The sequence below is a fragment of the Delphinapterus leucas genome, chromosome 7, assembly GCF_059928025.1.
Source record: "Delphinapterus leucas isolate spDelLeu-1000000601 "Yukka" chromosome 7, BTC_Dleu_Yukka2, whole genome shotgun sequence".
Classification (NCBI taxonomy): Eukaryota; Metazoa; Chordata; class Mammalia; order Artiodactyla; family Monodontidae; genus Delphinapterus; species Delphinapterus leucas.
In genome coordinates, this window is record NC_143135.1 from 2,544,927 (window position 1) to 2,614,300 (window position 69,374).

General features: G+C 53.4%; 3 protein-coding genes and 1 pseudogene across 16 annotated transcripts in view; 2 read left to right on the top strand and 2 right to left on the bottom strand.

Annotated features, from left to right (window-relative positions):
- Window positions 1-1,279: 1,279 nt before the first annotated feature.
- On the bottom strand, window positions 1,280-6,837 carry MRGPRG (MAS related GPR family member G). 2 transcript variants are annotated; one of them, XM_022591105.3, is made up of 2 exons: window positions 1,915-3,982; window positions 1,280-1,765 (listed from the first exon to the last, which is right to left on the bottom strand). In XM_022591105.3, exon 1 carries the CDS (start codon window positions 3,153-3,155, stop codon window positions 2,004-2,006), a length of 1,152 nt encoding a protein of 383 aa, XP_022446813.3. In that variant the 5' UTR covers window positions 3,156-3,982; the 3' UTR covers window positions 1,280-1,765; window positions 1,915-2,003. The 2 variants fall into 2 exon arrangements, with proteins under 2 accessions (XP_022446813.3, XP_022446815.3); XM_022591107.3 differs by adding an exon at window positions 6,574-6,837 and having other exon boundaries at window positions 1,281-3,022.
- Window positions 6,838-15,129: 8,292 nt separating this feature from the next.
- Window positions 15,130-58,717, bottom strand: NADSYN1 (NAD synthetase 1). 11 transcript variants are annotated; one of them, XR_016393727.1, is made up of 23 exons: window positions 58,469-58,717; window positions 57,325-57,385; window positions 55,216-55,332; window positions 50,241-50,294; window positions 49,696-49,785; window positions 40,529-40,580; window positions 37,612-37,700; window positions 37,321-37,438; window positions 36,431-36,562; window positions 33,390-33,464; window positions 32,431-32,555; window positions 31,947-31,995; window positions 31,380-31,482; window positions 30,770-30,938; window positions 29,749-29,884; window positions 28,959-29,065; window positions 26,670-26,801; window positions 26,216-26,285; window positions 25,783-25,911; window positions 24,987-25,163; window positions 22,488-23,801; window positions 21,252-21,440; window positions 15,130-20,566 (listed from the first exon to the last, which is right to left on the bottom strand). XR_016393727.1 is itself a non-coding variant. In XM_022591112.2 (22 exons), the coding sequence occupies exons 1-22, from the start codon at window positions 58,551-58,553 to the stop codon at window positions 24,402-24,404; spliced, it is 2,130 nt and encodes a 709-aa protein (XP_022446820.2). In that variant the 5' UTR covers window positions 58,554-58,717; the 3' UTR covers window positions 23,808-24,401. The 11 variants fall into 11 exon arrangements, 8 of the variants coding, with proteins under 8 accessions (XP_089770471.1, XP_022446820.2, XP_089770475.1 ...); XR_016393726.1 differs by having other exon boundaries at window positions 21,252-23,801; XM_022591112.2 differs by lacking the exons at window positions 15,130-20,566; window positions 21,252-21,440; window positions 22,488-23,801 and adding exons at window positions 23,808-24,412; window positions 24,507-24,555.
- On the top strand, window positions 18,732-19,831 carry LOC111184033 (mas-related G protein-coupled receptor member E-like; annotated as a pseudogene).
- A 3,924-nt stretch (window positions 58,718-62,641) lies between the features above and the next one.
- The window catches only part of DHCR7 (7-dehydrocholesterol reductase), a 17,071-nt gene continuing 10,338 nt past the window's right edge, over window positions 62,642-69,374 (top strand). The window contains exons 1-2 of one of the 3 annotated variants that reach the window (XM_022591122.2): window positions 62,642-62,765; window positions 67,796-67,925. In XM_022591122.2, the coding sequence (XP_022446830.1) occupies window positions 67,899-67,925 (27 nt within the window). In that variant the 5' untranslated portion in view covers window positions 62,642-62,765; window positions 67,796-67,898. Of the gene's footprint in view, window positions 62,766-66,792; window positions 67,926-69,374 lie in introns of those variants that run through there. The other 2 variants (XM_089914350.1, XM_022591124.2) reach the window with 2 other exon arrangements.

Below are 69,374 nucleotides of genomic sequence, written 5' to 3' on the forward strand. Positions count from 1 at the left end.
GTGGCAGCACACAGATGGATGGCCCCTCAGGGGGCCTCACAGCTATTTCCTGGGGCTGGGAGGGCGGGGCTTATGCTGGGGCCCCTCTGAAGCTGCCCTCACCCTCATCCCATTTCCAGGCGTTCCAGGGAGGAGGCCACACCCCTCCTTGGGGTCCAGCAGGAAGTGGTCCCACAAATGGATGGCCCCTCGGCACCCTACCCCCCAAAGCCAAGGCTGGGGTCCTCACCCACCTTCCTGAACCTGCCGAACGGGATGGTCTTTAGTCTGCCAGAGCCCTGGCCTCCCTGGGCTGGAGTCATCCAGTCCTAAGGGCAGTCTGGGGAGACCAGGCAGGGCGAACAGGACTGGCCAGAACCTTGCCCATCCCAGGGAAGGATGGACAACCTGCAAAGGTGTTTCCGGGTTGGGGGGCTATAGGTAAGTCTTTCTTCTTTCCATTTCTTAATGTTCTCTGAAGTTCCCATAATGAGCAACACATACATTTTCTAGTGAAAAAAGGACTTTTTAAAACAATTCTCCTGGAGTTATAAAATGCTTTATTGTAACAGGTTTCACATAGGATATATAGAATGTTTTCTTTTTGGTAAAAATTGAAATTTCTGTGGGTCTCTATTAGAAAAATAAACACAGCTGGAGGGTTCTATGCCCAAAATGTCTCCCTCTAGGTCCAAAGAGTTTTGGTGATTTATCTTTTCAATATTTTCTGTAGGACTTGAAAGTCTTGACAATGACTATGAACTGTCATTTAAAAAAAAAAATCAGGGCTTCCCTGGCGGCGCAGTGGTTGAGAGTCCGCCTGCCGATGCAGGGGACGCGGGTTCGTTCCGCGGTCTGGGAGGATCCCACGTGCCGCGGAGCGGCTGGGACCGTGGGCCACGGCCGCTGGGCCTGCGCGTCCGGAGCCTGTGCTCCGCAGCGGGAGAGGCCACAACAGTGAGAGGCCCGCGTACTGCAAAAAAAAAAAAAAATCTTCAGAGGGCTTCCCTGGTGGCGTAGTGGTTAAGAATCTGCCTGCCAATGCAGGGGACACAGGTTTGAGCCCTGGTCCTGGAAGATCCCACATGCCGCGGAACAACTAAGCCCGTGCGCCACAACTACTGAGCCCACGTGTCACATCTATTGAAGCCCGCGTGCCTACAGCCCATGCTCTGCAGCAAGAGAAGCCACTGCAGTGAGAAGCCCGCGCACCCCGGTGAAGAGTAGTCCCCGCTCGCCACAGCTAGAGAAAACCCGTGTGCAGCAACGAAGACCTAACACAGCGAAAAGTAAAAATAAATAAATTTATTTTAAAAAATCAGAGACACATACAATGATTTGTTCTTTGAAAGCTAAAAGGAATGGCTGCAGTTCCCTCCCTCCCTTCCTCCCTCCCTTCCTTCCTTCCTTCCCAAGGGAAGCCCAGGGGAGTGGGAGGAGGGCGGTGCAAACACTGGCTGGGCAGGGTCTGCAAGGAGTGTGCAGGGATGGGTGGGGGTGATGAGTGAGCAAAGGATTCCTGGGAGGAGGGGAAGTTGGAAATGGGGATTGGGGGCAAGAGCACCCTCTAGGCAGCAGGTGTCCAGGACCCCCGTTCCGGGCGACAGGGCTGGAAGGGGCAGGGGAGGGCCCAGCTGGCGCCAGGCTCTGCAGTGACCCTGCTTTGGCGGGCACACTTATGGGTGCGTTTGGTGAGGAAGCAGCGCCATCTGGTGGCCGGTGGGGAGACTGCTGGGCAGGGGTCACCTGGGCGCTGGGAGCCTGTGGGTGAGGCAGCCCGAGAACTCTATAGTGGAAGGATCACAGCACGGCCTCAGCGAGGACAGGCCCCGCCCAGCTGCCCACGTGGGCCTTGGGGGGCGGCCTCCCCTCCACCCCAGCCCTCAGCTGGTGGCAGGGGGGGAAGGAGGCGGCAGCTGGGGTGCCCATCCTCACCCCAGTCCTGGGGACTCCCCGCTTAGCTGCTGTGTCTCTGGCCTTCTCCTCAGGCCTTCCTTGTACTCCACAGGCTGGGCATGTGGGAGTCAAGACCACGGCTCTCCTGATGCCCCCGGCCCTTGGGTCCCCAGGGCCAGTGAGCTGGGGGGGGGTCGGGATGACACATGGTCCTGGAGGGTCTGGTGAAGGGTTGGGGGGACCCTGGCCGGCCCTGACATGCGGCCCATGGGCAGGGACAGGCTCCCGGCCCCCAGCTGGGCCCCCTCCCCCAGGGCCCTCTGGAGGACCACCTGGAGTGGCTCCCGCTTGCCCGGCTGCCGGCCCTTCGCGAAGTAGATGAGCGGCCTGGCGCTGCAGGGGACGCAGGCCAGGAGGGTGGCCAGCAGGAGGAACACAGGCAGCAGGAGGTTCAGGATGGGGTGCAGGGTCCAGTAGAGGATGTAGGGGAGGCTGCAGAAGAAGAGCAGGAATACGGAGCCCAGGAAGTTGCCGTAGAACCGAGGGCGCGGGCGCTGGGAGCAGCACGTCACCCAGACGAAGAGTGCAAGCCCGGCCACGCAGGCCACGCAGGCCAAGGACAGCAGCCACGTGACGCTAGCCACGTGGTACCGTGGGCAGGTGGACAGGCGCAGGCCCTCGCGCAGCAGGCCGCAGGCGTTGGCGGGCAGCAGCACGGCCGGCGGGGTCAGGGCCCAGATCAGGCCGCAGACGATGCCCGACGTGTGTCTGGGGCGGCAGCCCCGGTAGCAGGTGGGGAAGATGTCGGAGAGGCAGTGCTCGGCGCTGAAGGCGGCCAGCAGCCAGAGCCCCGCGGAGAAGGCAACAAAGGTGACGGCGAAGTAGAGGCTGTCCTTGGAGCCCAGGGCCGCCTGGACGGCCGAGAAGCCCAGCTGACAGCCCAGGAAGAGGAAGTCCGCGGTGGCCACATGGAGGATGTAGACAGAGAAGGGGCCCTTCTTGATGTGGAAGCCCAGGTGCCAGAGGACCAGCCCGTTCCCCACCAGCCCCCCGAGGCCCACAGCCAGAGTGAGGTAGAAAACCACGCCGGTGAAGGTCCTCCAGAGCCCGAACATGCTGGCTGGCTCCGCGGCCGGTGGGAAGGACCCTGGAGGGAGGCCACAGACGTTGCCGTTGTTATCACTGCCCCGGGAAGGCGGGTGGCGTCCCGGCGCAGCTGGACAGACGCAGCTCCAGCCCGGGGCGCCTTCCCGGCCAGTGCCCAACCCTTCAGGCCTCATCACCTCTTTGTAAAAGGAGGATTAGGTAGGATGCACCCAACACAGGGAGATGAGGATGGCCGACCAGGTGGGCAGGCCTGCCCCCGGCTGGATGTTTAGATTAAATGCGCAAAGATCGATTGACACGGCTACACCGCGGTAGCCGTGTCGCAGAGGTCAGTGATGGCTGGACAGGTCTCTGCAGGCAAAGGGGGCTCTCATGAGGACACGACTCAGGGACTCCACGGGGGCCCTCCCACCCTGGAGGGCCAGGACCACCACTCTGTCCTGCACTTGCCGTGGACAAGGGTGGGTGCAGATGTTCTGGTGGGGGCAGTAGGCGGTTTGGCGGATGAGGGAAGGCTGGGGGACGTGCCCAGCCTCCCCTGCTCTCCCACCTGGGCAGGGATGCGACCCGGGGCTCCCGCTGCCAGCGGGTCGTGCCGAGTGTGGCTCTGAAGCCTCAGCATGTGTGTGGACTTGGTGGCGGGGCCCCGGTCCTCTGGGGGAGAAACTGACACAGGTGTTTGCTGCCTGCGAGAAGCCAAGCCCTGCTCTGGTCCGAGGGGAGAGACGCCGTCACAGGGAAGCAGAGGCAGTGGAGGGTCTCAGAGCAGCCTCTCCCTCCCCTGGGCCCCTCTCCCCGGGGTCCACGTGGCTTTTGTTCTTAGCCTCAGAGATGCAGTGGGGGGGGGCATCAGGGCCCTGTCTCTGGGGTGAGGAGTCAGGGGAGACAGAGACAGAGATAGAGACACAGAGACACGGTGGAGGCGGGGAGCCCACCTGCACACCTTGAGTTTTTCCCATAGTCACCCCTTCGCTGGGCTGTGCCCCTGCCGGGACCGCCCTCGCCCCCTCCGCACTCACCCAGGTCCTGCCTCCTTTAAGACCCTGGAACCTCCCACAGACCCCTGGGGCCTCCCTGCCTTGTACCTGAGCGTCCTTGCTGGCACCCTTCTCTGTGGTTGTCCTTGTGCCCCGGTGGGAGGTGCGGGGGGAGGTCTCTCGCCTTTACCCCCTCCAGGCTTTCCCCTCGCCAGGCACGCAGTGACGGTGTCTCGGGCCCCAGAGAGCCGAGTTGGACTCTGGCGTCCCGGGGGGCCTGCACTGACCGCCCTCACCGTGCCCCAGCCTCAGTCTCCCCGAGGTACGTGGAGGGGCCGAGTTAGGTGGAGGTGGAGGGAGGGCTGGAGGAAGGCCGTCCTCACAGCTCTCAGGACAGGCACACCTGCCCGTACATTCAAACGAGGACCCAGAGCGCCGGCTTTTAAATACTGACCCCGCCAGCCTGCTTCCCCATCCTTGCCCCCAACTCCCAGTCCGACGGGAGCCTGAAAGTCCTCAGGGGTGTCTGGTGCAGGGGCCCCAAGCCTTCTTGCCTGCACACTGCCGCCCAGGGCTCCCCCCGGGCCCTGAAACCTCTCGTGTCCCCGGGGCCCGGCTGGCTGGACCTGGGCGCTTGGCCAGGTCGCTGGAAGTGGGAGGGCCCCTCCTGGTCACGGGATGAGCTCAGGTGGAGATAATATCCTCCATGTGGTCCAGCCCTTCTCTTCCTCAGCACCTGAGGGACGTGGGGGGGCAGCAGCCTGGGGGCCGGTGTCCAGTGGGCCGTCACCGTTCCTGGACAGCTCGTGCCCGGCCTGGCGCTGGATCCCACACGGTGGGTCACTGGGCGGTGCCGCTGTGGGATGTCTGGGGCCACAGATGTTGGTCCCTTTCCCGAGGACCCACCCCAACCGTCCACCTGCCGGCCTCAAACCCTGGGGCCCCAGCTGCTGACAGATTCTTAAGGGTTAAAATACTTTTCTAAACTCTATTCCGCAGAGCTACGTGCTCTGAGCTGGTCCTGCTGAGGACTCGCCTCTTCTGTGGGCTGCTCTGTGGCCCTGGGGACTCAGAGTGCAAGTCAGAAGTTATGTGTAGAGATGCTGTTTGTTCTAACATTTTTCAAGTGGATTTAGCTTCGAATTCATTTGCGTAACAAGTGCCGCCCGTGGAATAAGTGTTCCGCGCAGCCTGTGGTTCCCGGCCGAGGTCCCCCGGCTTCTCTGCGCTTCTGCACGTGGCTTTAAGGAGTGAAGAGTTGCCTGGCCTCCAGGCCCAGGGACAAGGTTTCCACCTGCAGGGCCCTGTTGCCGCCCTGCCCGCTCTGCCTGCTGGGTCTTGGGACGCTCTCCCGCTGCCCCTCCCCCTTTCCTCAAAGGCCACCTTCCCTGTGAGCTGTCCCTGGCCTGGATACTTGACACCACACCCCAGCTTGCCCTGCCCTCCTGCCCCCTTTCGTCTTCTCCCCGCCATGTCCCATGCCAGTCCCCGGGTTCTCTGCCCACTGCTGCCAGCGGGGCCTCGCGCACGCCAGGCTCTCAGCACAGCTTCGAGAGGAGCGTCTGCTCTCAGTGTGTTGGCAACGACAGCAGTAAACACCAGGGTGGTGCGTGTCCTGGACTGAATGGGGCCCCCACAGACACGTCCTCGTCCAATCCCTGGAACCTTACTGAGAAGAAGTGATGGTTTTGAGATGAGGCCATCCTGGATTACCCACGTGGACCCTAAACACAATTACAAGTGTCCTTATAAGAGACAGGAGAGGAGAGACACACAGAGGGACTGCCACGTGACCACGAAGACAGAGACTGGAGGGACGTGGCCACAAGCCCAGGGATGCCTGGAGCCCCTAGAAGCTGGAAGAGGAAGGAAGGACCCTCCCCTGGAGCCCTGGGACACCTTGATTCCAGACTCTGGCCTCCAGACTGCAAGAAAGGAAATACCTGTTGTCTTAAGCCTGTACCATCACCCAAAACACCGGGTGCGTTTGTTTGGACGAATCCTTCCTGAGCTTGTTCACAGCTGGCGGCCTGTGTCCAAGCCCGACCATGCTAGCGGGAGCCTTGGCTACACCACGGGGCCGCTACTCAGCCGTTTCTGCCCCACGAAGTGGGCAGCTTCACACAGGGCAGCCTCAGCCCAGCCCTGCGGCCCTGGGCGGGCCGGCGGGCCTCTGTCTCTCAGTGCCCATGTCTGCAGGCCGGAACCTGGTTTTGTCACGTCTCGGGCGCGTCGCGGGGACTCAGCGAGGAGTGCACACTGGGACGAAAAGGGAGCGGGACGGGGATTGGGGGTGGGGGGATACGGGAGGTCCTGTCATGGACTGTTCCTGTTCCTGTGGTTCCCGTGGCCACCATGCCATCCGAGGCTCAGGACACAATCGTCCGACTCTGGGACCCAGAGAGGGGACCCAGTGTTGCCCAGCCCCCACCCCCGGGGGCAGATGGGGAGTGGGGACCAGAGGAGGGTCTCCCCACTCCCCAGCAGCGGGGTGTCCCAGGCCGAGGGCCTGTCTGCGGAAGGCGTGTCTTAACGGAGGCATTATTATTAGCAGGAAGGACCAGGCCAGCACCTCAGGAGACAGCTGTCATTCAGTGGATAGAGTTTTACTCACACTTCTCCAGCGGAGGGGGTGTGCCACCGGGGACCGCCGCTCAGGGAAGCGCTGTCGGGTCGGGGGGGGCGGGCAGCGGCAGGGGGCTGTGTGGTCAGGAGCCTTTATGGTGGTTCCCGCGGGAAGGAACGGTGAGTCAGGGTAAGCAGGCTTAGGGTTGGCTGTTTCGAATCATCTCGGGGGCTCTGTGGCACAGGCGCTGTCCCTGGCTGTCTGGGACCTGCCCCTGGCTCATCGGAGCAGGAGCTAGTGGCCCTGAGTGCTAGAGCCCCATGGGGGAGGTGGGGAGGTGTGGGCTGTGCTTTGAGAGGTTTGCATCTGCAAAGCAGGCTGCGGGCAGTGGTTTGCTATCTAGGAATTGGCTAACTGTGGGAGGGGCAGCCCCTGGGGGGTCAGGAGGCCCCAGAAGTTAGAGCACAGGAGCAGAGAAAATAAAAGAGGCGTTTGTATAGGTAGGTGCTGTGAACTGCTGGGGGCGAGTGGGCTCGGGTCTGAGGCTGCACTTTTGGCTTCATTTCTCCCTTCTCGTTCCTACTCTGGGGCCTTGCATGGCGAGGCGCTCCCAAGGGGCTGCCCCGCGGAGAGGGGGCAGAAGATCCCGGACTGGGAGCTCGTCGTGCCCGGGAAACCGGACCCCCTCGGTCGGCGCTCAGCTCTGTTGCCTCCCGTGTGGATCTGGTCGGGAAGTTTGCACGACATCATGCATGTTACGTGTTTGACCCCGTTGTTACATGTACAACGCGTAGTGCAGACTTAGCATGTGTTGGCTTTCTTGCCTTTTGTACCACTCCAATGATTGTAAGAAGGGTTTTAAAGAATTGGGCCTTTCCTCTCAAAACACTCCTTCATAAAATCACCAAGCCCACGATCACACGAGTGGAAGCCCCCAGAGCTGAACAACCCCTCCAGCTGGTCCCTCCCTCCCCCCGGCCAGACTGGGGCGCAGGGGTTCCGGAAGAATGGTGCAATTCATGAAAAAAAGATAAAACTCGAGTGGATTTCCTATTTTAGGTTGAATATTTTTGTGGTGTTTTTCCAACTTTGGATGTAATTAAGTAGCTGAGGAGGGAGCGTGGCCTCAACACAACGAAAACAAATGATATTTTAAAACTTTCATCCAAGTCGGGGGTGGGGTCTGGTGAGGGGGCATCTCCCTTGGCCCCGGGCTGACAGGTTGCCTCGTGCCCGAGCAGCCTCCCCTCAGGTCCCCGAGGAGGGAGCAGCGTCCCACACCCTTCCCGGGAACGTCTGGCTGCTCAAGACAAGCAGTGACGTGCCTGTCGCTGGGAGCGCTGTCCTGGCCAGATAAGCCCCGGGAGGTCCTGGGGTCCTGGAGGTGGGGCTAGGGTGGGCACTGGCTCTGGCTCTGGGGGTCCGGCCTCCTTGGACCCGGAGCTGCCTCCCCTCCCAGCCTGACTCAGGACAGGCTGAGGTCTGGCTTTGCTTGAGGGCAGAGGGGTGCAGGCAGGGCAGGGAGGTGAGAAATGAAGGTGTCCTTGCCTGGGGGGAGCCTGGAGGCTCACCTGCCCGCTCGGCCTGGGGCTCCAGCTGGGAGGATGGCCGCCCCGGCCCCAGTGTCCTCTGGAGTTAAAGACCAGTGTCAACCTGTCCCCAGGACCCAAAGGTCAGTGCCCCAAGGCAGGGGACAGCATGAACTCAGCCAGAAAGATGGGACTCGAACTGCACACTGAGGAGGTATGCAGGTGAGTGAGGGTGGACCCAGGCTGGGCGGGGGAGAACGAGTGGCGTCCACCCGTGGCTGAAGATGCGTGGGAGCTTGTCCCGTCTGCACTGTGGCCAGCCTGACCCTGGGCTGTCCCGGAGGGGAGCCGCGCCCTGCAGATGCTTCAGTGCAAAGGGTGGCCCGGCTCAAGCAGCAGGTGGGGAAGGGCCAAGGCTGAGGCCCTGGAGGCCGAGGTGGGAGAGTCAAGGCCTTTGAGGAGGGGGAAGTCTTCTCCATCACCCCGTGCTCTGCCTCCAGTCCTGGGTCAGACCAGCAGTGTCTGCTTCTCCAGTGGTACCGGTAGTGGCCCTGCATTGTGCCCGAGTCCACACACTGGGACAGGCCCCTGGAGTCCCCAGGGCTCAGGGCTGAGACCCCCGTGCCCAAGCCCCTGCTCGCCCAGCCTGCCGCCAGCACTTGGGGGGCTATAAGGAAACCCCACTGCCCCCTCAAACTTCTTCAGCTGGCGGGGCCGTGTGCCTGGAAGGTGGGACTTGGGGTTCCAGACTCCCCTGAGCAGCCCTGGGCAGCCATGGGTTCCAGCTGGACCCCTGGGAGCCTGTCAGACTCGACAAGGCAGCTTTCTCCCTCCCAGTGACTCGGGAGCGTTAGTGAGGACAGATGAGGACGCACCGGGGCCTCCATCACAGCACCGGGCTCTCCAGGGACTTGGCAGGTGGGTGTCCAAGTGAGGACACCAGGCCCTGAGCCCACAGACCTCCTCAAGGTCTCTCGGACCACCGGACGGGGGCCAGGCAGGCAGATCCAGCCTGGAGAGCAGCGCCGGCCAGCTGACCGCACACCCGCTGTGTGACCTGCTTCCACACCCAAGGCCAGGGGTCCATAGAGACCCCAGAGGATGCTGTATTTCTGGGGCTCCTCGGGGAAGGTGCACCTGGTCCATGGAGCCCAAGAAGGAGGAATCTAGAGCCCCCTGAACCTCTGGACATGGGGTGTGGTCTCCGGGAGGGAGGGAGCTCCTGAGGGCTGCTGAGCTGTGTCTGTACCAGACACGGCAAAGGGGTCTGGGGGCTGAGGGAGGGTCGGGGCAGCCCGAGTGGGGCTGGGGGCACCTGCGCCAGCTGTGGTCCCGCGGGTGGAGGGACTGTGGTCTGGGGTGGGGGTGGGGTCACTACTTGCCTGTCTTTCTGCTCCGTCTCGCTTAACCCCTCTGAGCCTCAGTGTGCTCACGTTTAAGATGGAGTGTTCCAGGGCTTCCCTGGTGGCGCAGTGGTTGAGAGTCCGCCTGCCGATGCAGGGGACGCGGGTTCGTGCCCCGGTCCGGGAAGATCCCACATGCCGCGGAGCGGCTGGGCCTGTGAGCCATGGCCGCCGAGCCTGCGCGTCCGGAGCCTGTGCTCCGCAACGGGAGAGGCCGCGACAGTGAGAGGCCCGCGTACCGCAAAAAAAAAAAAAAGATGGAGTATTCCACTTCACAGGGTTGTGACAAAGATTACGTGCGTATGCACGCGAAGCTAATCTACCACCATATGAGCTCGTGATTTTTCTCCTTCTCATCTTCTTTGCTTTGGGTTGTTTTGGAAGGGCCCAAGAAGAAGTGTGGTTTCTCTGCCTACCCCCTTGACACTGAGGGATACCAGTGGCGACTAGCTTTTCTGAAGCTCTGGGCGAAGCTTGCATCTCAGGCCTCGGGAAGAGTATGGGTGGGTGGGGGTCCCGAGGGACCCTTGAGAGGGGCAGGGCGGGCGGTAGGGATCTGCCAGTGAATCGAGTCTCATGGCCTTGAACAATGGATTGATTATAACAACAGACCCAGGGCTTCCCTGGTGGCGCAGTGGTTGAGAGTCCGCCTGCCAATGCAGGGGACATGGGTTTGAGCCCTGGTCAGGGATCTGAAATCCCACACGCCTCATGGCTCGGTCAAAAAAAAAAAAGGTGTGAATATTATCATGGTCTATACATCATTCTGCAGAACTTGATGTTTTCAGTTTTTCGTCTTTGGTATTTGCCATTCCTAACGTCTACTCATTTTAACAGTGGTGTAGAATTCCGTAGTATGGACGCATCTGTAATTTATCCATCTTTGTTATATATGTATATTCTGCTTTACTGTGTTTCACTGTCAGAAAAAATCCTTCAATGAAATATGAAGAACAAAGGAGGTGCCCGGGCCTGGGGAGATGACACAGAAAGCTTCGTGGGTATCTGTAAGGTCGCTGATAAAAAAAAAAAAAAAGATGTGGGGGACTTCCCTGGTAGTCCAGGGGTTAGGACTCCATACTCTCACTGCCAAGGGCATGGGTTTGATCCCTGGTCGGGGAACTAAGATCCCACAGGCTGTGGCCAAAAAAAAAAAAAAAAAAAAAAGATGTGAAATAGGTATTTTTAAAATGCTAAAATAGGTATTTTTAAAATGCTAAAATGTGACTCAGTCTGGTGGTGGGTATGTGGATGTCCGTTAAAAAAAAAAAAAAAAAAGCTTTTCTGTACATGCGAACCATTTCATAATAAAAAGAAACATTGAAGGATTTCTAAATAAAAGAAAGAAAAATATTTTAAAAGTCCCAGTGTTAGCAGGAGAGTGGATGTGTAAGTCGTGGTAGATTTTCTCACCTGAATATTCTACAGCAGTGAAGTAAATGAATTAGGGCAACAAGTATCGACATTGGTGAATTTCATAGACATGCCATTGAGTGAAAATAAAACACACTTTGGAAGAATAGGAGCATTCAGTTATGCTGCTACTTACATAAAATCTAAACAATGTATTCACATAATATATTTATTCCTTGTTGATTGCAGTGTATTTTTAGAGGACATTTTATGCATCCAGCAAAGTTATGGAATAAGGGTGAGCACGGCGCCCAGGCTGCTGCTTTCTCCGGGCACAGAAAGTTTTCTTGCCATTGGTGATGGTCCTTTTCTTAAGCTGGGTGGGGGGGTTCGTGGGAGGGGGGTTACATTATTCTTTATACCTTATGTATGACTCTGTGTATTTTTTTAATTTATTTTTTTATTGAAGTATGGTTGATTTACAATGTTGTGTTAATTTCTGCTGTACAGCAAAGTGCCTCAGCTATACATATATGTACATTATTTTTTATATTCTTTCCCATTATGCTTTACCCCAGGAGATTGAATGTAGTTCCCTGTGCTGTACGGTAGGACCTTGTTGTTTATCCATCTGTGCATTCTTTAGTATGCATAAAAATTTTATAATAAACATTTGAAAGTTTAAAAAATAGCTTAGAAGGATAGGATTAGCATCATCTTCTAATATGGGAGGTTTGTGTTCCCTCAGGGCCAGAGATTCCATCACTCCCCTTCCTTTTGGTTTCCACGGTGTGTATTAGTGTCCTGTTGCTGCCATAACAAATTCCCACAAATTCTGTGGCTTAAAACAATGGAAACTTGTTCTTTCACAGTTTTGGATGGTAGGGGTTGAAAATCAAGGTGCCAGCACCTTGCTAAACCTGCCAGGGGTGGGGGCAGGGCTTGAATTCAGGAAGCTTCTTGCCCACTGAGCCTCACGGTCTCTCCCAGTCCGTGAGGCACTCAGCAGACCTGGGACCTGGGTCCATTGTCATCTTCTGCTCACTGCTGGGTCCTTGGCGCTGTCTGGGAGTGGGGTGTGACCACCGGTGTAGACTCTCCTTGCCATCCTTGGGATCGTTGCTTTCTCTTGGGACAGCTCCTACCTTGCTTACTTGTAATTCAAGTATCTACTCTTCCCTTCTTCCATCTCTACGCTTGAGAGAGCATGTGGGCTGTCCAGGTGTGGGATGGGGGAGCTGCACACACATGTAGATGCACACACATGTGCACATGGAATTCCAGGCCCCTTCAAGTTTGGGCTGAGTATCGGTCTGCACAAACATGGGGTGAAAGTCTGCAAGGAAGAGGAAATAACCACAGGAAAGCAATCGACCGTATGTTTCTCAATTGCACTTTTTAATGGTGTTCAGCCAAGCGAATGGACCACGTATCTGTGATGTTCCTGCGCCCAGACTATAAACAGCTGAAGGTGGCCACCGTGACCTGCACAACCCAGCATACCCTGACTGCCAGCTGCCACGTGATGAATGGACTCTGCAGATGTGCTCGTTCGAAATAATGTAAAAATAGTATGTTTGGGTCTTTGGTCTTCCATTTCCGGCTGGAGTTGCAATGAATGATATTGTCCATCTGAAAACCTTCTAGGAAGTTTGGATTGTCTGGGTTGTTCGCTCAAGGGTTTGGGGTAGCCCACTCTCATACGATGCATTTTTATTTTGAGGAACTGTGGGTCTATGCCTAGCTCAAGATTTCTGAGCAATCCGGATGTTTCTAACATTAGCGAGAAAAGAGAGATACATGATAAGAGGATGAAAAAGAATACGCTGCAGCTCAGTGACCCAGCCTGTGTGCAAACCTGAATCTTGAGAAGGAAGGTGATTCTTCTGGGTCGAGTCAGGTGTCACCAAAAGCACGTGGCGAGACACAAAAAAAGTCCTACCCCACGATGGGCCTGGCTCTCCAAAAAATGTCCATGTTATGAAAGAAAGAGAGGACGGGGGAATTACTACAGATCAAGGGATGCCAAGGAAGGCTGACAACAAAGGGCAGCTGCGAAGGGGACATTTTGGGGACGGTCAAGGAGATGTCACACGGGTGATAACACAGAATGCGGGTCAGAGCCCACGGGTGATGCTCAGACTGTGGCTGGTAGGAGGACATCCGTGCTGTTAGGAGACACGCAGACAGAGATAGAGAGACGGAGAGATGGAGAGAGAGGGAGAAAGCAAAAAATGGAACCATAAGTAAAGCTAGAAGAAGATTTAGTAGGTATTCTTTTGTATCATTTTACTTTTTGGTGGATTTGAAAATTTTCAAAATAAATAGTTGAAAATTCTCAAACTAATTAGTTGGGAGAAAATAAATAAAGAGTTGGGAGAAAAATTTCCAAATAAATAGTTGTCATAATGCCCCTTTCTTGACAGCCACTGATTTGGCCTTGGCTGGCAGTTAAGCCAGGAAGAAGTCCTCTGAATTTCACAAGCACACGTTGCCCCGTTACTTCTCTAAAGTAAAAATGAGCATTTACAGAGCCCTTCTCCAAAGCACGTCATCGCCGTGATCCTCACAGCAGGCCCTGGGAAAGGAGGCTGTGTGGACCCATTTCTCCTGTTTGATGGTCAATAGGACGGACCCTGAGAGGCAGGTGGCCCAGTGATTTACACTCACTGGAGACAGAGCCGGACTCCACTGGCACCGAGCGCCATGCTCTTTTCACTGCGTTGTAAACATCGCTGAGCGTGAAGAACCGTCCAGACTTTCTGAAAGCATCGTGACTCATGACGCTCATGACTTTGCAAATGGTCTACAGGTTACTGAAAGGAAAGTTATCTTGGAAACGGGTCAGTGGCATCCTCCACTTATTTGAAAAATTAACAGCGCATGTATCCCACGGTGTCTGCCTTCTTTCCCATGGGCTTCCAGTCCCATTTATACCTCCCATCTCTCCTCACTGATCAGACTTATGGATTATAGTAAATTGCTGGTCACTATTGTCACTATTACTCCAGGGACACACGTGGCTCTCACCCCACTGAGTCCCACGTTGGTTTTCCTGCCCTTCCTCCCCGAAGGTGACATCTGGGGACCACCAGACCCCACGGCTGGTGGGCTTGTGGAGGGCTGGGCTCTGCCCCGACTCATGTAATCCTGCGAAGGGCCCGAAACACAGACATCTCCCCGTTTCAGTGGAGAGCCCGGGGCCAGGCTGCCCAGCTAGTGGAGCTGGGCTTCTGCCCAAGAGCTGTGGGCGCCCCCCACCCCCCGCCTGCAGTCGCTGTGCATCCTGCCTCTGGGCACTGTCTTTACAGCAGTGGGACCTGCTTTTTCTGGCAGCATCTTCAGGGAAACTCAAATGGTGCCCTTACAAGGTCTGATTTGCCTCCCAGCAGTGGAAATGTGTGCTTCCCAGTGACCTTTCCTGGAAAGTCTGTGTATTTTGAACATAAGTGACGAAATTAAGCATCGCAAAAGTCAAATTATTATGATCACCTGTTTCTGTTACGTGTGCTAAATACATTTGGTATCAACGTACCAATTACAATAGTGACTCTACCTGTATAACAAATTCTAATGGATCACAATCGTGCTAGAATAGAAATGCAAGCGTCTTGTGGCTGGCGAGAGGTTTGGCCAGGCAGGGCTTCCCCAGATGGTGAGAAGGTTGGCAGTCACACAGGAATTCAGGAAAGAAGGGACGGGGACTCCCCTGGTGGCACAGTGGTTAAGAATCCGCCTGCCAAGGCAGGGGACATGGGTTTGAGCACTGGTCCGGGAAGATCCCACATGCCATGGAGCAACTAAGCCCGTGCACCACAACTACTGAGCCTGTGCTCTAGAGCCCGCGAGCCACAGCTACTGGAGCCCTAGAGCCCGTGCTCCGCAACAAGAGAAGCCACAGCAGTGAGAAGCCCACGCACCGCAACAAAGAGTAGCCCCCACTCGCTGCAGCTAGAGAAAGCCCGTTCACAGCAACGAAGACCCAATGCAGCCAAAAATAAATAAGTAAAATTAAAAAAAAACTAAAACCCAAAAAACACCAAAAAAGAAAAAAAAAAAAGAAGGGATGTGTGTGTGTTTAATTTTATTGAAGTATAGTTGATTTACAATGTTGTGTTGATTCCTCCTGTATAACAAAGGGATTCAGTTATACATATATACATTCTTTTTCATGTTCTTTTCCATATGGTTTATCACAGGGTATTGAATAGAGTTCTCTGTGTTATACAGTAGGACCTTGTTGTTTATCCATCCTATATATAATAATTTGCATCTGCTAATCCCAAACTCCCAATCCAACCCTCCCCCAACCCCCTCCCCCTTGGCAACCACAAATCTGTTCTCTATGTCTGTGAGTCTGTTTCTGTTTCGTAGATAAGTTCGTGTCTTATTTTAGATTCTGCATATAAGCGATAGCATATGGTATTTGTCTGACTTACTTCACTTAGTATGGTCATCTCTAGGCCCATCCATGTTGCTGCAAATGGCATTATTTTGTTCCTTTTTTATGGCTGAGTAATATTCCATTGTAAATAAATACCACATTTTCTGTATTCATTCATTTGTTGATGGGCACTTAGGTTGTTTCCATGTCTTGGTTATTGTAAATAGAACGTCTATGAACATTGGGGTGCATGTATCTTTTCGAATTATAGTTTTGTCTGGGTATATGCCCAGGAGTGGGATTGCTGGGTCATACGGTAATTCTATTTTTAGTTTTTTAAGGACTCTCCATACAGTTTTCCATAGTGGCTGCACCAACTTACATTCCCACCAACAGTGTAAGAGGGCTCCTCTTTCTCCACACCCTCTCCAGCACTTATTATTTGTAGACTTTTTAGTGATGGCCATTCTGACCGTGTGAGGTGGTAGAAGGGAGGTGTTTGAGCTGTGCCCTTGCCTCCTTGTTCAAGGATAGGAATGAACATTCTCCCCTGAGTCTCACAATGTGGTCCTGCATAACAGACCTTATCCTCAGAGCCTTCTCCCTGACTGGCATGGACCAGCCATGGCTTCTCAGTTGCCCATCCACAATCCCCAGCCCTGATTTATGCATCACAGTAAATGGTCCCTCCCCAGGTGTGGGCAACACAGCATACTCCAGTCTCTGGATCCTGGATGAGCTCGGTTCACTGCCTAGGGAAACTTGGATGTTAGCCTTCTGAAACAGTCATTGAGGAGACACCTTCCTGCCAGTTCCTGTCACTCCTACTCACACGTGACTGAAACAGGAGGCTCGTGACTTCCCCTTTTTGTGGTCACTCAGTCATGATACGTAGAATCTTGGCCTGATTAGATCTGATTTATAGCAAAAGAAGAGTTTTCCTTTGAAAGCCTGATTCATCTTCTCCATTTTCTTAGACAATTAAGGGGTATAGACAATAGGCATGGTACATTTTTTTCTCTTTTTCTTCTCTTCTTTATCCGTCATAGGGAATTGCAGGCAGTATCTTAATTTGATTCCCTAAAGCGAGGCATGCTCCTGCTAGGAGGCATCTCTGGGTGCCTCTTGTAGTTCTGCTTCTTCCTTCTGGATTAAAAAAGCACCTTCTCAGTTATTTTGTGTCCACTTCTAACCAAGAGAAAGACCCCAGGTGGAGGTGTGGTGGTTTTACAACAGGCTGCAACATTTTGACACCTCTCCTATCAAGAGGTGGGGTGTATACTTCCTTCCTTTGAATGTAGGTGGCTTTGATCAAAGGAGTCTGGCAGAAGTGATGCTATGGGACTCTCAAGGCTGGTCATAAAAGGCCAGGTAACTTCTTTCTTTGTTGAGACACGTGGCTTGGAGCCCTGAGCCACTGTAAGAATTCCAGCATCCCCGAGGCTTCCGTGCTGTGAGGAGGCCTGAGCCACACAAAGAGGCCACATACAGGCACGTACATGGTTGACTGTCCCAGCTGAGCCGAGCCTTTCAGGAATCCGAGCCCAAGCATCAGGCTTGAGAGGCTTCCAGGCAATTCCAGCCCCCAGCTCAGGGCCTCTTCACTCATTTGTAGCTTGAGTTTTCCCATCGCATGGCGGCTTCAGTGGGAAAGCACTTTTGTCTTTCTGGCTGAGGCCCTGGACATTGTGATTTAGAGACAACCCACCCTCCGTGCTCTGTTTTCCTAAACAACAAATTTGTGAGTATAACGGGGTGGTTCCGTTGTTTTGTGCCATTGCTTTGGGGTGTTTGTTACACAGTAACAAGAGACTGGAACTGGGGGGTGGGCTTCCCTCTTAACTTTTGTCCATGGCCCCTCCAGTGGGCAGCTTTCCCGGGGGGGCAGTGGGAGGTACGGGGGGGGGATACTTTCGGGTGTATTTTAGCATCATTCACAACCCTGTCCACATCTGGCTGCCACCAGGTGGGTTCTTCATCTCAGCCCGCATATTTAGAATCTATGGACCCTTCAAGACTTTTTTTTAAGGCTGTATTACTAAAAATGTGGCTGCAGCAGGAATAGACAAAAGACCAATGGCACAGGGCAGCTGAGAGGCAGACCCCTCACTAAAGAAATATGTCATAGAGGTGGCATGGCCGATCGGTGGGCAAAGGAAAGACTGTTCAATGAGTGACGGCAGGGCTCTTGTTTATCTGTTTGGGGAGAACAACTTTGATCTGTATCTTATTCCATAGATGCTCCAGCTGCATTGGGGACCTCAATATGAAAAGCAAAACTTTACCATCCTCATAACCTCAGAATAAGGAGGAGCGATCTATCTGGAAAATCCCAAAAAATAGCAAAACATAGGAAAAAGTTGATAGTTAGAAAACCAGATTTCTGTTTATCCAAAGCCACCAATACAAAACAAGAAGTCAAACTGCAGAGTGGGAGAAGAGATTTACAACGAATATAATTAACAAGGGATAATAAGGAGTCCTGCACATCAATAAGGACACAGACAATTCAATGGAAAATGGACCAAGGTGTGCAGCGTATTCACAGCAAAGGAAACCAAATAGTTCATAAACGTGAAAAGGTACCCAGCTTTGCCAGTAATGTGGCAAATGACAGCCCTAAGGGGACAGCATTTCACACTTAGGTGTTTAGGGAAGAAAAAGTCAAATCCAAGCACTAGTGAGGGCACAGGACAACGGAAACCGTATCCACGGGTGGTGGGAATGGACGTGCTTTGGAGAGGGTTTGACAGTCAAGTTGAAGATGCAACGCTCTGGGACTCAGAAACTTCTCTTTTCCTTGTTGTACCAGGCGGGGTCCAGGCAGGAAACTGCTAGGCAGAGCCCTGAGGTTCTGGAGCAAAGCTGTGCTTTCCGTGTCAGAGACTTATCAATCATTGAACAGCTCCCAGGATGCTCCTGGGCCCTTGTAGAGACTGAGAGCCTGACCACAGGACAGCAAGTGGCCACACGCCTGGACTGCCCACCCTGAGCTGGGGATTGTCAGAGCCTCCAAGTCATGATGTGGGTCAGGCACAGCAGCAATCCATCCTCAGTGGATATGGTGCATTTGGGATTGGACCGCAGCAGGTCCAGTGGGTCCAGGAAGCATTGTGAGCATGTGACTCAGAACTTCGTGTCACCAAAGCCTCTGCTTTAGCTCACTCTTGAAGGGGTCACCTAGACCAGCTGGTGGAGGAGAAAGAGATTTGGGCTTTGTTCACAGATAGGTTGATATACTGGTCCAGGCCCCAAATGAGCTGCTGACACACCGTGGTCCCACTAAGGAGTACCCCTAAAGGACAGTGGGGAGGACAGAGCTGCAAGCATGGAGGGAGAAGTGATCTGAAATAAGGAGGTATGTGAGCTCTTGAGCAAACAGTGTGGCTGGTTGCCAGGGCCTCGGAGGGAGCAAGGTTGGGAGACGGTGGATGGGCAGCTGCAGCAACCGTGGCTCAATAAAGGCTCAGGTTAAACTCAGAAAACAGTACAATGGTGTCTACCAGGGGCTGGAGGAATTGGGTGTACATTGTGTAATGGTACAGATTTGCAACTAGAGACTTCCACATCCGGAAGCTTTTCCTTCACTATTCCTTTCACCCGCATGACACCTTTACGGTCCTGCGGTTCTTCTTCTATTTCACTGGCCTGGGCATCATGACTGCCGTCAGCTTCCAGCGCTGTCTGTCCTCCTTCTTCCCTATTTGGTATCGGTGACGTTGCCCCAAGCACCTGTCAGGCAACGTGAGCGCCCTGCTCGGGACTCTGATCTTTTCGGTTAATATACTGAGAGGTCGTGCCTGTGGTCAGTGATTCATCCCAAGGACAAAGCTCTGTCCTGCGCGTATGGCCGCCGCCATGTGGGGCTTCCTGCTGTTCTCCACCCTGGGCGTGTCCAGTGAGCTGTTGCTCCCCAAGTCCAGGCGAGCTCCCAGCAGCACTGGCCCCAAAAAGCTCTACCTGGTCCTTCTGTTCTCGGCCCCGGGCTTCTTTCTCTTTGGCCTGCGCCCCTGCATCATCCGGTTCCTTGTAGCTGACGTGCAAAACCACACCCTCAGCGACGCCTGCATCCTCCTATCCTGTGCCAACAGCACGGCTAACCCTGCTCTTTACTTTTTCATTGGGGGCCTTCAGAGACGGCAGCTGAGGGAGCCCCTCAAGCTGGTCCTCCAAATAGCCCTGGGCGAGGAAACAGAGGATGGTGAAGGTGGGAAGGTGCCCCTGACTGGCAAGGTGGAGAGGGTGGACCTCTGAAGGATGGGGGGCTCCCAGTGGATCCATGTCCCTGGGGCACAGTCCCTACCATCTCCTGGTGGTAACCATGCCTCGCTCCCAGCGGCACAGAGCTCCCCATGTCAGCACCCCCAAATAGTCCCCTTCCCAGCCTCCTCTTTGTGAAAAACGAGGACAAATAGCCACAAGCAGAATTTTTTGTTTTTGTTTGTTTGTTTTGTTTTTTGCGGTACGCGGACCTCTCACTGTTGTGGCCTCTCCCGTTGCGGAGCACAGGCTCCGGACACGCAGGCTCAGCGGCCATGGCTCACGGGCCCAGCCGCTCCGCGGCACGTGGGATCCTCCCGGACCGGGGCACGAACCCGTGTCCCCTGCATCGGCAGGCGGACTCTCAACCACTGCGCCACCAGGGAAGCCCCAGAAGCAGAATTTTTTTGTGTGTGTGTATATGAAACCAAATGCACACATCTGAGCCTTTTGAAACCTGTTAAATTAGCCTTGAGAAAGTTTGTGAACTCACGCTCACCAACCTCAGAAAGTCGATTTTAACCTCTGACTTACTGTTAAAATTCTGCTTATTTTCAGTTTTGGATAACAAACGCTGCTAAACTCCTTTCGGATGTAGACTGGTCCTTGGAAATGACGCACCTTGTCCTTCGCCCATTTTTCCGGCATGTTCTAGGGTCTGAATACTGTGTTTTATTTTTTTCTTCCTTGACTTTTAATGGATTGACCTCGTGGGATGTACTCTCTCTCTCAAAACTCTCTCCTTCTGTCTTTAGAATTCCGGCGAAATAAAGATTTGTTGACCAGTGCCGTCTGGGGGCGGGCAGGGCGGGCAACGTCCAGTTGGTGCGGGTTTGGCTGTGTCAGTAGCTCATGCTGCAGTGACAGGTCTCCGTGTGGTCCCCCAGGTTGCTTTGATTGTTGAGTGAAATGTTTCAGCCAAAGCTTGTACGACCGTCCAACGGAGAGGAAGGTGCTGGCGAGTCTTTGCTCTCAGGAGCGACCCCAGGAGATTCCGAGTTAGCTCTGGGTTTGACATGAGGCTTCACTGCCCTCTCCAGGAGCTGGGGTGGGCGGGCTTGTCTACGTTTGGGTCTCAGAAAAGAGCCAGGACCCCACACGATGAGCTGGAGCTGCAGACAGGAACCCATAGCTCCTCATCAACCAAGCTCTGGTGACTATCTTTTAACTGGGGGGACACTACCCTATAGCTGGGGGGACACTTCCTATAGCTGGGGGACACTTCCTTATAAATGGGGGACGCTACCCTATACCTGGATGACCAGCGGCCAGGGTCCTGGGGTCCCTGAGTGCAGGAGGCTCTTGCAGGACAATGCTCAGGACCCTGCCACTGACCCCACGACTGGCCGTCCTGAGTGTCCACGCTCCCTCCATCTCCCTTCCCTGGAGCAGAAGCCCTCCACCCCACTCCCAGCACACGTGGTGCAGGAGCCGCGGCCTCAGGAGGGTGCGTGTGGCTGGGGAGGGGGGCGGCAGACAGGAGGATGTCTCCTCCCCAGGGTGTCAGCAAGGTGCACGTCCCCCCGGGGGACACCCATGGGGTGCCGACACCTGTACCGAGGGGCCTGGCCATCACCCTGGGTGACAGCCATCCCAGAAGGTGACAGCACTGTCACCCCTAGGCTGCAGAACCCACGGCCACGTCCTCTTGAGCTCATCCGTGTCACCACCCACGAGGGCCAAACGCTGGGATGAGACCCACAGGGTCAGGGAGGGCTGCCCGCACGGGATGCACCCATCCACTCGCCGGCCGTCCTCAAAACTGTCCTCAAGTTAGGGAAATACTCATTAGCATACCTGGGCCACGTCGGCTCGAAGAATAGCTTTTACTGCTGCTCTGTTTTCTTTCCAGATTCTCCCGAAGGTGAACGACTGAATTCTCCTTGAAGCGTAAACTTTTCCTTTGTTTTAGGAGAAACACCTTCACGGGGGTCTTAGTACGTACGTACATGCGGGCTGCTGTAACAAAATATTGATGCCACAGACCTGGTGACACACAAGCAAAAGGGCACTGCTCACAGCTCTGGAGGCTGGAAGTCAAGACCAGGTGTGGGCAGGGCCAGGGGAGGGGCCTCTTCCGCGTTGGGTCAGAGACTTCTTGCTGGGTACTCATGTGGCACAGGGGCCAGGGGCTGCCTGGGGCCTCTATTATAAGGACAGTGATCCCATTCATGGGGCTCCACCCTCAGGCCCCTATGACCTCCCAGAGGCCACACCCCCTGACACCATCACATGGGGGGTTTAGAATTTCCCATACGAATTTTGGTGGGATGCAAACATTCAGACCGTAGCACTGGGATTTGGGTCCACAAGGCCAAGACGCTCTTCTGGAAGGACCCCGGACGGCAAGTAGGATGTGGCTTTGCATCGTGGTTAAAAGGTTGTCTTTATGTCGAGTGACTTTACGTCACAGAAAAGTGGCCCTCGGTGGGGTGAGGGAGAGGGGGTTATTCTGTCCCCGAGCCTGCGGGAGAGTTTCTGGATTCCGGGGGTGGGAGATACAAAGATGGCGGCAGCCTTCGGGGAAAGAGGGCGTGTGCCCTTGTTCCCTTCCCTCGGCCCAAGCCTGGCGTCTTATTAATACGTCCCTGTGTGCCGCTGTCACTGTGGGAAGTTGAGGAAAGGTCTGTGCACGTGCTTTGCAGGCCCAGGGCCTGCAGTAGCATTGCAAGGAAACGTGGACTTAGATCCAAGGAGCCATCGTCCAGAGCCTGGGCCCGGGCCAGGGCCCGAGGGTGTGTGCAGTGGCCGTTCCTGTTTGGAGAACTCATCATCTAGTTTTCCTAATTCTGATAACACCCCGTGGTCCTCTTTGGAGGACCTCGGGGCAGTAGCTAACTGGTTCAGAAATGGGCATATGACCCAACTGAGTTAATCCAGGGCCTGTACTGAAGAAACGGGGAAGGCACATGTGCTAATCTCCTGCTGGATCTGAACTTGGGAGTTGGCAAGACTGCAGTCACAAGAGGAAGCCAGCGCACAGAGACAGGGTCAGGGGAAGAGAGAAACAAGTTCCAACGACATGGCACAAACCCTGGGTCCAGCCAGGCCTGAAGCCGTCACTCCCCCAGACCGCTCAACATGTCCATCAATAAATTCCTTTCCTTGTTCACCAGGTTCTTTTCTTGGGTAAGGCTTTTGGTAACACACACGCAGAAAGTCCAAGCTGATGCAGTTTGTAAATATTCCTGGGGATTCTTAGGAATTCCTGGTGTTCCAGCAGAATGGGGGCTGAGCTGTGTTGCTTGGGCCCAAGGCTGGACCTTCCGCAAGGCCCGCAACCGGAGCCCAGCTCTCTCCTCCCGCCCACACTGGCATCGTCCCACTTAACCTGGGTGCTGACCCAGAATGGTGAGACCGAAATGGGAGGAGAAGGCTGGCAAGGATGGCAGGCAGCCGGCCCCCCAGGGGGGTCTTTCCTTAGGGCAGCACGTGGGGGGGCAGGCAGCTGGCCCCCCAGGGGGGTCTTTCCTTAGGGCAGCACATGGGGGGGGGGCAGGGATGGTGACCGTGCAGACTGCCCCGAGAGCATTTGAAGCCTTCCTTGGTGGCAAAGGATGGAGGCAAATCTACCTGCAGGTTTAGGTCCTCGGAATGACAATGATGGTGACCAGGAAAGAGAAATCTGGGAAATGGGCCAGTTTATAGTGAGAAGAATCATACACAAGGACAGAGGCAGAAAAGGAGAAAGGGCTGCTTTGCAAAACTACAGAGATTGCAAGGGTGGGTGACGGGTGGGGATGGTCGTTCTAGAACCACCCTCCACCCCCCAGGGCCTCCTCCATCCCCACCTGGAAAATCCTCCTTCAGCTCAGGTGACACTCAGAGGAGATGCTGCACAAGGGCCAGAGGGGCTGGGGAAAGCGCTCGCTTCAAGAAGAGGGTTTATATATAGTAGTCTGGGTATGTCCATCCCAGTACCTGCTGTACAGCGCAGGGAACGCTACTCAGACTCTGTAATGCCCTCTATGGGAAAAGAATCTAAAAGAGAGCGGATATATGTATGCGTATGGCTGATTCACTTTGCCATACAGCAGAAACTAACAGAACATTGTAAATCAACTATACGCCAATAAAAATTAATTTAAAAAAAAAAAAGAAGAAGAGGGTTTAAAATCGCATCCTCTTGTATTTCAGCCTTTTTTTTTTAAAGAAACTAGACCGAAAAGATCCCTCTCCTTGAAATATGTCAGATGGGGCTTGTCGACACACCAGCCACTCCTGCACAGTCACCAGCAAGGCAGACGTAGCACGAGCATCCTAGCGGGAGGGGAGCCCTCTGCGCAGGACCCGGGCTCAGTCCACGCCGTCCAGGTCTTGATGCTGTCTCCTCTCCAGCTGGAGAACCTAGAAGAGAAGATGCAGCATCACCACGAGGACCTGAACGGCTAGGCCGTCACAATGCACCGATTCACCCGAAAGAGGGTTGCGGTCACGGGACTGAAAAAGCAGGTCCTCCGACAGCATCTTCAGTGATGAGACGTGGGTGGATCCAGAGTCCGGAAGGATGTGCCTTGGCCCGGGCACGGGGGTCACTGCTGGGCTAGAAGATTCCAGGTGAGTTCCATCTTTACCCACGTGTGTTTTTCTCCATTTGAGGGTCTTTGCACACCCTCTGAACCCCAGGCCTGATGTGAGGGAACCCACTCCTGAGTGCGTACTGGTGGAAGCGAGGCCCCACGGCTGACTAATACTTGGCGGGGGGAGAAGGCTGGGCTGCGCACTACGGGGTGTTTTAGCGGCATCCCTGGACTCCGCCCATTAGATGCAGTAGCACAGACCCCTCCCCAGGGATGATAACCAAAAATGTCTCCGGACATTGCCTGACGACCCCTGGATGAGGGCCACGGCCACGGACGTGCAGCGCTGCTTGCGTCCCATCTCAGTTTGCACATCATCTCCTCATGGTTGCTCCCCACTCCCCACCGGCTAGCTCCGGCCGCTGCGCTAGTTCGTCACTAAAGGGATACTTCCTATAAGCTTAAATTATACAAAATGGCCCACCTCTGGCCCAACCCTGCCTCCCAGGTCATGAACATGAAGCTAAAATACCTTTGTTTAGCTCACGGGAAACATCCTGACCAGGCCCACCTATGAATGGCTGCAGGGAGGAAGAAAAAAACACATCCCCTCTGGGGCCAGGAAATGTTTGACTCTAGTCCCTCCCCTGTTAGTATAAAAGAAGCCTGAATTCTCAGGCAAGATGGCTCTATTATTAGGTAATTAGGGGAGAAAAGGAAATACAGATGGTTTAGAAGATGTGAAGCCAGTTGGATACCCTAGTAGTCTAGAAATGACAGCGATTGGTACCACACTGACACAGTGTTGTAGCCCCTAATTTTAGCATCCTCAGTACAGCCAAAAATAGCTCATGCTCTGATTGACTTGAAACGCACTGGATCCTCTGCAGAAAGACGGACGCTAAAAATGCCACCGTATATATTAAAAAGCTTCTCGGTCCTCAATGGAAATGAGCTGATATTCCCTCAACAGACCTTTAACAGGGAGAAAAACCATCTCTGCCTGATTTACCTGAGTTTCTATGCAGCGGAACTGCCAAGGCCAGCGGGTGTTGTAGAGAAACGGCCGCAGGTCGAACCTGTTGTCGTCTGGGCTGTAGCTCTCGGCGTGATACGCGGGGGTCAGTGTGGTCATTTTGTGTCTGTTCGTGGAATACTTCGAGAAAAACCGCTTCACTTTGTCGGCCACCTGGGAGGCGAGGGATGCACAGGGCCTGATGCTGGCAAAGCCGGAAAGACCCCAGGCTGGTGTTCCCGGCAGCGCTGCCCTGGGCTGTGCGAGCTAACAGCACCCACCCCCTGCAACGCGGCTGCGTCTGGACCCCCCGAAGGCAGGAGTGGACCGGTGCCACTGCTCGGGCTGGGGCAGCGGATGAGCTTTGAAGACGCGGGCTCCTGACTCCAGCACCCCGGAAGCTGCATCAGGAGACCCGGTCAGGGGTCCCGGGAAGATGTATCTCACGAGGCTTCCAGGCGGTTCTGCGGGGACCACTCTGTCTGTGGGCTTCGGCCCTAATGAGCCTGACAACATGTAGAAATGCAGCGATATTCCAACCTCAGAGTTCGCCCTCTGCCCCCCAAAAAGGAGGAGCTTGCTTGTTACGATGGGGTCCAACCCCACCCAGACAAACTTAGCCAGCGCAGAAGGAAGGCCTGGGCTGCTGGGAGCCTAAAACCGGACCGTAGCTCCTTAGAGAGAGAGAGCGTTCTCATTTGAAGGTCACGCCGTGGCCACCTGCTCCTGAGTCAAGTCCACCCACAAGGTGGCCTTACCTGCCGACTTCCTGAGGACACTGCACTTGGCTTACCTGTCTGGGGGTGCAGACGTCCTTCCACACATAGAGGAGTTTGCAGAACATGCTGTAGGGCCCCATCTTGGCGATCTTCCGGAGCCTCCCGTAGACCGACAGCTCCGCGTAGGTCACTCCCATGTCTTCCTGGGGACGAAAGAGATGCGTCTCATGAGTGACAGCAAGTCAGCGCTGGGGGACAGGTGAAAACTTCTGCTGGAGATGGAACCGAGCCCCCCCCCCCCGACTCGCCTCATCACCTCCCTCCCGGCTCCAACCTCGAGAGACCTGAATTGAACACTGAAGGCCAGCCATGGATGACGCTGAGCCCTGGGCTCCCAGGCCGGGACCCAGCGATGGAGCATGGCTTGTTGGGGTAGAAAGGAGGCCATGAAGGAACCCAGCAGCAGGGAGGTGGGGGAAGAAGCACAGTGAAAAAGCCACCCATTACCTCGTCAGTCTGGGACACCCGTCCGTGGGCCAAGGGCTCCAGCTCGGCAGTGGCCGGCGCTACCAGGATGCTGCGGCCAAGACACACAGAGGTCAGTCACAACACCTGCGTATTAACTCAACAGATACCATGAAAGCACCAGGCAGTGCTCAGCCCGAAGACGGAGGGATACACAGACTTCCCAGCCTTACGACGGCGGGAGAAGGGTGGTGAGGGGAAGAGGGGAGCAGCGGCTGCCTGATCTGGCCAGAGCCAGGGCAGGGCAGCACCGACAGGAAGGAAGGGGGTGCCTGGTCTCGGGACCCCAAGCGCGCCTGAAGGGCAGGACTGTTTCCATCAAGAGATGGGAGCTATGGAAGGTGGCTGAGTGGGGTGAGGGTGGCCCGCGGCTGTGCTGAGACGCATACCCGGTGACTCAGGGGCCACAGCTGAGGCCTCGTGGGCGCACACGCACCTCTGCAGGGCGGGAAGCTGGAAGCGCTCCATGCAGAGCTGGACGAAGGCTCTCAGGTCCGTCTTGCTGATCCCGCCTATGGGGTTGATGTCTGCGCTGGAGCAGTCGTACTTGGTCAGGTAGCCGAGGAGGCTGCAGCAGGAGAAAAACGCGCGGTTTCCATGCAGCAGACCCGAGGGGCTGCAGATTCCACGAACCTGGGGCCCTGGCCATCCAGTCCCTGGGCATCCGAAGACTCGCTTCTTCCAGGGCCCTGGGGCCAGAGCTTGGCAGATTCAAGGGTCTTGGAGAAGCCTGATGTGCTGGGGCAGATTGGGGAAGGGGCAGAGGCTACAGACAGCCAAGGAGGAGTATCCAGCAAGCCGGACGAGACGTCTGGGCCAGGAAGCAGCTTGGGGACTGACCAGCAGCCACCTGGAAGTGGCCCATCTGGGAGGGGAGAGCTGGGGCCAGCAGAGTGCGGAGCTGAGAGATGGAGGTCCTCGGGAGGGAGGGGCAGGACCTCAGGCATGGACGCTGAGCCCACAGAAGCAGGGCCACCTCCCCACTGCCAGACACCTCCTGCGGTGGGCAGAGTGGCCCCCAAATGCCCACCTCCTAATACCGAGAACCCGTATACATACACATACAAGGTGAAAGCAACTCCACAGATGAGGTGAGGTTGAGGACCCTGAGATGGGTGATTACCCTGGATTATGGGGTGGGCCCTAAATGCAAGCACAAGGGTCCTTAAATGTGGAAGAGAGAACTGGCGGGCAGGGGGCGTCAGTCAGCGGGAGCTGTGGCCACAGGAAAGGCGCACAGATTCTGCACCACGGGCTCTGCAGACAGAGGAAGGGGCCACACGCCAAAGGATGCAGGCGCCCCCCAGCAGCTGGAAAAGGCGAGTAACAGCTTCTCTCCCGGAGCCTCCAGAAGGAACTGGCCCTGTGCCACCTTGACTCTGGGCCAGTGAGATCTGTGTTGAACCCCTATCCTACCGAACCCAGAAGGAACCGGCCCTGTGCCACCTTGACTCTGGGTCAGTGAGATCCGTGTTGAACCCCTATCCTACCGAACCCAGAAGGAACCGGCCCTGTGCCTCTCCCGGAGCCTCCAGAAGGAACCGGCCCTGTGCCACCTTGACTCTGGCCCAGTGAGATCCGTGTTGAACCCCTATCCTACCGAACCCAGAAGGAACCGGCCCTGTGCCACCTTGACTCTGGCCCAGTGAGATCTGTGTTGAACCCCTGTCCTACCGAACCCAGAAGGAACCGGCCCTGTGCCACCTTGACTCTGGGTCAGTGAGATCCGTGTTGAACCCCTATCCTACCGAACCCAGAAGGAGCCGGCCCTGTGCCTCTCCCGGAGCCTCCAGAAGGAACCGGCCCTGTGCCACCTTGACTCTGGCCCAGTGAGATCCGTGTTGAACCCCTATCCTACCGAACCCAGAAGGAACCGGCCCTGTGCCACCTTGACTCTGGCCCAGTGAGATCTGTGTTGAACCCCTATCCTACCGAACCCAGAAGGAACCGGCCCTGTGCCACCTTGACTCTGGATCAGTGAGATCCGTGTTGAACCCCTATCCTACCGAACCCAGAAGGAACCGGCCCTGTGCCACCTTGACTCTGGCCCAGTGAGATCCATGTTGAACCCCTATCCTACCGAACTGTAAGATAATTCATTGGCGCCTTGGAGCCACCGACTTTGTGCCCACTTGTCACCTCAACCCCACGACACTCACCCCTTCGATGCGTCCGTCCCTCTCCACCCCGCCACCACTGCTACCATATTCTCGCTGGACCACTGGATGACCGCAGCTCTCCACCCGCATCCCAAGCTCCCCCGCCACAAGGCCATTGCTGACCTGTGCTGTGGGTACTGTTTGGCCTTTGTCCCACTGCACTCACACGGCTGACCTCTCCCCACTTTTCAAGAGAAAGACCAAACACTCAGCCCTCCAGCCTCCCACAAGCGTGCAAAGCCGGGGTGTAAGACCCCCTGGGTCCCAGACAGGGGGGATTAAAACCTGCACCGCCCTAAGCGGGGCTCCTTCAAGCAACCCCGAGGTGGGTGTAACATCACTCCCTGTCCCGTTAAACGGATGGCTGACGGAAGGAACAGGGTCCGGTCCGTGGGCAAGGGCCAGGGTTTACAGGCCAGAAGAGATCATCGTTTTCACCTGACCCCTGTGCCTCTTCCCCACCTTGGCTGCTCTCAAAGGTGCATCAGGAGCTAAGGGAGACACAGACCCGGCCGGAGTGGCCGTGGGTCAACAAGGGGACTCATGTAGAGCAAGGGCACACACACCTCTCATCCACGTTGGCAGATCCAAGCACGAGAAGTCTGCCTGGGGCGCCCCGGGACCAGAGGCTCAGCTGAGCGAAGAGGTAGGCAATGACCATCCTCACCCGCGCCTGGACCACAGGAGGGGAACGTCATCCGCGTGGGGTGGGGGTGGGGGACGTGCATGCTAACACCGCCTCCCTGCAGCTCGGGGCAGGGGCTCTCCCAGCAACCTCAGGAGGACAGGAAAGTTTAAGTGATGCAGGAGCTTCCAGCGTCCAGAGGGGCCGGGAGCCCGTGGTCCCCTCACCCACACCGTGGGCTCCTGCACTCAGCCACAGAGATGGAAGGACCAAAGCCCGAGGCCGCGGTGAGACAGGGCTGCAAAGCCAGCGGGGGAGACCGTGGTCCCTCCTGTCACTCCCTGCACTGCTCGGCAAGATCACCCGCACCCGCAGAAAGGGGACAGAGAGACATGACAGACCCAGGCAGCTGTAGCCCAGGCCCCCTCTTTCCCTCCACAGACCACGCAGGGTCCAGCTCCCCTGCAGCCGCCTGGAAGGTGGGGCTGCGTCTGAGCCGCCCCCCAAAGACGCAGAAAATGCACGCACTTGCACACACGCCACGTTCACAAACCCTCACGCCGATGCGCACACTCTCACGCACACGCACGCACACACATGCAGACCCCCATCCTTGTCACGAGGCTGCACACCCAGGGTCTCTAAGGCAGGCTGCTGACCCCAGTGCCGGCTGTCCCCCGGGTTCCCCGCGGCCCCCGAGTGGGGACAACGGCCCCATCTGCGAGGCACACCTGTACGTTCTGCAGGGCCAGGCTCTCCCGGCTGCTTCCTCCGTGAGCTGCAAACGCAGGGCTTTTACCCGTCACCAGGCTGAAGATGCCCAGGACGGCCTTCACGGCTGGGTCGATGTTGAGACCGATGTGGTGGCTGGGGAGAGAAAGGGAAGGTGTGCAGACGGCAAAACAAAAACACAGAACACAGAATTTACCATTTTCAAGTGCCCCATTCAGCAGCATCGAGGACACTGACGACGCCACCTCCAGTTCCAGAACTTTCCATCAGCCCAGAAGGAAACCCTGCGCCCACGAGCGGTCTCTTCCCACCTCCTCCTCTTCCAGCCCCTGAGGACGACTGACCCACTGTCTGTCTCTGTGGATCTGCGTGTTCTGGACATTTCAAAGAAATGGAATCACACAAGATCTGTGCTTTCGTGACTGCCTTCTCTCACTCAGGATGGTGCTCTCCAGGTTGATCCACATCGTAGCCTGTGTCAGCGCTTCACTCCTTTCTAAGGCTGAATACCACCCCCTCGTAACCACCTTTTCGTTACCTACTCAGCTGTCGATGGACATTTGAGCTGTTCTGCCTGTTGTGAATACGCTGTCACGGACCCAAACGTGTAAATATTCGTTCACTTCCCTGCTTTCACTTCCTTTGGGCATCTCCCTGGGAGCAGAAGTGCTGCACGGGGACAGCTTTTAGCTGAGCTCCGCGTACAGAATGGGCAGCCTCTTGTTTTTCCCTTGGAGGCCGAATAAATGGGACATTCTGAATGGAGCCGAGTCTCCCTGTGTGGAAAGGTGCCCTCTCTCCACCTTCCTCCGGCACAGAGGCCGCCAGGTGGAAGCGGGCAGAGGGTGGCTCACGCTCCCGGGAGGGGAGAGGGCCTGCCTGTGCTCCCAGCTGGAGGGGGGTGAGGAGGGAACCCGCTCGCCTCTGGGGTGGGTGCTCACTGACCCACAAACGTGGCCTTGGGGGGAGCTGCCCGCCGTCACCGCCACCTGGCCGTGTCCGACGCCACGGACCAGCTACCTTCCGATCTGCTGGGCGAGATCTCTGGCTCTGTTGCACGTCTCCCGGGAGGAGTTCTCACTGGCCATGTAGCAGGTGGTCAGGATGCGGCCGCAGAGCTCCCGGGGGTCCTGGGGGGTGTAGCTGGTCTGGTTCACAATGGTCCGGACGTCGGCCAGCACCTCCTGACCTGAAAACCACCGGACAGAAGCGCACGTGCCGTGTGCCAGGTGCCTGCACCATTTAATCCCTTCTCCGCCGCCCGGCAACCTCGCCAGATCAGCCCTGCGATGCCCGCTTCTCGGCCGCGGACACTGAGGGAATGGCCGATGTCACCGCACAGAGTGACAGGATGTGAACGTGGGTTTGCCCGACCCCACGGCCCGTTCTTTCCTTGGGGCCACACTGCCGACACACGGCAGCGACAGGCACCTGTGGCTTGATGGACACAGCCACGTGGGCCCTGGAAGGGACTTTTAACGGCCTTGCTGTCCCCAGGCCCTGGGACTTGGGCACGACGCTGTGACATCTGAATACGACCTCCACCACGATGCCCAGGACCTGGGTTTCCCCTCTGCTCCTCCCACAGGCTGACCCCCTGGAACCTGCTCGGGCCCCAGACGTCACCTACTTCCGTGCTTCACAGCCTCGCAGACCTGGTGGCACATGGAGTAGACGAGACAGGCGGTGGCCCCGCTGTCCACCCCGCCGCTCAGGGGCAGGAAGAACCCCGCCTGGAACGGGCCGACCAGACGGGGGTGTGAGCAGGGCCTCTGGGAAGCAATGCGCCCCCAGATGAGCCAGCTCCCCCTGCAAAAATGAGCGCCCACAAAATACTCTCCCTGGGGGAGGGGAAAAGATGCCCTGCACGTTCCAGGATGGACTTTCTAGGAGGCAAAGGGACCTCCACTGTGGAGGGTCTAAGGCTGGGTCTCCACGGTGAATTACAGACACGCACGATCACGAAACCGGCAGGAGGCAGGGAGTCTCGTAACTCAGTGTCATCAGACAGGACCCCAAAGACGGAGCCAGAACTCAGCTGGACCTCTGGGCTCTGTCTAGTGTAGCCGAGGCTCCCGACGGAAGCAGAGCCATGAAATGTTTGCATTAAAAAAAAAGTCACCAGCTTGCCGCAGGATCAAACGCAAACCAACCGGGAGAAGAAGCAGAGGGAGGTGGTGAGACACTGATGCCTTACCTGTTGGCTACGTCTTAAAAAATCCCAGAGCCAGCATGCAGGTCCGAGGCTGGGGAACGATGGGAAGCATTAGGATGGGGAATTGCTGACCTGGTCCACAGCTCACCTGGGGGCAGGTGCCAAGGTGGGCGCGCTGTGCCCGTGAGAGCCGCCAGCACGACGCCCAGGTCTCTGTTTTAAGCACTTCGCATGAATGATTTCATTTGCAATCTCAAAACAGCCCCGGGGGCAGGTGCTATCATTGGCCCGGTTGTGAAATGGCACAGGAAGGCAAGAACAGCGTCTCTGTGCCCAAGGGCCCAGGGCGAGGAGTGGCAGGGCTGGGTGTGGGCCAGGGGTTCCGGCTGCAGCGTCAAGGGCAGGCTCTGGAGACCAGGACATGCTGGCCCCGCAGCGCCACCTGGCGGTGAAGCAGGGGATGGGGGGGTTCCCCGGGGGACAACAGGACACCCCCCCCCCCACTCCAGCTTCCCAAGGGCCCCACCTGATCTCCTCGGCGGGACTGTGGTATTTCCACTCAACGGGCTCAGAGAGCGGCTCCAGCAGGTCCTCGTGGCAGGACAGGGCGAAGTCCACCTTCACGCGGGGGTAGGGGCTCACCCTGCTGGCCTGGGAAGGACAACCCCTCAGCGCTGGTACCCGTACAGGCCCCTGGGATGACTGCAGCCTGTGGGGAACACAGCTCAGAACCCCACTGGGGACCCTTCACGGCCGCCAGGACGGCCAGAACAGAGACGGATGTAGCAAACGCTGGCAGGGATGTGGGGAACCCAGAGCCCTTGCACAGCGCTGGGGGGACGTGAGATGGGCAGTGGCTGAGGACAGTCTGGCAGGGCCTCCTACAGTCAAACAGGGAACCACCACAGGACGCTGCAGTCCAGTCCCAGGTATACAACAAAGGACACGCAAACGCATACGTCCACAGCAGCACAATTCATCACAGACAGAGTGGAAATGGTCCAGACGTGCACCGACAGGTGAATGGACAAACAGCACGTGGCCTAGCCGTTCAGTGGAATATTATTCTACCGTAGAAAGGAATAAAGCACTAACACGCGCTACAGCGTGGACGGACCACAAAACATTATTCTCAGCGAAAAAAGTCAGACGCAAAAGGCCACATATGATATGATTCCATTTCTATGAAACGTCCAGAATTGGCAAATCCATACCGACAATGCAGACTGATGGTTGCCGGGGGCCCTGGGGGAGGTGGACGGAGAGTAACAGCTCGTGGGTCCGGGTTTCTTTTGGGTGATGAGAATGTTTTGATGCTGATTGTGGCGATGCTGCTTGACTCCACGAATACACTAAAATCCACTGAACCGTGTGCCGAAATCGGTGAATTGTGTGGTAAGGGAATGACATCTCAATAAAGCTGTTATTTAAAAAAAAGTCTGGGTCTTTGACGCGCATCCCATGTGTGTGTCTATAAGCACTTACCGCCAGGTTTCGAGACGAAATCTCTGCCCTGTAGCTTCTGACGTCCTCCAAATCCAACGTGGCGGTGAGGACTTCCTGGAGAAGGGAGTTTCAAAGAGAAATCGTGATTTCCTGTTTTGTTTTGTTTTTTCACTCACACGTCTAATTTGTTTTCGTAGGTGTGCCAAATGGCACCCGAATGAATTATGCCTTCTAAGGCAGGGACTGGGGGTCCAGGGAGAGGGGACAGCCAGTGGTGCTGCCGACCCAAAGCCCTTTCCTCTTGTCGTTGCCGCGGGAACTTCCACTGAATTGCCGGTGATTCGTTAATCACGGCACAGGACACAATCCTGTCCATAAATGTCTGCTGGGGCTTCTGAGAAAGCTTCTTAAAAAGACACATGAGGAGCAAGGGCCCCTCTTCTGCCTTTGAACGGGGCTGCATGAAGATGCGTGGCTGGAGCTCCTGCAGCCATCCTGTGACCAAGAGGCAATTGAAAATGAAGCCCACACAGAGGAAGGCCCAGATGGAGAGTGACAGAGGGGTGGAGCCAGAGCGCCGGCAGTCATCACGTTGGGGTCCTGGCCTGGACGTGCTGCCTGTGTTCTAGGAGGTGATGCTTCATTCCTTCGAACCCAGATGAGATGGGGGTTCTGCCACTCGCAACAAATTACAGAAAAGGGAAAAGTTTTAACTCATAGACATTACTCCTTCCCTTATGAAGAAAAAAAACACTAATCAAATTATATGAGGACATTGTCTCATACACACAGGTGCAGGACAGCAAGAACTGCTTCTGGGCACCACTGGGGGACACAGGGTGGCTGGGCCCCCGCTCCTGCCGCTGGGCTGTGGACAGCTACCTGTGTCACCAGTGGGCCTAACCCAAGCTGGAAACACCCGTGAAGAGACAGAGAATAAAGAGTTGCCACGTCCTTTGGTTCTCCTGTCATTTCCCAAGTGATGGGTCACTGAAGCCGCCGGGCTGCCTTGACAAAGCCACAGAAAGTGAGAAGACGCCAGAGGAGTGAACCCTTCCTGAGAAGAAGGCTCCAGTCCACTTTCCCCAGAACTAGGCTAGCCTTGCACAAAGGCTCGATCGAGGCTGTGAGAAGCATGTGCCCTCGAGAAGGTCAGCTGACCACGGAGGAGGTGGCAGAACAGAAGGGCACTGCCCTGGCCGCAGGGCAGTGATGCCACCTCTATCCCGAACACTCAGGCAAAATCAGAGAATTCTGGCTCAAAAGCCCCCTCCAGGGGGTGGGAGACAATGGTCCCCAGGTTTTTGTATGGCGAAGAATCACCTGCGTGCTTGCTGAAATGGGGGCTCCTTGGAGGGCCTGGATGGGGTCCAGAACCTGTAGTGACCTGCACGCCTGCTTATCCTGGAGCACGTGACCCCCCCCAACCCACCTGCCAGTGAATCCTGCCACCAGGTGCCTGTGGCTCTGACGTTTGGCTGAGTGCTTTGGCCAAACCGACGTGCACTGAAGCGTGTTTGGAGCAGATGAACACCTAGCCGTCTGCATGGACTTCATCTTCCCCTGCAACGCCCTTCCGTCTTTGACATGGTTAATACTGAACAATAGGACGCCTTTGGGGACGCAGCCACTTGGAAAGCAAGGTCTGAGGGACCACGATCAGGACGACTCTTGCAGGGAGACGGAGTGTTCCCGCTGCCGGGGCCCAGACTGCCAAACCTCGGGCTTCCCTCTGGGCAAGAAAACACCGTGGGATTCTTTTCAAAGTTCCTTTCCTCGGCCCATTTTGAAACCGAAGTTTGGTTTCATAACCACTCCTTGCCAACAACCCCAAGGAGATTGCGGAAGGCATGAAACATCACCTCATCTGCGTGGATGCCAAGGAGGTGAAGCGACAGAAGCTACAACAGAGGGTCCTGCAGACTTTCTTATTCTGTGACACTGCTTGCCTTTTGCTCCGGCAGTGCAATCCCCGGAGACTTTTTTTTTTTTTTTTTTTTTTTGCTACCACCTGCCTCTGTGAGTGAGCATTTCCAACACTTGTTTCCAAAAAAACCCAAGTTGGATCCAAAGACAAGATGTGCGATGCCATATGAAACCTGTACTGACCGTCTGAGCCCAGTAAAAGTGACCCTTTCCGGCAGCACTGAAAGTTACGTTGTGTTGCGTTTGCAGAAGTGGAATCTATTCCCATTTTTTGGGCAGTAAAAGCCATTTTCCTTCTTGGGTGCTTAAAAAAAAAAAAAAAAAAGAAAACCAACAGGGAGAGCCACACGATTCTCTAAAAGCACCTTTTCATCTTGTCTTATTCTCTCTGTAAAGGAAACTTATGTCCAATCGCATGGGAAAGCTCTGCACCCACGTTAATGTGTTTTCAGAAGCAGAGGGTGTGCAGGTTTCATATTTGTGGCTCCAGTGAGGTTACGACAACGTTGGGGGGACGTGCCCCCAGCTGGTCATCAGTCCAGTGAGACCAGGGCGCCCCCCAGAATGAGGCGGGTGGGGGTCTCCAATGCTGCTTCCAGAACCCGCGGGGCAGGGCCCACAGGGAACGTGTGCTGCCTTGATCTCTGGGGAAAACCCCCTAATGGCCCACCTGCAAGCCCCCTCCTGGATCCCCCCCCAACGGACGGGCTCCGCTCTCATCACGGGGACCAGGCGCGGTGGCTGCTCATTCCTGAGGACTGGCTCCAGTTCCCCGCCAGCCCCGGTTGTGGGATTCTTCAAACAAGCCCATCACATCCTCCCGGGAACCTGGGGTCACGCCTCTTGTCACTACAAAGCCCACTCCTGCAGCTCCTGGCCTCTCCCTCAGCTCCAAGTGCAGCCTCGGGGGGACCCTGCAGGGCACGTGGGGCTGATAAACTGCTGGGGATCCCATCCGTCCAGCGTGCTGTGCAGGCGGTCCCCGTGACCTCAGGGTGAGAATCCCTCCCGAACCAAGGAGGTGAAGAGGAAGCAATCAAAACCAGCAGGACCCACCACGGGGGCCACGTCAGACCCCCCGTCATGGGGGAGAACAGAGAACACAGCCCCTGAACCAGAGACCCTCCCGCCATCCCACGCGGGCTGGTTCGTACCACGTCGTCCAGAGAGAACTGGGACCCCTGGGCAAAGATGCTGCCGTTCATGGCTATCAGGGCACAGCCATCGTAGTACAGCCGGTCCCCGTCACAGCCCTTCTGATTGGCCAGCAAGTAAATCCCGCCGTTCTGGAAAATGCAGGGGACGGCAACGGTCAACTGTGGTCCGTCACCTTCACCCTCCTCCGGCCCAAACACACAAAGCTTCAGACGCCCCTGCGACTGTGTCATAATTAGCCCCCCACCCCAGCAAGAAAATGTGCGCCTCCAGGGAATGTCCGCAGCTATGGTGCTCTCGGCCTTCCAAGGTACCAGGCATCACACGAATCATCCATTCTCGCCTCCCAACTACCCTTCAAGGCAGGCGCTGTCACCTCCACCAGACAGGAGGAGAGATGCAGCTTCAGAGAAGACAAACCCCCCCAGGTCACGAAGCCGAGACTCTGTCCCAGGAAAGAGCAAACACGGCCCCTGGTGTCACGCTGCCAGCAAGAGGGGCAAACTCGTGGGCGCTCCCCGTGCCTTGCTGTGGTGCCAACGGGCATCCTGGTTCCCGGTCACCATGTCACTTGTCCTGAGACCAGTATGATGGTCAAGAGCCCAGGAACCGGATGGCTGGGGTGTGAGCCCAGGGGCCACTTGACCGCCATGTACCGAGAGTCCTGCTCCAAAGAGCAGAGGTGTCAACAGCACCTGGCCCGTAGGGCAGTTTTGAGGGTTAAATGAGGTCAGGCAAGTGGGGCCCGGGAAGGGGCGTCACGCACACCGGTCAGCTGCGGCTGTAACCAGAAGCACCGAGCATCCTCACGCTCAGGCCCCGCCCAGCGCTGGGCGCTGGGGTCACAAGCGTGAGACAGACACGCTCCAGCATCCCCGCCGCCACCTACCTTGGTGGTGGCCATGGTCACCAGGTCCACCCTGGCGTGGGCTTTGCGCAGCACGTGGTGGCTGCCTGAGGCATTGGTGAAGATCTCCACGCCGTCCAGGCCCATGTCCACGTGTGGGCTGTGGGCAGATGAGGGCAAAGAAAGGGACCGGTGTCCCCAACCCACCCTCCCAGCCCCGCAGCTCCCAGGGCATCTCCCCAGCCCCAGGCCACGACGCCAGGAAGGCTGCAAACCTCCAGTCCTCCGGGGCCCAGCGAGGATGGGATCTATGGCGCAGAGGGTAAGGCTGACCTGTGGGGTGTCCAGAGTTCCTCGCAGACCTCACTCCCGATGCACGTGTCCCGGGTGGAGAGGACAGCATCCCCAAAGGGCACGGTTTCCTGGGTCGGGAGACCAGAGCGCTTGAGACCCCTTGGCCATCCCGTCTGGGCCAGGTACTGAACCAGGACGCCAGATGTCACACATGAGACTTGCATGAAGGCCACGATTTTGTTTCAAGTACTAATGAATCCTTCCTCGACCCGGAGCACTCCCAGCCCAGGGGCCAGCAGGCATCTCCTCCGCTGACCCAAGGGCCTCAGTCACACCTGGAAGCCGAGCTGAGCTGCCATGAGCTTGATTGTGGCTGCAGCCAACTGTGACTCGGTTCCTGAAGCCTCCACGGGCCCAGACGGCCAGCGGCAGCAGCACTGGCTGGATGCTCTTCTGCATCATCTGTGCTCCTGGGGGCCCATCCCCATGTCAGAAACGAACGGACTGAGCGCTTACAAAGCTCACGCCCGCCGACGGGTCATCCAGCCCCTGAACGGCAGGGCTGGGGCAGGACGCAGGGTCCCTGTGTCTCTAGGAGCTACGGTCGTGTCCCCCGAGGGGTGGGAGCTTCCAGGGCAGGGACGGAGCTGCCCCTGAGGCTGCCCCACCGGTCTGAGCAGTCACCGAGATGAGCAAGTGCTGACAGGATCACCCGGGCGTGGGGCCCACCTTGGCCTCCTCTCTCGGGGACCAAGTTTCAGCTGCGCTGCCATTTCACTCAGCCAAAAAAATCATCCTGGCGGGCCTGGACCGCATCCCAGCCCTCTTGGTTGGGTCCCCTGACGTGTGTGTTAGTGAGTTCAACTCCCTTTATCACCAAGGGCAAGAACCGAGGGGCAGGCCTGGCATTTTCTGTTCTGATGCTTCTTGCCACGGACACAGCCCTCAGCCAGGACCCCGAGCTGGCCGTCCCGGGACCACTGCACACCCTACAACGGGTGCCTCGCATTCCTTATCACAGGGTTAGGGCTGGAATCCTGACCCCATCTTCCTGTGACAAGACCAGGGCTCGGGGCAACAGGGTGATAAACAAAGCATGCAGGGGGGCTCTCAGTGACGGGCCCCTGACCTGAATTATCCAGGTTACAGCAGTTACGGGGCTGGTTTGCCCTGTTTCTTGAAAACTCCCCTGAACTTTAATCCACTTGCACCCAGGGCCAATTTCTGCAACTTGCTCTCAACCAGTGACACCAAGCAGCATCCTTCCACCTGCAGGCGGCCCCCACATTGGTTTAGGGGGGTCACCTGGTATGTTTTCTAGGATATCAAAGGGTCCTAGAAGAATGAAATGGAGGATTTCTCGCAGCAGGGGGATTGCTGCTGAAATGTTTGTTTCACACACACACACACACACACACGCTCACTGTGTTCTGGATCACGATGAACTTAAATTGTTCCCATTGCTGCAATTCACGGTCAGAAAAGTTTCCAGGTCACATGGGAGGCGACCAGACCTGGCTGAGAACCCCTGTCCCCAACCTCAGCTGTGCCCAGCCCTGACTGCCTCGCGGGAGGCACCAACCCAAGCTGGCCCCTCGGACATCCTCTCTTAGGGATCAGAACCGGTGCCAGTGACTTAATCTGGCTCCCGAGCAGCGGTGATCTTGGCCCAAGGGCCAGGGAAGTGAGAGGCAGGCGGAGACCCCTGGCATAAAGAGGAAAAGGGTCTGGGGGCTGGTGGGATCAGGGAGAAGGGCACTCCTGTCCCACCCCCCAGATCCATCCCCAAGGTCCAGATGCGTCCCTGCCGACCTGCTCCACTGCGGAGGTTCAGTGTGTCCCCATGAGCCACCTTGAGTGCAACAGTGAGGGGTGCAGAGAATTGGGTGTCATGGGCTAAACTGTGTCCCCGAAATTCATGTGCGGAAGCCCTAAGCCCCAGGACCTCAGATGTGGCTGTGTTTGGAGATGAGGATCTTTAAAGAGGTGATTAAGGTAAAATGAGGTCACTAGGGTGGGGCCCTAATCCAATGTGACTGGTGTCCTTATGAGAAGAGGAGAAAAGTGCACAGACACACACAGAAGGACGACCCCGTGAGGACACAGGGAGGAGACGGCCGTCTAAACTCCGAGGAGAGAGGCCTCAGGAGGACCCAGCCCTGCCCACACCTGGATCTCAGATTCCAGCCTCCAGGACTGGAGACAGTGAATGTCTGTTGTTTAAGCCACCCAGGCTGTGGTGCTTGGTTATGGTGGCCTAAACAAACTGATACACTTGGCAACCAGAATGGAAACTCAAGCAGGAGCCGGAGAAATCAGGGCCCCCCTGAAACACCCGCTCTGTGCCCCTGGCTCTCAACGCCCTGCAGGAAGTGGACAGCACCGGGTCCCAGCTGTCCCACCGCAGCAGCTTCCAGGACGAAGGGGATGGTCGAGACCCCCAGATAAGGCTGCAAAGTCAAAGCTCTTCAGACCTGGCCAGCCAGGTGCAAAAGATAAGACAGGACAAGACAGGTTTCTGATGCTGAGTTTTCACAGAATGAACAGGCAGCCAAGGAAAGTCCTTCATGAGTTTTATACTAGAAACCCTCCAAACCCGGCTTCTTGGGCAGTCCCTAAGCCCGAGCCCCAGCCCAGCAGGGAACAGCCGGCTGGCGAGGTGGGGCAGGAACCCCTTCCCCCAGGCTCCCCTGAGCCCTCTACCCCGCTGAGTGAGCCAGAGGAGAGGAGAGGGCAGGGACAGGACAGGCATCACACAGGGGAAAGGAGACGCCCACACTCCCCCCACCCCTCTGCTCCCGGGACCCTCCCCACTTGTTACAGACATCACCCCTCTGTTTGTGCTCCTTACACGGGCCATGGTGATGCCCTTTACTTTGACCCGACGGGTCCTGCCCCCACGGCCCACCCCAGAGTGACGTCTGACCGAGAACGGGTTTTCTTCTCCGAGACTCACCTGCTTTGTCAGGTCCTGTATCATCCGGGGGAGAAAATATTCCTCTGTTTGCCTGGAAAGGAAACCACCACAGATGTGAGAAGGACCATCCGGGAAGTACGCAGAACGGCACCCAGACGTAGAGCAAAACTCAAAACGAGAGCTTGGAATGGACGAGCTGGCAAAGGAACTGTCAATTTAAGGCAAAAAGGCAAGTATAAGCCTACTCGATGAGGCTCCCAGGCCACATGACAGCGAGACGCTGGGTGCTCTCCTACCATTGGCCTGGCTTCCCCACCCTTTTGTAACTGACCAGGACACCATGGGGGCCTTCCTGGGACAGGCCTTCCCCCATAGCCTCTGCGTTAGCTCCTCTCTGAAGTACCTAGGTAACAGTAGTTGATGCACATTTCCTGAGTTGTTTTACAGATGTGAACACCCCCCTACCACCACCACCAAATGGAAGAACTACTCAGTGACCATGAACACGTAGCCCCAGGTCTCCTGGAGCCTAAGGACTGATCATATTAACCCCTGTGACACCACCCTGCTGCCTCACCGCCAGCCAATCAGATTGTGCACAAGGTGATCACGTACCCTGCAACACCCTCCTCTCCTGGCCTTTAAAAATGCTTTGTCAAAACCCTTCGGGGAGCTGGAGGCTTCTCAGGGCCTGAGCCACCTCGTCTCCTTGCGTGGCCCTGCAAAAAAACCTTTCTCTGTTCCAAACTCTGACATTTCAGTTTGCTTGGCCTCACTGTGCATCGGGCACACAGACTTGCGTTAACACTTTCACGCAGGGCATCTGAGAGGCATGTCACGGGGATTATCTGAAAAGAAGTTGTATTTCCCCACGGAGAAATCCAGGTGGAATTCCTGATCAAGGTTCCTGAATCAAAATGATCACACTGCATGAACCCAACGTACGGTGACAAACCGATATCATCACTGAAGTAATAAGATAACGTTCCAAATTCTATGAGCTGGACAGAGAGTTTAATACACAACTTTAGTACAGGCCATCCCACGGTCTACACTAAAAGGTAGAATTCGAACAATAGATGGTTTCCAAATCTGACCTCAAATAGGCTGTTACCAGATGCACCATTAAGACATTTAATTAACTAGATTTCTTTTTGCTTTCTTGGAATTCACAAGAACCTTCTGGGAGATTTTCGTGGCTTTTACTTAAGTAAATTCTAAAAGCAGAGAAATTGAGAGGACAATGCTGTTTCTCCCTCACTAATGAAGGGAAAAGAAACTGTAGAGGTCCTCTGACTCCCGAGCTGCCTTGGCATCCCATAATGAGTTCACCATCGGTAGGCTCGGTGATGGCGATGCTGCTGCATCACGATTTGTTTTAGAGGGAAGAGCTGCCCCAAGGTTTCTCCCTTCACCCTCGCCTCTCCCCTCAATTTGCACGAAGATCCATTCAGAACCAGACGCAGGCAAGCCCACCAGGGAACGATGCAGGTTCACCTTTGCTCCTCCCCACGCCCTGCTCCAAAGCCAACCTACACCTAGCGGATGGCTCATGAGGTCCACACAGTTCATTAAAGAACCAGAGTACCGACAATAAACCCTCCGGATCGGCAGTGAGTCATTCCAAGCTGGCTTCACGCTGGCCCGCCCCATCTTTCCAGCTGCCTCCACACCTGAGCCCCTCCTGCTCTGCACAGCTCCTCTGATGGGCTGTTCTTCTTCCTCAGCGAACATCCCCTGGAGAAACCCTAGCAGCATATTTCTGCCGAGAAACCACTCCTGGCCATGCTAATTTCAAGTCTTTTCTGGCCCCCTGGGAGCTACAAGAGCCCCCTCGACACCCCCGCCCCCCGACACCCCCGTCTTGCTGGGCTCAGATTTGGGGCATCCACCTAAGAATCTAATGAAAGTGAACCTAGATTCTTAAGTTCTCTGCAGTCAAGAACTGGGCCTTTTTTCTGTTTTCCTACAAAAGCCTGAAATAGCATCTTGAAGCTGTGATGGACTCATTACTAAAGCAGGGACACCGTGACAGAACCATTTTATCGTCACCATTTTGGAGCAACTCCCGAAGGGTAAAAACTCTGTTTTGTTTTTTAACTGTACCAGAATGAAAGCTTCTGGTTCCAGCTCAGTATCCACTGCCACCCTTTCTACAGGCACCATTAAATGAGTAATGGTCTGAAAGGATTCAACATTTCAACCTTAGAAACGGAGGAAAAAAAAAGTGAACTAGAGATCTACATTGGCATAGAGTTAGAGACAACAGAAGCCAATGCAAGATAGCAAAGATAATCAGACAATAGAAGATAAAAAGTGAGCTCAAAACTAAGAAAATAATTTGAAAAATTAAAACATTTGAAGATATGAAAACATATTAGGTGCATCAAAGAACAGAACAGATAGGGAACCCTTGGGCACTGTTGGTGGGAATGTAAATTGGTACAGCCACTGTGGAAAACAGTATGGATGTTCCTCAAAAAACTAAAAATAGAGCTACCATACGACCCAGCAATCCCACTACTGGGCATATATCAGAAGAAAACAAAGGCATAATTTGAAAAGTTAAATGCACCCCAATGTTCATAGCAACACATTTACAATAGCCAAGACATGGAAGCAACCCGTGTCCAGCAACAGATGAATGGATAAAGAACATGTGATACATATACACAACGGAATACTACTCAGCCATAAAAAAGAATGAAGATTTGCCATTTGCGACATTGTGTACGGACTTGGAGGGCATTACGCTTAGTGAAATAAGTCACATAGAGAAAGATAAACACTGTATGATATCGCTTATATGTGGAATCTAAAAAATAAAACTAGTGAATATAACAAAAAAGAAACAGACTCACAGATATAGAGAACAAACTAGTGGTTTACCAATGGGAAGAGGGAAGCTTGTTTCAGAAGCTGATCACAGGAATCTCTCTTTGGATGAAAATCAGAGGCCCCATGACCTGCAACCAGGGATTATACATACTAAAAAAGTCATCATTTCGGGCTTCCCTGGTGGCGCAGTGGTTGAGAGTCTGCCTGCCGATGCAGGAGACACGGGTTCGTGCCCCGGTCCGGGAAGATCCCACGTGCCGCGGAGTGGCTGGGCCCATGAGCCATGGCCGCTGAGCCTGCGTGTCCTGAGCCTGTGCTCCGCAACGGGAGAGGCCACAACAGTGAGAGGCCCGTGTATTGCAAAAACAAAACAAAACAAAACGAAACAAAGAGTCATCATTTAAAGGACTCTGTCTCCAACTTAGATGAAAGGACCCTTATCAGGTATTCATAAGTAGCTCAAGCACAGTGAAACAAGGGAACTGACTCTTGAGTTCATATTTCCCACTTACGAGGGGTCTCTGCATCAGACTGGTCTACAGAAAGGACTGCTGACCCCAACAACACCCACCCCAGGATGAGAAGAAGACAGCAGTTGTAGACAGCTGACCCAAGATTCTGGACCAGACCCATTCTACTAATTCAACTTACTGTTTACCAAATATGTGTCTCCCCTATCAACATTAAAGTTATTGTTTTACTTCTAACCATACCTTTGCCCCCAAAGATGGAAAGAAAATTCTCTAGTGAAGTTGTCACAGAGTATAAGTACTCGTGACAGGTACCAGTGCTTGCTTTAAGTCTACTGCTAAAAGCACATGTAAAATGTTTCCGGGACAATTCAGTATAATTGATAAAATGTATAGCCTATAAAAGGTTTCCTTGCTAGCATACTTCTGTGCTTGTTCACTGAGTCTGATTAGTTTCCCCAACGTGGATAACTAGGCATATATATTTGTTTATATCTGTAACAAGCTGGCCTAGCACTGAGTGATATGATGGACCCATAGCAGGCAGCAACCACCCTGGCATTGAGGGACAAATATTTTGATCATAAATGCTTTTTATCAAAAGACCTGCAATCAAAAGGGGAAAATGATGGAGGAAATTTTCACATGTTGAGGTATGGGGAAGTCATTCTGGCTTATACATGATTTAACTTAAACTTTATACTAACCAGAACGACCTGTTTTGTGGCCTATCAAACATGCATTGTATATCTGCTTTAACCACTGAGGAAAAGAGTGTGTTCAAAAATCAAAATAGAGTAACTGTGGTTCAGGCATCCAAAACAGAGCCGGATGGCCATGGTGGGTGTGGTTTCAGACACGCTCCAGTATTCCTGAGCACTTGAATTTTTTGAACTGTATCGGACTCAAGGACACCACCAGCTGTTTTCAGAACAGTATCTGCTAGCTGCCAATCGCAAACTTACGTCGTCAGTGTCTCCTCTTGTAACTATGAAATCTTTTACTTTAGGAATAGCAGCAAACGAGACAGCTCAAGCCATAGCTTCCCAGCAGAGGGCTCTAGATTCTTTAGCCAGAAGGCTACTGGACAATAAATTGCTTTAGGTTATATTTTAACAGAAAAAGGGGGCATGTATGTAGTGGCCAATAGTTCCTGCTATGTATGTATTAATATCACATCAGAAGTTAAAACCTATTTAGATAAAATCAGACAAAAGGCAGCTTGGCTCCAACAAATGTCATCCCAAAAACCTGGATTTGATCTCTTAAGAAATATCTTCTAATGGATCCCAGCAAGAATAAGGTCTATGTTCGAGGGACTGGTTAAACTAGGTATTATCGTTTTGTGTTTGCTAGGATTTATATCCCTTTTTGTCATAACTCTCTACTTGCTGTTTGTCTTGTATCCTTAAGCCCAAAGTCTTGGCCTCATCTTGGGACTTGTGAGTATTTGCTATCAAATTCGAAACAGTTTCATTCGTCAAAACTTTGTTAGGCCTACATCCCTCTTCAGTAGGAAGCAGCCAGAGTGGTCATGGCTCCCTTTCCTCAAGACTGAGGAATGTTTAGAAGGTTGGGGGGACTGAAACCATGCCCCCTAGAGTTAACAGAGTTAACAGAAGCTGATGGCTAAAAGGAATTCTTGAGGTTGTCTTGCAGAGCAGCAGACTGGGGAACAGCTTGTTAAAACCCCTCTGCTTGTAAACCGCCTTTACTGATGTAGCTCACTTTAGTTATTTTTTTCTTTCTTTCTTTTTTTCCTCTCTTTAACTGAATACGTTCCCAGCTTCACGTAGCCCAGCTGTTTTACAAGAACGTGGAGGTTGGCTCATCGGTTACCAGGGAAACCAGCCAAGGGGCATGTCCCTTACTGCCCCTTTGATAAACTGTCATGGATAGCTCTGATCTGAAGACTGTAACAGTCGTCACTAGCTGGGGCCAGGGGGCAAGTATGTAGGCAAGTATGTAGGCACAGATTAGGCTCTATGACTAAGAGGGAAGGTGAGTCAGGTGAGTGGGGTGTAGGTGAGGCAGGGACTGGTCCAGCAGGGATGTACAGAGAGCCAAGAGGGCAGCCATCTTGGGTGGCCTGACTGCACAGTTGCAAACCTCAGCATCTCGGCATTTGGTTTGCTGCATGTTGGACAAATGGATGTGTCCACAGTAACAGACTTGTGATTGGCACCTGAAGTAGGGTGGGGGGCAGTTCAGTGGGGCTGAGCCCTGAACCTGTGGGGTCAGACACTACCTCCAGGTAGACAGTATCAGCACTGAGTTCATTGCCTGGTGGTGGTAGAATCGTAGAAAGCTACTGGATGCTGAGTTTCAGCAAATGAGTGACTGACAGGGGAAGACAGTCATCTAGGAGGCTGAGCAAACCCAGGAGGGAAGAGAAGTCCCAGAGAACTGTGACAGGGAGGGGGTGCCGGCTGTGCAGCCAGCCTGGGGGACAATAAGCAGACTGGGGCAGGAAGTGCCTGTCTGTCTGTGGGAAGGGTGTTGGGCGGGAACAGAGATTGAAAGCAAAGGAACTTGACACTGGTCGACTCCAGGCAGGAGAAATGAGCGAAGAAACACGGATTCAGAACACAATCCGCGGCTCAGTTGTGAACGCAGATATCGGCCGATTGTGAAACGCTGAGCTGTGACTGGTTAGAGAGAAACAGCAAGCCCCAAATGGAGTCATCTGCCCCAAGACAGGAAACCAAGACTTAACTGCAGTTTCAACCTCTAAGAACAGTCAGTCTGACGTCCTGCTCACACTGGGGAGGCAGGCTCTGCACGACGAAGACCCTGCTGTTACTGTTCACAAGAGCCAAGACATGGAAACAACCTAAATGTCCATCGACAGATGAATGGATAAAGAAGACGTGGTATATGTATGCGATGGAGTATTACTCAGCCCTAAAAAAGAACGAAATAATGCCATCTGCAACAAAATGGATGGACCTAGAGATGATCGTACTAAGTGAAGTAAGTCAGACAGAGAGAGAGACAAATACCATATGATATCACTTATATGTGGAATCTAAAATATGACACAGATGAACTTACCTACGAAAGAGAAACAGACTCACAGACATACAGAACAGACTTGTGATTGCCAAGGGGGAGGGGGGGTGGGGGGAGAGGGAAGGACTGGGATTTGGGATTAGCAAACTGGACTATTACATACAGGATGGAGGAACAACAAGGTCCTCCCGTACAGCACAGGGAACTCTATTCAATATCTTATGATAAACCGTATGGAAAAGAGTATTTAAAAAATGTAGAGAGATATATATAACGGAATCCCTGTGCTGTATGGCTGATATTAACACAACATTGTAAATCAACTAAAAAAAAAAAAGACCCTGCTTGCTGTGTCCTCTGTATCAAAGGGGAGGGCCTGGCCTGAAACATTTCTCTCGCTAATACCTTCTTGTCCTGTCCTTCTTCTGCCTATAAAAACCTTCCATTGTGTACAGCCCCTTCTATTTACTAGTGGGAGGCTGCCCAGTTCCTGAATCATTGAATAAAGCCAATTAGATCATCAAATTCACTCAGGTGAATATTTGTTTTTTTAAACAAACTTAACCAGAAAACTGTGAAGTGCCCATGTTAGGAAGAGGAGGTCAGAGAAACTAACGGTGAGGGCTGAATTGTGTGCCAAATCCTGTCCTTCCAGAGCAGGAGGCCACGAAATGGCAATGTTTGCACGAGTTAGAAATACCAAGGCGGGGGCTTCCCTGGTGGCGCAGTGGTTGAGAATCTGCCTGCTAATGCAGGGCACACGGGTTCGAGCCCTGGTCTGGGAAGATCCCACATGCCGCGGAGCAACTATGCCCGTGAGCCACAACTACTGAGCCTGCGCGTCTGCAGCCTGTGCTCCGCAACGAGACAGTCCATGACAGCGAGAGGCCCGTGCACCGCGATGAAGAGTGGCCCCCGCTTGCCACAACTAGAGAAAGCCCTCGCACAGAAACGAAGACCCAACACAGCCAAAAAAATTAATTAGTTAATTTTTTAAAAAAAGGAAAAAAAAAGAAATACCAAGGCGGAACCCAGAGGCTACAGGAGAAAGGAGAAAAACGGAAAATGGAAATGGACAGCTATGGGGAGCAGGGCTCGGAGACGGGGCAGATTGCGGGGGGGGGCGGGTTGTGTATTTCTTTTTTGTTATCAAGCTTATAGAATTATTTGCGAATTACAAAACCATATTATTATATAAAAGAGCAAACTATTTGTACTATGTATAAAGGAACAAACCATTGGACGAATCTCGAGAGCATCATGTTAAGGTAAAGAAACCGTTTACAAAGCAATGCACGTGGTGTGACTCCACTTGTATGAAATGTAAGAGAGGAGAAGACTAACCCTGGGGGCGTCACCTGGAAAGGGGCAGGGGTGCCGTGGACATGGCTCTATCTTCTTTAGGGTGTGATTGCACGAATGCACACAACTGTCAAGAAAGAAAGCTCCTAAAACCTGCATGTTATTTATGCCTCACTAAAAAAGTGTAAAAGTAAACACTATTTGATACAACATTCCCAACTGTAAAGAGAAGTTCTGTCATATTATTGCCTGATATTACATGATTTTTATAATATTTAAAGCATTCAGAGCACAGAAAAAAATTTTTTTTAACTAACGTAACACTGGCATATAAATTTAGAGAAGAGAGGGGCTTCCCTGGTGGCGCAGTGGTTGAGAGTCCGCCTGCAGATGCAGGGGGCACGGGTTCGGGCCCCGGTCTGGGAAGATCCCACATGCCGCGGAGCGGCTGGGCCCGTGAGACATGGCCGCTGAGCCTGCGCGTCCGGAGCCTGTGCTCCGCAACGGGAGAGGCCACAGCAGTGAGAGGCCCGCGTACCGCAAAAAAAAAAAAAAATTTAGGGAAGAGAGGGAAATCCTGAATAGATACTAGCAAATGGAAACAAAGTTTAACATACCACATCCATTTGGAGCTTATAAAGACATGCAAAGACTTACCATGTTCATCTCAACATATGCTAAGAAGAAATCTGATAAATTCAACAACCATTCTCAATTAATTTTAAATCCCCAAAGTAAAAATAACTAAGGATGGATATAAATCTGAAACCAAATCAGAAACAGGAAGAGCTTTCCAAGTCAAGTTGGGAAAAAGACAAAAATGCCTGTTATCAAAGACATCTGTTCTAGAAATGATCTAGAATATTGTTCTAGAAACGCTGGCCAAGAAAGGTAGCTTTGAAAATGAACTGAGGGATGTAAATATTAGAAAGAAGTAAAATTAGTTTTCTATTACATAATTTCTACTTGAAAAAAAAAACAAACTAAGAAAATCAATAGAATAACTAGACCCAATAAGAGAATGTAGTAAGGTGGCCAATTACAAAAGCAACACACAAAATCTCAAGTTTTCCTACATAAAATTCCATTTGTAATAGCAGCAACAATAAATAGACAGGAATAGCTATAAGAAGCATATAGGGCAGGGGTTCTCAACTGGGGATGATCCTGTCCTCAGGGGACACTTGGCAATGTCTGAAGACATTTTAAATTGTCACAAATGGCCGTGTCTATCAGGTGGAGGCCAGGGATGCTGCTATACACCTTTCCATGCATAGGACAGACCCCCACGGCAAGAATGATCCAGCCCAAAGCAATGGGGCTGGAGCTGGGAAACCGTGATATACAGGATCAGAGGTATAATGATGGAGGATGGGTGACTGACGATTGAGAGTTTCATGTGGTCTGTGGTAAGTGGGCTATAAATGAATCGGCAGTGTCAACGCAGCTATATCTAAGTGACAGGTGCTGTGGGGCAGGGACTTATCTCCCCCACGACCTGCACAAGCTACACACAGGAAGATGTTTCACAAGCATTCAAGGAGCAGTCACAAACCCGGCTCCTGGCATCGGGCAGCGACTCACCGACTCCGGGACCACGGGGTAAACCAGCGCAGCTCTCGGTAGTTGCCTTCATTGGCCAAGGCCACTTTGGGTCTGATGAGCAGGATCTTCCTACAGGCAGGGGGACAAGGCCACTCCTGAGATGAACACGACCCCTGACGAGAAGCAGGTGCCGGTCCGTCCACCCCGACAGTCGACGGGCACAGGGCAGCTAAGACCCGGCCGGGGGGCACTTGCGGGCAGCTGATGTCCAGGGTCTGCGAGGGGACATGACAAGGCCTCTCTCCCTGGGCTGACCTCCCAGCAATGGGGCCATGTGTCCCCAAACCCCCCCCCCGTGGCCTCTCTCTTTCTAATACCTGAAGGTGTCAGTGGTGGTGGAGACCAGGAGCAGTGCCACTTGAGTCACCTGCCTGGTACACCAGCCCCCACTAAGGTAGTTCCAGAAGAAGCCTCCCTGCACATGGTCCCCAGGGACCGTGCCCCAGGGCACTGGCACGAGTGCCCGCAGGCGCCTAGAGCTCAGGGGAGACAGGCAGGTCACTCTGCTCCCAGCGGTCACCTACCTGTTCAGAAATATCACCCTGCAGTTGTAGCGGACGTTTCGGTGCATGATGGGCCTGCGGAGAGAGGGGACGCACGCACTCGGTGGCAAAGAGCAGAGTTATGTGTCTGCTTCGATATGAGGTTTCTCCGTCCTTTATGAGAATCAGAAGGCTCCCCTGTGGCTTTCTCAAACCAAAGTTAACAACAAACCCAAGTGTTTCTGCCACAGCATAGGCCCTAAATGGGAGAGAGTCTTCTAAATAGAGCACCAAGTCCCTCCCTGCTCAGGGCTCTTCCTCTCCTCCTGGAAGGTTCTCGGACCTTCCAGTGGCTCCCTCCCACCCCTTCTCACACCCCTGCTGTCACATCACCTCTTCATCCCCTGCTGGCCTCAGGCACTAGCCCCTGCGCCTCCCCAATTCTTCCTCCCAGCACCTCTCCTGACCCGAACACCCCTTACCCCAGAATGCAGGCTGCAGGGCAGGGGCAACAGGTCTGAGGGGCTGGGGCTGGAGTGGGGGGTGGTAGGCCCTGAGCAGATCTGCTCACCCCTCTGTCTGGACCCTTATCAGGATAGACATTGTGTTTTACATCTCCTCCCGGACCACTTGGTACCTTTCTCCTCTGCAGGGGAGGGGATCAAAGCTCCAGAGGCTGGGGTGCTCTGCCGGCCAGTGGCTGGGGCAGAACTGGGGCACAGCTGGGCCGAGACGGGGCAGAGCTGGGGCAGAGCTAGGTGGAGCTGGGCAGAAATGGGGCAGAGATGGGGCAGAGCTGGGAAGAGATGGGGCAGAGCTGGGGCAGAGCTAGGCGGAACTGGGCAGAAATGGGGCAGGGCTGGAGCAGAGCTGGGGCAGAGCTGGGAAGAGTTGGGCAGAGATGGCAGAGAGGGCAGAGCTGGGCAAAGCCCAGGTGCTGGAGCCCAGCTCAGGGTGACAGCGCAGGCGCTCAGGGCAGAAGGCATCAGGCACCACGGGAGGATGGCCTTAAGGGGTACCTAAGATGATGGATTGTCAGATAAAATTAATAAGGCAAATAAATAAATGCCCTGGGACATGAGTAAACAAAGCAGTGATGGAGGAGGGAATAAAACCAGCCATTAATAGTGTGGCCTATCAACTCAGGTGGCCAGGTTCCCATCCCGCTTTGCACTGGCTAAGTCTCGCTACCCTGGGTTCCTCCTCCCAGAGGGACTGAAGGACAGGATGCAGGCGGGGGTGCCCCCAGTTGTGGCCACGACACACGGATGCCACCAGCAAGGACTCCCACTGCTGTGGTTTCTAATCCTCCCCAGGCCAAACCAAAACCTGCCTGTGTTCACATTTATACAAAAATGTGTTCAAGGGCTTCCCCGGTGGCACAGTGGTTGGGAGTCCGCCTGCCAGTGCAGGGGACGCGGGTTCGGGAGGATCCCACATGCCGCGGAGCAACTAAGCATGTGCGCCACAACTACTGAGGCTGCGCTCTGGAGCCTGTGAGCCACAGCTACTGAAGCCCGTGCACCTGGAGCCCGTGCTCCGCAACCAAGGGTAGCCCCCGCTTGCTGCAACTGGGGAAAGCCCACGCACAGCAACGAAGACCCAGTGCAGCCAAAAATAAATAAATAAGTAAATAAACTAAAAAAAAAAAAAAATGTGTTCAAGGCAGGAGGTAAACTTATATTTTAAACAAAACAGAGACCCTCAGTGAATATCCGATTTCCAATTGGAGTAAGCCTCTTGAACAAAAACAAAAACAAACAGAAAATTGAAAGCTCAACGCATAAAGTTAAACAGCAAACAACACACAAGTAAAAGTATTTTTATCATATGTGGGGATGGGTTGATGTTATTCACATATAAAGAACTCTTAAAATAAATTAGACACTTCAACTGTAGGCTAAAGAGCAAGTGTCGCAAATGGCCAAAAAACAAACAAGAGAGTTCACCTTCCTAAGTCATGAAAACAAACAAATAAGATCTTTTTTTAAAAAAAAAATTATTGTGCGTTTTAAGATTCTATTTTGTTTTTTAAGTTTTCTTTATTTTGAGCTAGCCCTTTGTGATCAGTGCTAAGGATAACACACCTTCAGAAACAGGGCAGGAAGGAGGCTCAGCACCTTTTTCCTGGAGGATAATTTGTAAAGACAATTTCAGACGGAGAATATCAATGACATCATGGTATGACGGTTGTTTTCTTCAGTGGTGCTTACAGATCCAGATAAATGCTGGATTTCCAAAGAAAAATATCTTTAAATATGATTGTTAGCACTTTGAGGACAAAAAGCAGAAAAATTATAATCGGATTATAAGTTCAAGGCCAGCAGAGGAAAGTGGAAAAAAGAAAACACACAAAAGACAACAGGAAAAACAAAAAAGAAAAAACCATGATGACTAGGACATTTAATAAAGTGGCCAGAGGTGGGAATGTGAATTGATACAGCCACTATGGAGAACAGTATGGAGGTTCCTTAAAAAACTACAAATAGAACTACCATGTGACCCAGCAATCCCACTACTGGGCATATACCCTGAGAACACCATAATTCAAAAAGAGTCATGTACCACAATGTTCACTGCAGCTCTATTTACAATAGCCGGGAGATGGAAACAACCTAAGTGCCCATCATCGGATGAATGGGTAAAGAAGATGTGGCACTTATATACAATGGAATATTACTCAGCCATAAAAAGAAATGAAATTGAGCTATTTGTAATGAGATGGATGGACCTAGAGTCTGTCACACAGAGTGAAGTAAGTCAGAAAGAGAAAGACAAATACCGTATGCTAACACATATATATGGAATTTAAGAAAAAAGTCATGAAGAACCTAGGGGTAAGAGAGGAATAAAGACACAGACCTACTAGAGAATGGACTTGAGGATATGGGGAGGGGGAAGGGTAAGCTGTGACAAAGCGAGAGAGCGGCATGGACATATATACACTACCAAACGTAAGGTAGATAGCTAGTGGGAAGGAGCCTCATAGCACAGGGAGATCAGCTCGGTGCTTTGTGACCGCCTGGAGGGGTGGGATAGGGAGGGATGGAGGGAGGGAGACGCAAGAGGGAAGAGATATGGGAACATATGTGTATTTATAACTGATTCACTTTGTTATAAAGCAGAAACTAACACACCATTGTAAAGCAATTATACCCCAATAAAGATGTAAAAAACATAAAAAAATAAAGTGGCCAGAATCAGTCCATGTGGTGGGCTGCATAAAGGCCCCCAATGACGTCCCCATCCCGATTCCTAGGACGTGCAAGCATGTCACCTCATGCGGCAAAGGGTACCTCGCCGATATAACAACGTTACAGACCCTTTGGGAGATCCTCCCGGACTCTCTGGGGCCCTCATCATAACCACAAGGGTCCTTCTGTGAGGGAGGAGGGACAGTCGGAGGGCACGTGGCAGTGCAAGCAGGGGTTGCAGTGATATGATCGCTGGCTTTGAAGACGGAGGGAGGAGGAGGGGCCACGAGCCAAGGGATGCAGGCGGGCCTCCCAAGCTGGACTCCTCCAAGGAAACCGATTCTCCCCCAACAGCCTCCAGAAGCCCAGCCCTGCTGACCCGTTTCAGACTTCTGAGCTCCACACCCACAAGACAACAGATTTGTGTGGTTCTGTGTGTCGCATCTGTGGTACTCTGTCACGCAGCAGCAAAAGAGGAAACAAACATGGTCCGTGTGTCAAGAATGATAGTAAATGCGAACAAACGGGGTTAAAAATCTCATCTGTTCACTGCTTAAAAGAGACCTACTACACAGATGTCGCAGCAGGTTGAAAAGGCAGTGCAGCCCACGTGCAGGGCCGAGGAAAAGAAAGCAAACTCGGCCACATCCACACCACGTAACACAGAGTGAAGGATGCAAACAGAAACAACATAAAGGTCCACCCGTGGGCTCTGGTTACACAAAGCACATCACAGACACACTCAACGATAGTCCTAGGCCAGAGCCCTACCCATGTGACCTGCACCTGTGGAAACTACACGCTATGGACCTACAGGCAGACCTCGTTTTATTGCACTTTGCTTTACTGTGCTTTGCAGGTATTGCTTTTTTTTTTTTTTTAAGTTGAAGGTCTGTGGCAACCCTGCATTGAGCAAGTGTATTGGCGCCATTTTTCCAACAGCTTTTCCTCACTTCCAGTCTGTGTCACACTTTGGTAATTCTCGCAATATTTCAAACTCTCCACCAGGAAAAAGATTACAGCTCCCTGAAGGTTCAGATGATGGTTAGCATTTTTTATCAATAAAGTATTTTTTAAGTAATGTAAGTACGTATATTTTTAGACATAATATTGCACACTTAACAGACTACAGTATAATGTAAATGTAACTTTTATATACACTGGGAAACCAAAAACTTTGTGACTCACTTTATTGCTATATTTGGCTTTACTGCAGTGGTCTGGAACCAAACTTGCAAGGTCTCCAAGGTCTGCCTGTACAGCACGTGGGCCTACAGCTATGGAACCTACATCATATACATCTATACTTATGGAACCTGCATCTATGAACCTACACCATACGGACCTACACCTATGGGCATATATACCACATGGACCTATACCATATGGAGGAACCTACACCTATGGAATCTACAGCTATGAAAGCTACATTTATATACCTACACCCCCTGGAACCATATGGTCAGCATGTCGATATGGAGTGATGTGGAACCATCCCAAGACTTACCGTTAAGTAAAGAAAGAGCTATACATGTGAAAGGGAGACCCTGTGCTCCTAGCTGTGCAAAGCGTGTTCCCACATGCACAGTAGCATCTGGAAGAACATACAAAAAAAATCTCCCAAGAGTGGCCTCCGGTGGAGGAGTTAGGTACCTCTGCAGGGCTAGAGAGGGAACAAACCCCACTTCTCTACATGAGGCCTTCTGTATCTTTGAAATGTGCAGATTCCACCTCCCTGACGTTACGATGGCTCCAGACATACGACGCCCTTGAACTTGCCTCTTTCCAAGCCAGCCTTTCCCCATGCTCACGCCGGCACTTACATTCCCACATCACAGATGATATCCTGAGTGACTGGAGATTCCAGAAGGGCAGCCAGGACCTGGAGCGAATGCAGGAGGGTGTCCGACTCGTAATAATGATCCCAACATCCGTAGCCACTGCAGAGGGAGGGGGCAGGACAGTGAGCCCCTGAGACACACCGGGTGGGCCCAGGGGCAGGGGAGGGGCAGGGGCCTAGGGGCCTAGGAGTCAGAACATGCAGGGGTGCAACCCAGGCCTTGGTATCTTTTTTTTTTTTTTTTTTTTTTGCGGTACGCGGGCCTCTCACTGCTGTGGGAGATCCCGTTGCGGAGCACAGGCTCCGGACGCGCAGGCTCAGTGGCCATGGCTCACGGGCCCAGCCACTCCGTGGCATGTGGGATCTTCCCGGACCGGGGCACGAACCCGCGTCCCCTGCATCGGCAGGCGGAGTCCCAACCACTGCGCCACCAGGGAAGCCCCTTGGTATCTTTATAAAGCCTCCCAGGAGATTCTATTGTGCAGCCAGACTTGGAATCACTGCTACAAAAAAACCCCAAAAAACGATGCTCTTTATTGGAAATTCATGAACTGGGCCCCATCCACTTCTCAAAGTTGTCAGTTACAATGAGAAATTCTCTCTCATGTCAAAAAGTGTCTGCTCTTGGATTTTTTCTTTTTTTAACCTTCAATGTAGCCCAAATCCCACTAATCTACAAGAAAGGGATGCGAAAGAAACAAAGCTGGACCCAGAGAAAAACATTCCTCAGGCAAAGGGACCATGAATAATCATTCGAATGCCACTCACACAGCTACTCCTGAGTTTCTTGCTATAGATACTGAAGCTTGTAGGGGGCTGAATGGTGTCCCCCAAAAAGGTGTGTCCATGCCTTAACCTCCAGAAGCTGTGGACGTGACCTCATTTGGAAAAAGTGTCTTTAGAGATGTAAGTGAAGGATTTGGAGATGAGATGACCCTGGCCCTAAAGCCAGTGACAAGTGTCCTTACATGAAACAGAAGGAGGAAAAGCCATGGAGAAGAGACGGGGCTGGGGCTGGAGGGATGCGGCCACAAGACAAAGAACTGGGAACCAGAAGCTTGAAGGGGCAGGAAGGACCATCCCCTGGAGCCCTGGAGGAAGCAGGGCCTTGCTGACACCTTGATTTGGGACTTCGGGCCTCCTGAACTGTGAGAGAATAAATTCCTGCCGTTTTAAACCATCCAGTTTGTGAAACTTTGTTACAGCAGCTCCAGAAAAAACTAATACAATGCTCAATGAGGTCCTAACAGGGGAAGTGGGTTGAGAGTAATTTCTCAGTCTGGGAGTCCCAGTAACGAAATGTACAGAATTTGTAAAGTACTATTTTATTTTGTTTTATTTATTTTACTATTTTATTTTATCTTATTTCACTTCATCTTGTCTTATTTCCACACCGCATGGCTTGTGGGATTTTAGGTCCCCAACCAGGGACGGAACCCCGACCCCTGGCAATGACAGCATGAAGTACTAACCGCTGGACTGCCAGGGAATTCTCTGTAAACCACTTTTAAATCTTCACAAGGTCCTTCCCACTACGCATGGCCCGGAAGTGATGTTGCAAACGCCGAGCAAACTTTGCACACGTGAACACAAACCCCCAAACTGGCCTTTGCCACCCTTAATGCCTTGAAAAGCATTCCTCTCGGCCTCTGGTTCTGATAAGGGGGAGAGCCTGATTCTTAGATGAAAACGGGGTCCAGACCTGGGATGTCCTTTCCTCTCCAAGGACAGACTCCTGCCTCAGAGGCTGTCACTTCCGTACCTCCCAGGCCACATGTGATACCAAACACCAATGCAATGCCAGACGTCCAGCCAGCTTTGACATCAGCCCCGGACTGGGAAAAGTCTGCCTCTCTACGAGCTCCTGTGTTACCCGACATAGGAATCTGGGATCACCCAGCCTTGCTGGGCCTGCTCTTGTTCAAGGGTGCCAAGCACGCACACTCACGGGCTTCTGACGGTCTCCTAAATGGGCCTGCATGTCCGCAGTTCTCAATGCCCGCCACCTCCTTCCTTGCACTTTCGGCTGAGGGGAGCTGATATAGATGCCTCTACCTGCCCACCCTGGGGTGTCTGTGTGTTCTGCTCTCACCATATTTCCAGTTCTGGTCCAAGCCTGTATCTTGCTCCTTTGTGCTTGGCAATTTCAATACCTACATGTACAGAGAGAGAGAAAGAGGGGCAATTTCAGCACCTACGACTGGTCCAAAGGCAGATCTAACCCTCTCGCTGCCATAGGTGTCGTAAAAAACAAAAGGGCATCTCCCAGACCCTGCTGACACCTGCAGGAAATGAGAGACACGGGCAGGGCCTGCAGGGCTGACCCTCAGCACCAAGGAGGAGCAGGGCGGGGCGAGGGGGGAGTCACACACTGGTAGTTTATTAACCAGCAGATGCAGAAGACCCTGTGTAGGGAGAAGGGAGGACCCAAAGGCACCAGCAGCAGGTACCAGCCGCCTCTGGGTTTGAGCAGCAGGCCGGGGAGGAAAGGCTGGCCAAGTGGAGACTCAGCTCTGGCCACCGAGACTGCCTCTCTTCACTCCAACTAGATTTGCTCTGAGCTCTGATGAGATGAAAGCAGGTTGAGATCGAAAAAAACAAAAAGGATGAAACTCCGAGGCACATGGCTGCTAAGATGCCCTCACCTGAATCATTCTGTTTTTACTGCAGTTGGCAACTCTGCTACAGTAACCAGCTGAGGACAGCCAGTCTGAGGTGGCCGAGCCTGTAGGGTCGCCCAGGGCAGCCCCACTTCAGGTGTAGATGTCAACAGTGCAAACTTGCGCTTTCAAAGGTGAGCTGGTGCAGGTGACAACTGTATGGGGACCACCGTCACACACACACAACGACCACACCTAGTCTCTAAGCTGGGGGGCTCACCCCTATTCCACTTCCCTCTTTGGGTCGGTTTCAGCTCTAGAAATGTCACATGCGACCCCAAAGATATTTGAGGACAGGTTCACCCCAGCCCTCCCATCTCCACCTCCACGGCCAGACTTTTCTTACTACGTGTACATACCACGTGTCTCCAGGCACTGTAACCCACTCCGCACCCCCATTCATGAGGAGGACCCGGGCACTTACGGGCACAGGCGTGGTCATAAGATAGCTTATCTTACCTGTCCCCATGCCAACGGCTGCGAGTTTCTCCAGAGCAAGGCTGCGTGTGCGTCACAGCAAGCCTGGCGGCCAGAATGGACCTTCGCCCCTCTGCCCCACGCCGCCCCTAGACTCACTCTTTAAAATCCTTTGCAAATTGCCCTCGAAGTCCAGGGCCCACTGGTTGAGCGCGCAGGTGGCCACGGTCACCTTCCGGCCCATCCTGGCTGCAGTCGCCTGGGCAAAAGGCCGGCCGGACGGTGGGTCTTTCTGTCCTAGGGAGACAGGCGGCCGCGGCTTGTGTCCTTCCGGGTTGCCCCGTCCCGTCCCGCCAGGCCCTGCAGGGACAGGACAGCAGAGCCCCAGCGTCAGGCCCCGCCGCGATCTCCCCGCCCTCGCCCCGCCCTCGCCCCGCCCAGCCCCGCCCAGCCCGCCGAGCTCTCCGCCGCGCCTGCGCAGGAGGGAGGCCCGCGGAGCCGCGAGTGCTCGGCAAGGGTGCCAGCGCGCTACCCCCGCCCGCGCCGCCCCGACTCTGACCGGGCAGGTGGGACGGTCGCCAAGTCCTGGAGCGCAGGTGGAGAGGGGCCGGCCCGCCCGCGTGCCCCCATACCTCCCCGCAAACTGCATCTTAATACTCTTGTGCAACTTTATTTTCCCCCGTGATATTAATTACGTTCTTTTGGTTATTTCTGCATTTGTCACTGCACTGTAGGAATAAAGCCCACTTTATCCGTTCAGAACGGGCGGGCATTTAAGTTAGCAGCGTTGTGCCAGTACACACGCGCACTGCTATTTTCATTCCCGTAATGCATCGCGTGTGAGGGCAACTAGTTTCTCTACGCCTACCGTTGCCAGTTTCCCCTGGAGATGCACTTACCTGCGCCTCGCTCGCCAGGCGTAGGATATGCATACGTGCAACTTTACTAAATGTTACCCAATTTCCTCTCTGAAGCATTTGAACCTATTCACTACCAGCAGTTTTTCAGGTTTTGTTTTCACATTTCACCCTTTAGTCCCCTTAGGGTAGGAATTCATTTTTTTCCCCTTGTGAATAAGTAGCTGGCTGACCATCGTTGATGGAATAGGCCATCCTTTTCTACTGGTTTGCAATGCTGCCTCTGCCATACATACTGTACACGTTTTCACATTTCAGACAAACGTGTATCCTGTTTATAAAGTAATGCTTGTTCATGAGCTTCAATTTGGAAATTTCAGAAAACCACAAAAATGTTTATATGTTCATTCATTTAATCCTCACTTCGACCCTTTGGGGCAGTTTTCATTGCTAGAAATACCTCAGTTCTTTCCAGTATGCTCAAATATCTCCTGCCAACCATGGCTGATTCTAGGCCTTGGGCAGGGAAGGAGCAAATCCTCCAATGTCTGGTTGGAGCAGAAAATAAGCACGTTCTCCAAAAATGATGGGAACATGTTATTTGAAAAGAAAGAATCAGTTTGGAGGGGTTCCCACTGGCCAAGTATGGGACAATATGGGAACTTTAGAAAAAAGTAAATGACAGTACAGGATCGTAACTCAATGAGCAAAAAATCTATTAGTCCATTCTGACAAAAAATTAAGAGAGGGAAATTCTTTACAGAAAAATGCCAACAAATAAATTTGAAAGGTTGAGGAAGTTAGATCACCCTTTTTGCATCAAGAAGTTTGGTTCAGGCAAGAGTCATCATTAAATGCTAGATAATTGGACCGAGGGTTATTTGTGAGCAGTGTATTTACAGTTTCAAAGTATCACTCCACAGCTTACGCGTTAATCATGAAAGGAAAAATGGAGACTTTTGGCAGATACCACCTGAACCACACGATCAAACTTACCATCAACAAAGGGACAAAGTGACATCATGTTGCCTCCTGCTAGGATGCATGAAGATACGACATCTGGGTAGTATATCATCCTGCCCCACAATGCATAACCTAAAAGCAAGGACAACAGCCAAACCCAATCAAGAGACTTGCTGTGAAAAGCCAGCCTTGACTCTTCAAAATCGTCAAGGACGGAAAAGAAACAATAAAACAAACTAGAAAGCACTGCTGGGGCAGTGGTGTAGATGAAAGCAGGCTAAGGAGCTAAATGCACAGTGTGGTTCCCCGATTGGATCCTGGGCTTTTTTAAATGAGCAACAAACAACATGATTGGGACAACTGCAGGGAGCTGAATATGCGTAATATATTAGACAATAACATTGAATGGATATTAAATTTCCAGCGTGTGCTCATTCTATTTTGGTAAAGTAGAAGAATGTCCTTGTTTTTAGGAGGTGGATACTGAAATATTCAGGAGGGAGGTATCATCTGTAGCTAATTAGTGGTTCGGGGAGGGGGGGAAAGGAGGGGATACACACACCTACACAGCGAGCGAGCGAGCGAGAGAGAGAGAGAGAGAGAGAGAGAGAGAAAGAGAGAAATTAAATACGGCAAACTGTTGGCTGCTGAATCTAAGTTTGCGGGTGTTCACTTTACTATTTATTCAACTGGTTTGCATGTTGGACATTTTCAAAATAAAAGACTACAGGGGAAAAACATGTCTCTGTGAGGGACACAGAGATGGCCATCCAGATCTCTCTGCCAGTAAGCCGATGCCCCAGATGTCGGAAGTTGGGGTCAGCAGCAGACACCTTCAGCTCCCCTCCCCTCCAGGGGCTGCCTGGGTTGCACAGCTGCCCAACCCAAGGTCATGCCCTTGCTAGGGCAGGGGTATATGAAGGAGGCTTGGCCATTCCTGCTGTCCACAGAAATAATCAATAAACCAACCTATAAGAGGAATAGAAGAGTGTTATTTGAGGCAAACTGAGGATTAGAGCCCAGGAGACGCTGATTCAAGAAGCGATTAAGGGCTTCCCTGGTGACACAGTGGTTGAGAGTCCGCCTGCCGATGCAGGGGACGCGGGTTCGTGCCCCGGTCTGGGAAGATCCCACATGCTGCGGAGCGGCTGGGCCCATGAGCCATGGCCGCTGGGCCTGCGCGTCCGGAGCCTGTGCTCCGCAACGGTGGAGGCCACAACAGTGAGAGGCCCGCGTACCGCAAAAAAAAAAAAAAAAAGAAGCGATTAAAACTACAAAATGGGAGAGGCTTCTAAAGGCAAAACCCCCCAAAATGAGAAAAGTTGCTTGTTAAGAATTGAAATTGCAGTTGGCAAGAAGTAAGAGCGCTTGTTAAGCAAGGATTGGTTGGGGTCCAACATGGTTGCATAGTTACAAGAGGAGACCTTGAGCCTTTCAAGGTTACGGCGGGCAGCCAGCAGCTATTGTTCTGAGAACAGCTGGTGGTGTCCTTGAGGCTGACACAGTCCAGAAAATTCAAGTTCTCAGTCATGTAGGAACATGCCTGAAACCATGTCCACAAAGGCCACCCAGATCCATTTCAAATGCCTGAACCATAGTCACTCCCTTTTGATTTTTTAAACGCATTCTTTTCTTTAATGGTTAAAGCAGGTGTACACCGCACATTTAATAGGCCACAAACAGGCTGTTTTGGTGAGCCTGAAGTTCAGGGTGAACCACGTACAAGCCGGAATGACTCCCTCACACCTTGACCTGTGAACATTTCTCTTATCACTGCCCAGGGGACAACTCTGAGGGGCTGTCTTATTAGGGGGCTTCCCCACGTGGTTGACCTAAGCTGCTGCTCGCATCCCCACTCAGCTTCTCTCTCCACCCAGCCCTGCACACTGTGAGCGCACCCTAAACTCCACCTCCCGGTCCCTTCCTGGGGAAGGCCAGTGGTGGCCTCCTAGCGGCGGGCTCTCCCTGACACCCCTGAATAAAACTGCTACCCACACAACCTGCTTTGATCTTCTCCACACCACTTTCCACCATCTGACACCCTATACGCCTGCCCGATTGTTTATTGATTACGCACCACCACTACCGCGCGTGCGCCCCAAGAGCAGGGATTTTGGTCTGTTTTGTGGGTTGTTGTGGACCCGGCAATCTGTACACCACAGGCTCAGCGTGGGCTGCGCGCCTTTGAAGCCCCATTGGCAGAAGAGGAAACTGAGGCTGGGGATCTAAGCCGCTTGCCCACGACCACCGGTGGGGGCGAACCCCCCTCCCCACCCCCCTCCCCACCCCCCCTCCCCACCCCCCTCCCCACCCCCCTCCCCACCCCCCCTCCCCACCCCCCTCCCCACCCCCCCAGCCTGGGCGGGGCTCCCCGGCCCTTAGGGAGGCTGTGCGCGGGACTGGCCCTCAGCCGTCAATCTCGCGCCCAGCGGCTGCCGAATGGAGCGCGCGGTGGCCAGGAGTCAGCTCAGGGGGTGGGGCGAGGCGCCGCGGCCAATCGCGGGGCGCGAGGGCGCCGGGCCTCACAGGGCCCGTCTCCGATTGGTCGTCTGCCATTACGCCACATCTTGGGACGACCGGCTTGGAGCGCGCGAGTAGGAGCGGGTGCGGAGCCGGACGCGGAGACTGGCGCTCTGGTAAGTGGGCCAGCTGCGCAAGTGTGAGACGCGCGCAGGGGAGCGGGGGGCGAGCAGATCCGGGGGCGTGCGCAGGTCAGGGGTGGGATGGGTGCGCGCAGGAGCGTGGAGGGGGGCTAGTGCTCTGGCGAGGAGGAGATGCGTGCTCAGGTGGGCAGGGGTGCGTGCGTGCAGGTGAACAGAGGCCGGAGATCTAGGGGCGCAGGTTGGCCACCCGAAGACGGCCTTTCGGAGGTGCTCCGTCCCCCGGTGGTCGGGAGATCCCGGAGGAGCCGGGGCGGGGCGGAGCCAGGTGGGTGCTTCCTGGGCCGGGTGGGCCGGTTCCTTCCTCGGGTGCCCCGCGTGAGCGGATGCAGTTTTCTGTTGAGGAAACGCGGATAATTTGTCTTTGCTCACCGAGAAGGTGGGAGCAGGTAGCAGGAGACTCTGAATTGCTTTACTAGGAATAGATTAATGGGGGGGTGAGGGGGGGTCGATGCACGGCGGGCAGGGCAGGGAGTGCTCACAAAAGACCAAACGCTCCCTCTTTTCTTTTCCAGCCTTCCCGACTAACTTAAATAATGATGTATTGCCCCTTTCCTGGACATTTTATAATTTTATGAAAAAGGTTTTTAAGGGTAGGAATTGCTCTGGTGAGATTTCCGACAAAAGGTAAAGAAAGGAGACAGGAAAGTTGGAAATGAGGAATCGTGTTTATCAAAAGTGGTGTGTGAGACCTGCCATTTACTGGGTGTCTCCTGAGTGTCCGGCACTGGGCTGGGTGCTTTGACCTTAATTCTCAGAACAACCTGTGTGTACTTGGCATCGCCCCCATCTTACAGATGAGGGGACTGAGGCTCGCGAGAGGTGAAGTGACATGTAGAGTCATGTACTTAGCGGCAGAGCCGGGGTTCAAACCCAGAGACACCGGCGACATGACTTTGGTTTGGGGGGAATAGCCCCGTCGGCAATGCCTGCATTTAGTAGGAGGGTGGGGGTGGGGATGAGAAGCTGAGAAGCTTGGGGTTTGCAGAGGCCAGGTGATGGTTGAGCAGCCCCAGGCACCTTGAAGGTCCCCAGGAAGGCGGCAGGAACAGGCCTGAGGAGGATGGAGTTACCCCACCTGCATGACACTCGCCACTCAAAAACCAGGACGGTTTGCCAGGCAGAAACCCAGAAATAACCATGCACAATTAATTCTTGGAAAACTTCCCACAAAATCCTTTTACGTAACTACTGCTGCTAAAAAAAAAAGTGGCAGATTTATGCAGCAGATCTACCTATTTATGTAGAAGATCTACCTAGTCGAAAGCTGCTTTCTAAGATCAGAGAGAGTGAAGAAGCAAACTTACAAAAGAATTTAGAGGTAAACGGATTTTGGGGGAAAAAAAAGAGGGAGAGTGGGTGTGTATCGTGTGACAAGTAGCTCGTGAGACAATCCGGAGAATACACAGCAAAATTCAGTGACTCCAGGGGCTGGATTGAGGGGATTTGTTGTCTGACTTTCAAACTTCTGTTGCAGTGATGGTGTTACAGTGAGCGTATATTTTGCAACTTTCAAAACACAGAAACCCTGTATCTGTAGTCAAAGCTGCAGTTTACCCTTTCGAATTAGAGGTCAGCGTTTCTGGAATTTCCTTCCAGGGCTCACATGTATTTCTGGAGGCCTCAGAAGCGCCCCAGGAGCAGGTTGCCGTGCCCCAGCCAGGACCTCAACCCTCCCCAGAGAAGCCAGGCCAGAGCTGTCCAGTGCCAAGAGCAGCCTCTGCATTTGTCAATTGAGGCTTGTGAATTGCATGTGCCAGTTGAGGGAGTGACCACACCATCGGCAGAGGGCCCGGAGGGGGGGGGATGCAAAAAAGCTGCAAGTAAACGCAAGAATGACCCCCGAAATCACTCCGCTATGCCTTGAGAGCAGATGACCTCCCTGACCACGGAGGGAGCCGCAGATGTTTCCAGAATTGTGGCTCTGAGGACTCCAAGAGCTGTTACAACAAGTCATTTCATCGTTGTTAAATTCTTTTATTATACAAGTGTCCACTAGAAAAACTAGGAGAAGGCGGGACGGGGGGGAAAGCCCACGTGGATGTCCCACACTACTGAGGGTTTGGGTATACGGCTTTTTGAATAGCTTTTTAGTGATAGATCGTCTTGCGGCTTGCCCTTGTGCTGTAACATACCAGGGAACTTTTTTCCACGTTAAGCTCATTCTTTTTAACAGTTGGTGAGTATTCCCCTGCACCGGTGTGTCAGTGTTTCTCTCACCTGTGGGTTTACACAGCCATCTGTATGTGTCCCAGGATAAATTCGTACAAGTAAATGCTGGGTCAACCTGAAGGTCTACCTGGCCTCTGAAACTGTTCTCCCACCAGGAGAGCAGCTGCCCAGCTCTCACCGGTTCTGAATTGTATCATTCCTTTAAGTCCAAGTTGGGGCATGTCTGTATTTTTCAGTGTCTACCACTCCTTGGACTAACAAATTTCCAAAACAGAAGCCCTGCTGTTCCGTAACATTCCAACTAAATGTTTCTGTATGTATGTTAGGGTAGTACCTGGCGCAGCACTCAGAAAGATTGGCTCTCGTCATCACTACTCTGAATTTTACTCCACAGCCTCCCAAGTGTGTCACAGAGGGTGGCGTGCCCGCAGACCCAGCTCCATCCCTGTAGGTCTGTGCTAGCAACTTGTTCCGCTTTCCTCGCCTCAGCCCCCTCATCCGTAAAATGGGCCTAATGACGGCAACTCTCCAGGATTGGGGTGGGAATTCTATGAGCTAATGGGTGCTTGGAGCTTGGTAGATGCTCAATAAACAGTCGCCACCTATGATAGGTTGTATCATCCGGTATCTCATGTTCTTTTAATACCCTGCGGCTTCCCCATCCGGAGTCAGAGCCTGCTTCCCCTCCCCTTAAAAGCTGGTGGGCTTGTGACTCAGTGTAGCCAGATGAATGTGCTGGGCTGACGCGGGGCAGAAAAGGCAGCTCGGGCACCTCCTCCCACTGCCTTGAGTCCGCCATGCTGGGAGGAAGCCCAAGCTAGCCCACACCGAGCGAGCACGTGATGAACCGCCGCTCCGGGACACCCCAGGCCATAGCTACTTAGCCAGCCTCCCCAGATTCCCAACCCATGGGAACAAAGGACGAAAGACTGTTTGTTTGTTTTGTTTTGACCGCACCCCTCAGCTTGTGGGATCTTAGTTCCCTGACTGGGGATTGAACCTGTGCCCTTAGCAGTGAAAGCATGGAGTCCTAACCACTGGACCGCCAGGGAAGTCCCGAAAGATTGTTGTTTTAAACCACTACATTGAGGAGTGATGAGCTGTGCAGTGGGTAACAGAATCCTCTGGGGTTGGGCCTTACAGGTGCATCCCCCTTAGACCTCTGACAGGCCAAACGTCACCCTGATGTCCTGTGTGAGCCCCGCTGAGCCTTCCTGAGGCCTGGGTGGTGCTGGTGGCGGTGTCGGCAGTAGCCGACTCTCTGGGGCGGACTCTGATGGGGCTTGGGTGGGGCTCTGAGCACTTGGCCCCGTGACCTCATTTACCCGACAGAGTAAGTTACTTTGCGGGTGAGGAAACCAAGCCTAGCGGAGAACTTGCAGCCTTGAGGGTGACATCTGGACCTCCTGGGGGTTCACCATGCCATCCCATCCCTGCCATGGTCCTGGGTCTCTGATGCATCTCCAAATACCAAACCCTCAAGGTGCCGAAAGAACTGCCACGGGGCTTAAGCCTTCTGTTGTGTGCACCCCGAGCTGTCGATGGTGATGTCCTCGGCTACAGAACATTGGAGGCACTCACCTGGACTGCTTTGCTGTGAGGAGCCCACAGACGTCTCCCCCGCCGGGGCCACGTAGTGGCCAGACTTGCCCTTGAGGTTCTCACTATGATTGCAGGACGCCTTCAGCAAAAACCATCATGGAATGTTGAGGAACGAGATTTATTGCTCACAGGTCCTGTGGGTACACGCAGCCAGATTGTGGGTAGGAAGAGGGTGTGGGTGTGGGGCTGGACGCTGCCTTTATGAGGGCGTGAGGGCGGGGTGTCTAGGGTTTCGGGGGGTCACTCTTTATTGGTGAATTTAAAGCATAGGAACAGGAATTAGGGTGTGGGAAGGGAGCAGTGCGGTTACTCAAGCTGTCAGTCGCTAGGTTACCCCGGACTTCCTGAATGAGGGCCCTTGGTGGGTTGGGGGACGCCTCGATCCTTATCTGGTGGTTCTGCTGGTGGCTATGTGTTTATTCAAGGTGGATGGCTTTTGACATGGATGCTTACTGTCAGGCGCTTACACTACATCATCCCAAACCCTCAGGAGAAACATCCCTTTATCTTTGGCCTGTGGAACTCAAAATCCGGCCCAGGGAGCTGACCAGGGTGCCAGAAAGCCCCCAGGCATTTCCCTGGTTCCTTCCTGGGTGTGGACACGAAACCTCCTTTATCCAGCTTTAACAACAAGTGCAGAACCTCGTGTGTGTTTGTGTGTGTGTGGGGGGGGGGGCTTTGATGCCCCAAGACACTCAGGAAGGTCACGGGTCCAGTAAGTCTCCTGAGAACCAGCCTCCGAGCCCAGATTACTGTCAGTGATGCCCTGTATTCTTGGGATCTCACTGGCTCCTAGAACGTGCGGTGGGAATGTGCAGGCTCTAGCGGGGCTTGATCCGGGTCGATCTTGTAGAAACGGTTCAGAGGCACGTGCGCTGCCCGGTGTGAGTCTGCAAAGAAGCCAGCTTTGGCTCGTTGCTGTTCACCAGCTCTGTGTCTGCCGTGTTAAGGCTCATCTGCAAGACAACTCCTCCATGAAGCCCTCCATCCAGCTCTGCCCGTTGTTAATCAGTGCTCACTCTTCGGCAGACGGTGTGGGTGCCAGGCAGAGAAGCTGCGTGATAAGATTGCCTTCTTCTGGGGGATCCCCACCCGTGGGGGCCTCTTGCGCTTTAGAACCCCTAGGCGCTGAGCTTGCGCCTTTCACTTGGTCCCAGCGGTGGGCCTCGAGAAAATACCATCTGGGTCCTTATCTCCCTTTGTTCCCCTGAGTCTCTTCGTGTCCCCTGCAGGACTTTGTTCAGCGGGTTGAAAAGGATCAAGCAGGCCTTGTGGAGCGTGGGAATCTAGCGACTTGAAAGGGGGCAGTTCGAGAAGGAAAACCTGCGTTCTGCCATGAAACCGCTTGGTAAGAGGTTGGAGGTAAGCCCATCTCAGCACTGCTGCTCCTGGGCAAAGGCAGTGACTTTTCAGCTTTGGAAAAGTAAAGGCAGCTGGTCCATCAGCTCCTGGTATCAATTCTCGTCTGACTCTTAGCAAAACAATAAATTACATCCAGAATACCACCCTGTGCCCTATTTTCAGCCATCTACTGCCAAGGATGTTACTTACACCTTTATTAAAATTTCAGTGCTTATGACAGAGGGGTGAATGAACGCTATTATAAGCTCAGAATAATTATTTGGGCTTGTTTTAATCCCTAGAAGATACGCTTCTTCCTTTTGGCTTTCCACATTTAGCTCTCAACCTGTACATTTCTGGCCCTTTTGCAACTTTCCAGCACGTTAGATCAGAGTAGCTGCTATGTACCAGGCTCGGTATTCTGTGTTTTGGGGCTGTAAAGATGGGTGGTCCCCGCCCATAAAGAACTCTTCAGCCTGCCTTGTACATCACAGATGCTCCATAAACTAACCTGTGTAAATTAACTTAAGTGATGTGGCTGCAGTTTTCATTACTGAAAAATTGTAAATGAACACACAGTTGTATTAAAGTAATTCATGTTCCCATTTAGAATAAAATCAGTGTTAAGAGGCTTATATACAAAGTGAACAGTTCCGTGACTCATCTCATAGCCTCACTTCCCAGAAGCGAATACTTTTCATTCTCTTAGCTACTTTTGTGTGGTTTTCACCTGCTTCTATCTAAACCATTTCCTTTCAGCACTCCCAGTTTTACACGTTTCCTTCTATACATCTAGTAGTCAGTCAGTAATCAGAGTTTACGTGGTTCTGGCAAAGTTATTATTATTTACTGTTAAGCCAAGTAATGTACTATCATTATGGTTTGGGCTTTTTTCCCCCTTTGTATGGCTTTTTAATCTTTCTGGAGTTAATGGTTGCCTCACTTTTTCCATATACTCAGGTTTCTATGTATCTATCACTAATTTTTTTTCTGCATGTTTTAACAGAGCCATCATACATATCAATGATTTTTCTACACACTCGAACACAACAAAATGTGTCATTTCCACTCCTCCCTCACCCCCGTAGCCATTCATCTGGTGCCGGTGTGGATTGGTTACTGTCTGGTCCACTGCTCAGCTGTTATCTGGGGACTTCCTCTTGTCCTTTCACTGGGCATTTCTTTAGCAGCTTTCTTGGATCCTGTGTCTTCTCTGAATAATAGTTAACCTGGGAATAGAATTGTAGGTTGAAATAAGTTTCCGTCAGAATTTTGAGTTTTCCACCCTTGTTTTCTAGAATCCAGCTTGCTGCTAGCGTGACTCTTAATGCTGGATTTTTTTTCTGAAAGCTTTTAAGATCATCTTTTTTTTAATGCCTGATATTTTGAACCTTGACAATTGTGAACTTGTTCTAGATGTGGAGATGTCACTGCTTCCCCCATATTATGACCACTGGTTGGCTTATATGT

Bases quoted from the DNA above. Each gene is read 5' to 3' on its own strand.
- NADSYN1 (XM_022591110.2), bottom strand. From the start codon at position 58,553: ATGGGCCGGAAGGTGACCGTGGCCACCTGCGCGCTCAACCAGTGGGCC. The intron at 37,439-37,611 runs GTCAGCCTTACC...ATCTGCCCACAG, and splicing joins GAACTCTGGACACCCCACAG to CCCACACGTGGACATGGGCC. The intron at 31,483-31,946 runs GTAAGGCATCAG...GGCCCGTTCCAG, and splicing joins TTTTAAGACGTAGCCAACAG to GCGGGGTTCTTCCTGCCCCT.
- MRGPRG (XM_022591105.3), bottom strand. From the start codon at position 3,155: ATGAGGCCTGAAGGGTTGGGCACTGGCCGGGAAGGCGCCCCGGGCTGG.